General features: G+C 42.3%; 1 protein-coding gene across 1 annotated transcript; it reads right to left on the bottom strand.

The window, feature by feature from the left end:
• Positions 1-7,240: 7,240 nt before the first annotated feature.
• Positions 7,241-30,448, bottom strand: TESPA1 (thymocyte expressed, positive selection associated 1). The gene is made up of 10 exons (XM_052641053.1): positions 30,286-30,448; positions 28,781-28,823; positions 24,834-24,883; positions 23,909-23,962; positions 23,121-23,157; positions 22,744-22,842; positions 17,560-17,768; positions 15,022-15,827; positions 13,394-13,502; positions 7,241-7,452 (listed from the first exon to the last, which is right to left on the bottom strand). The coding sequence occupies exons 1-10, from the start codon at positions 30,446-30,448 to the stop codon at positions 7,241-7,243; spliced, it is 1,782 nt and encodes a 593-aa protein (XP_052497013.1).
• Positions 30,449-63,372: the final 32,924 nt, after the last annotated feature.

Below are 63,372 nucleotides of genomic sequence, written 5' to 3'. Positions count from 1 at the left end.
GAAAGGAAATGTTTTCTGGAAAACTTTCTACGCCAGTCAATACGGGCAGATTCTGAAGATAACGAGATAGGCGCACGTTTCTGTCAACCCATTCGACGCTGAGTGGCAGAAATTCTATGAAGGGGTAAGGGGAATATTTTGCATCTCAGTAGCTTGGAGTTAACACTGGATGCCCCCTCCCAGGCCCCGACAGCTACGACAGGTGCGAAACCCGCCCAGAGGAGCTTCTGCCGTCCCCGCTGAGCCACAGGTGGCGCAGAGGAACACCCATCTCCGGACTCCCAAGTGGAGCCCGGGCGCCGGGCTCCTCCCTCAGGCCGCCAAGCCAAGGGTCCAAGGTCGCCGCGCCGCCGGCCGGCCCTCCTCCGGCGCTCGAAAGGCTGGGTAGGGTGGGGGCGGGGTCGACCGCGGCGTCACCACTGACGTAAGCGCCCCACCCGGCCGCCGTCGCCGTACCGGTGAGCGAGGGGGTGGGAGGAGCAGGAGGGGGAGGGGAGCAGGTAGGGTGGAGGGCGCCGGAGGAGCGCTAAGATGGCCGCTCCGGCGATGACTGGGCCGTGGGCGAGTTGGGAGAAGCAGAGAAACGGGGACTTAAGGGGGATGCAGCGTGGAGAAGATGTTATCGCAAACGATCGCGTCTCTGATGCCGGCGGCTCCCACTGCGGAGCTGGCGCTCTCGAGATAAAGCCGCATCCTGCTCCTGGCTTTGATTGCCGCCAAGAGATGCTCGAAGCGCCTCTGGTATGCTTTGGAAGGTGATGCTCTGGAAAACTTTCTACGCCAGTCAATACGGGCAGATTCTGAAGATAACGAGATAGGCGCACGTTTCTACTCCTCCTTTTATAAGGAAGGGCCGTTCTACTCCTTTTATAAGGAATGTCTTGCCTTCCCTGCATTAATCCGTCCCTGCACTTGCCAGCATCTGCTGCCACTTAGAGACACTTAAACGACTTTTGAATACCAGCTTCCTAAACCTTTCCCGCTGGCCTTCGGGGAAGGAATGCTAATAGCCTAAGCTTACTTGGGACGCGTAAAGAAACGTGTCAACATAGGGAGAGGAAAATGACTGCTCAAGTTTAAGAGATAGGACTCGCTCTCTCCCCCTACCCCCGCAATAAAAAAAGAAAGTGAAACACGGCAATTGTTTAAACTGCAAGTTTGAGTTGTTAATTCTTCGAGTAACTGGATAATTTTTTGCAATCTTAATTTTGATGTTTAAAAAATAAGTTTTTAAAGAGCTGCTTTATCCTCAAGTACCTTTCACCATTTTTAAGCCTTAACTGTCAAATCCTAAGAGTAACGGGTGTGGGGGTGGGGTTGTAAGATTAGTATAGAAATAGGACTTTACAACTTTCAGGCCAAGTCCTTGAGCTTGAATTCCTTATGATTAGATCTTTAGTCAGTTCTGAACCCAGCTTCAGAATCTGTTCAAGGATGTAAATCAGAGGTTTATTCAGGAAAGCAAAATGGCCACGTATTATGTTTTTGTCAAGTTTTATATTATCTGTGCATCTTTTCCCCCTCAATGTGTGCACCAAAGACTAAAGTTATTTATCTGTGGAAACCTGCATCGTTGTTCATATTTTTCTCTTGACACCCCAAACTTCAGCTCATATCCTCTATTTCATTTTTCTCTTTCACATGATACAACAGCTACTCCACCTGACACCTCTCCTGAGGAGTCTGCACTTGCACTTCCTCTCCTTCCTGCAATGACTGTTTTCTATCCCCGCCTCATGTCAAGGAATCCTGAGCACAAGCCTGAGAAAGCCATATTCCTGATTGTATTGTCCATGGTGAATATTGAAAATCTGCTTATTTCTCACATGTTATTAGAGAACATGAATTCTCTGTCATGGGTTTATATAAATTGTGGGTTAATTGTCCACTGTTCTCCAACATAAAGAACAGGAGAATGTGATCTGAAGTGGCCTGAGCCTGCAATGGAGGAGACCTGGGATCAATCCCTGAGTGGGAAAGATCCCCTGGAGAAGGGAATGGCTAGCCACTCCAGTATTCTTGCCTGGAGAATTCCATGGACAGAGGAGCCTGGAGGGCTACAGTCCATGGGGTCGCAAAGAGTTGGACACGACCGATGGACTTTCACACTTTCAGAAAGACAATACACCACAGGGAACTCTACTCAGTACTCTGTAATAACCTATAAGGGAAAAGAATCTTTAAAAAGTGGATGTAAGTATAACTATTCACTTTGCTGTATACCTGAAACTAACACAACATTGTAAATCAACTATACTCCAGTAAAAGTTTTGTAAAAATATATTTGAAAAGGGTGTTGGTTAAAGAGGATTGTGTGAAAATGCATGGACAATACAGAAAATGGATTTAATGGAAAAAAAGTACCCCCGACTAACTATCAAAGGATCCAAATTCTAGCACTGGCTGCCAGCATATGATTTTGGACACACAATCCTTTCCTTTCTTTGTTTTTCTTTCAGTCAGACAACCGACTAGGCTAGTTCCTTCAAACTGTGATATTCCATGACTCAGTTTTCTCAGTGAGAGTGGAGATATTAACCCCTTTTCCCCTGGGCCCACAAGGATGTAGCAGCTGGGATTTCTGATGGGTGGAACAGCTTGTATAGATGAGCACAATTGGGATCTGGGAGTGTTGTGGGACTCCAGTGGCCCAACTCCAGTTAACAAGCCAGGGAACTACCACACCTTTAATCCCCTTTACTGAAATGCTGCACTGGCTCTGCCTTCCACACCCTGCCCCTCTAACCACTCAGGAGGTTGAGCAGGTGGAGCCCAGGCAGATGCTGGTGGAAATAAGGAGAGGACAGAGACCAGAGGAAGCTTTTGTTCCTAGGGCTAATAATAGAATCTTCCGCAAATGACTGATTCACCTTCTCAGTTCTTCGGAATCTTGCCAGGGAGGGAAAAGGGAGACAGACTACTTTTCCTCCCTCTCCGGTATTGCCTCTGGTACAGATCCATGGGTTATTCCAAGCTCCCTGGCCTGAGGGAACAGTGCCCTAGGAAGCAGCTAGGGAACAGAGAAGCTTCTCTCTGCATACCCTGCCTCCAGAATCCTGTCCCCACCTCCCTCCAGATGAGCTCTCTAAAAGTCTTGTTATTCACTGGGGCTTCCCTCATAGTTCAGTTGGTAAAGAATCTGCCTGCAATGCAGAAGACCCCGGTTCGATTCCTGGGTCAGGCAGATCCCCTGGAGAAGGGGATCCGGTATTCTTGGGCTTCCTTGTGGCTCAGCTGGTAAAGAATCAGCCTTGCAAGTGGGAGATCTGGGTTCGATCCCTAGATTGGGAAGAGCCCCTGGAGAAGGGAAAGGCTACCCATTCCAGTATTCTGGCCTGGAGAATTCCATGGACTAAGTCCATGGGGTCACAAAGAGTCAGACACGACTGAGCGACTTTCACTTTCACTTTCATTCCTGCGTCTAATAGTGGGTTGTCTGGTTCTGCAGTCCCAAGTTATTCCTTCAAGGATGGGGTCATATAGGCTGTTAGCCTCTCAAACTCTTTAAATGAAATAATCTCAGATACTTTTGGTCTCCTTGATCATGATGGCTTTAAAGTTCCCCTCAGCTTTGGTGCAGTGGTAAAGAATCTGCCTGCCAATATATGAGACGCAAGAGATGGCAGTTGGATCCCTGGGTCAGGAAGATCCCCTAGAGTAGAAAATGGCAACCTGCGCTAGTATTCTTGCCTGGCAAATCCCATAGACAGAGGAGCCTGGTAAGCGACATCCGTGGGATCACAAAGAGTTGAAAATGACTAAACCACTGGGCCTTCTCGCAGATTGACTCAACTTTGGAAGGGTATCTTCCAGACTCTAGGTTCTGACTTCTCTTTTCTTTGACCATTTATTTTAGAAAGCTTGCTATTGTAAATCTTATCTCTATCCATTTGAGATATAAATCTTCTCTCAGCTTCATTCCACTTTTACAACCCTGGAAAGTCTTTCTCTATGACCAAAGAGTCTTTTCTCTGAAATGTAAATATTGAGGAAAACATCACCCAGTTTCTGGAAGGGTAGGATACTGACTTAGGGGTGAGGGGGAGGAAGGCTAGTTCTAAGTTGCAAAACTACCTCCTTCAAGAAGATACCAGAAAGTTTACTTTTCCTTTAGTGTGTAGTGTAGTGTGTTAGTCGCTCAGTCGTGTCTGACTCTTTGCAACCCCATGGACTGTAGCCCGCCAGGCTCCTCTGTCCATGGGATTCTCCAGGCAAGAATACTGGAGTGGGTTGCCATTTGCTTCTCCAGGGGACTTTTCCTTTGGGTAAAGCCAACTAGCAAACACTGATGGTCTAAGATGCCTGCCACTCCAGCACTTAAAAACTCTTCAGACCTTTGTTTCTACCTAGCTGGGCAACGAGACTGGTCTATTACCAGCAATAGTATCTAAATAAAATAGAGCTCTGTTTGCTTGTCATATCTGGTATGATTTTTTTTTTTCTTTAACACTCATGGTTATGTTTTCTTTTGAATCCCTCTTTCCTGGTCTTTGTTATCTTGCAATGTATTAGGCAACCAAGTGATACATCACTGTAAACTTGTGTGTGTGTGTGTGTGTGTGTGAGACCTCTCTCACTAGACTGAAACTTTCTTTGGGAAGAACACTCTCTACTGTATATTGCCTGGGAGAGCCCTGTCAGTGTTCAGGCTCTGTTTATTGACAAAACACTTTATGTCCTATACAAACCACAACTGTTAATTCTTTTAAAAATGCCAAGGTTAAAAAAAACATATTTTTACTTACTTCACTCTGTATGTGAAATAAGTCAGAAAGAGAAAAACAAGGGACTTCCCCAGTAGTTCAGTGGTTAAGAATCCACCTGCCAGTGCTGGAGACAGGGTTAGATCCCTGGTCCAGGAAGATCCCACATGCTGAGAAGCAAGTAAGCCTGTGAGTCACAACTACCAAAGCCCATGTATCCTAGACCCTATGCTCTGCAACAAGAGAAGCCGCCACAATGAGAAGCCCACACACCAAAACTAGAAAGTAGCCCCACTTGCCACAACTAGAGAAAGCCTGGGTGCAGCAACAAAGACCAATGCAACAAATAAATATCTTTTAACAAAAGAGAAAAACAAATATCCTATATTAATGCATGTGTGTGGAATTTAGAAAAAATGGTACAGATGAACCCATTTATAGTGTAGGAATAGAGTCACAGTCATAGAGAATGGACATGTAGACACAAGGCAGGGAGGGGCAGTGCCATGAATTGGGAGGTTGGGATTGCCATGTGCACTGGCATGTGTAAAACAGATAGCTAGTGGGAACCTGCTGTATAGCACGGGGAGCTCTGTAGTGACCTAGAGGGGTGAGATGGTGGGGGCGGGGTAGGAGGGAGGTTCAAGTGGGAGGGGATATTTGTCTACATGTAGCTGATCCACTGTACAGTAGAGACTAACACAACATTGTAAAGCAACTATACTCCCATTAAAAAAATAAACATTTTTATTTGTATTGTTTTCTGCCAGAAAAAATACTGCACATGTTTTGCAATGGCCAAGAGGAGGGATTCTGAATCACACTCCTCTCGTTTCCTATGAAGATCCAAAATTTGGGATACAGGTGGAAGCTGAGTTTTTTTTTTTTTTTTTGAGTGGGGGGAGGCTCCAAGCAGATCTCCTCAGATGGGGCCTCAAGAAGAAAAACAAAATAGGAATAAAACAACCATATGACCCAGGAATCCCACTACTGTGCATATACCTGAGAAAACCACAATTTAAAAAGATACATGTACCCCAATGTTCGCTGCAGCACTATTTACAATAGCCAGGACATGAAAGCAACGTAGATGTCCCATTGACAGGTGAATGGATAAAGAAGATATAGATGGTATGTAATATAATGGAGTATTGCTGCTGCTGCTAAGTCACTTCAGTCGTGTCCAGCTCTTTGCGACCCCATAGATGGAAGCTCACTAGGCGCCCCTGTCCCTGGGATTCTTCAGGCAAGAACACTGGAGTGGGTTGCCATTTCCTTCTCAAATGCATGAAAGTGAAAAGTGAAAGTGAAGTCACTCAGTCATGCCGACTCTTAGCGACCCCATGGACTGCAGCCTACCAGGCTCCTCTGCCCATGGGATTTTCCAGGCAAGAGTACTGGAGTGGGTTGCCATTGCCTTCTCCGCAATGGAGTATTACTCAGCCATAAAAGGAACAAATTTGAGTCAGTTGTAGTGAGGTGGATGAACCTAGAGCCTCTTATAAAAAGTGAGTTAAATCAGAAAGAGAAAAACAAATATAGTATATTAACATGTATATGACTTCCCTGGTAGCTCAGATCGTAAAGCATCTGTCTACAATGCGGGAGACCCAGGTTCAATCCCTGGGTTGGGAAGATCCCCTGGAGAAGAAAGTGGCAGTCCACTCCAGGACTATTGCCTGGAAAATTCCATGGACAGGAGCCTGGTAGGCTACAGCCATGGGGTCACAAAGAGTTGGACACGACTGAGCGACTTCACTTTCACTTTATGGAATCTAGAAAAATAGTACTGATGAACATATTTACAGAGGACAAATGGAGATGCAGAGTAGAAAATGGGCTGGTGGACACAGCGGGGGAAGGGCAGAGCAGGACAAATTGAAAAAGTAGCATATATACGTACATATGCATATATATGTATATACATATACACACTATCATGTGTAAAATAGGTAACTAGCAGGAAGCTGCTGTATAATATAGGGAGCCCAGCCTGGTGCTCTGTGATGACCTAGAGGAGTGGAATGGAGTGGAGGAGGATAAAGAGGGAGGGGATATATATATATAATTATGACTAATTTTCACTGATGTACGGCAGAGAACACCACAACACTGTGAAGCAATTATCCTCCAATTAAAAAACTAAAAATAAAAAATAAGAAAAACAGGACATTGGTAAGGTGGAAGACTTCCTGGAATTTAATTGGGAGCACAGAGGGATGAGTAGAGGCTCCGAGGGAATCCCACTGTAGATTGCACCAAGGTTTCAGAACCTGAAAGTGGGAATTGTCTTTCCTCATTTAGCTTGAGCCTTTTGAGAGTATTCCAGCAGCACCCTTGTTTTTCAAATATGATTATCCTTAAATCTACTAACTGCCCTAGGCAGTGTCAAAGCTTGAGAGAAAATTATTTGTCCAGGTTACCACTGTCCATATCATATGGATCATGTATTCTAATACCCACATAGAAAAACCAAAGTGCAAAGAAATGAAGCGACTGTTTAAGGTCTATCTCTGTGCATGCTGTTCATGACAGCATCAGGATGGAGATTCCAAGTCTCTCACTCTGGTCTTCTGTCTGGTGTACCGTCTTGCTTTTCTCTTACTGAGGTCAGGAGTTTGCAGGGCCAGGGAGCAGGAGCTGGATGTTGGAGGCTGTAGAGCCTCCTGTAAGGAGAGGTGGGAATTAGGCTCTTCTGTGAAGTCACTGCTGTCAGAGAATGTGCTGTGGGTGTGGTGGTGGTGAAAGCCTGCAATGGAAATTTAAAAGAAACACATCATGCTTTTTAAAAAAAACTGAAGTATAGCTAATTTACAAATGTTGTGTTAGCCTCAGGTGTACACCAGAGTAATGCAATTATATAAGTGCGCTTAGTTGCTTGGTCGTGTACGACTCTTTGCAACCCCAAGGATTGTAGCCCGCCAGGCTCCTCTGTCTATTCATGGGGATTCTCCAGGCAAGAATACTGGAGTAGGTTGCCATGCCCTCCACCAGGGAATCTTCCCAACCCAGGAATTGAACCCAGGTCTCCTGCATTGCAGGAGGATTCTTTACCACTGAATCACCAGGGAAACCCACACAGATGAATTCTTTTTATTATTTTACATTATAGGTTATTACAAGATATTGAATATATTTCTCTGTGCTGTGCAACAAGACCTTGTTGTTTATCTGTTTTATATACAGTAGAGTGTGTATTGGGCTTCCCAGGTGGTGCTAGTGGTAAAGAATTTGCCTGCCAATACAGGAGACGCAAGAACTGGTTCAGTTCCTGGGTCGGGAAGATCCCTTGGAGTAGGAAATGACAACCCATTCCAATATTCTTGCCTGGAAAGTTCCATAGACAGAGGAACTTGGCAGGTTACAGTCCATGAGGCTGCAAAGTCAAATGCAACTGAGCAACTGAGCATACACACATAGTGTGTATCTGTTAATCCTAGACTCCTAAATTACCTCTCCTGCTCCTTCATTACTCCCTTTGGTAACCATAACATTGCTCTCTGTATCTGTGAGTTTGTTTCTGTTTTGTAAGTAAGTTTTTTTGTATCACTTTTAAGATTCCACATATAAGTGATATCATATGATATTTGTCTTTCTCTTTCTGACTTATTTCAATTAGTATAATAATTTCTAGATCCATCCATGTTGCTGCAAATGTCATTATTTCATTCTTTTTAAAGGCTGAATGATATTTCACTGTATATATATACCATATCTTTTTTATTTATTCATCTGTCCATGGATATTTAGGCTGTTTTTATGTTTTGGCTTCCCATGTGGCACTAGTGGTAAAGAACCTGCCTGCCACTCCAGGAGACATAAAAGATGCAGGTTCAATCCCCGGGTCAGGAAGATCCCCTGGAGAAGGAAATGCCAACACACTCCAGTATTCTTGCCTGGAGAATCCCATAGACAGAGGAGCCTGGCTATGGTGCATAGCATTGCAGAGAGTCAGACACAACTGAAGAGACTTGGCAGGTATGCATGTTTTGGCTAGTGCCACTGGGGTGAATGTATTGTCTTGAATTAGAGGTTTCTCTGGGTATATGCCCAGAGGTAGGATTGCTTGATCATATGGTAATACTATTTTTAGTTTTTAAAGGAACCTCCTTACTGTTTTCCATAGCAGCTGCACCAATTTGCATTCCCACCAACAGTATAGGAGGGTTCCCTCTTATCCACACCCTCTCCAGCATTTATTTGTACTTTTTGATGGTGGCCATTTTGACCCATGTGAGGTGATATCTCACTGTGGTTTTGATTTGCATTTTCCTAATAATTAGCAATGTTGAGCAGCTTTTTGTGTCTTTGGAGAAATGTCTATTTAGGTCTTCTGCTCATTTTTGATTGGGCTGTTTGTCACATCGTGCATCTTCGAGACAACTGTAGGTACTGGAAACTTCTATACCCTACCTGGGGAAATGTTTCTTGCTACTACAAGTGATCTTTCAAGTTATTTGCAGCAGCAGCAGTGACATTAAAGAGTCATGTGACTTAGACTTTCTATTCAACTCAATGTTTAGAGTTATAAAATGTTTACCTATACTTTTATTCTTATTCTTTTGTATAGATTACTGAGCACTGCTGGAGAAAATGACAAAACCATTGCCAATCCATGTTCTGCAACTTGAGCTGAGCCCTAACATTATTCGCCAATTCAACTACTAATATATGTTTCTATTCTTCTTGTCCTTTCTCCATAGTGGTGATCTCAAACCTTTATGATCTTCCTCAGATTTCCTGCCTCACACTTTTAATGATGACCTGACAGGAAAAAGGGAGAAAAGAGTAAGCATACATTTCTTGACCTCCTCTCCAGATGACCAATGTAACTAGTCACGCCTGTCCTTTTTCATTTCCTCTCATCTCAAAGATCTGTACCTTAGTCCCTGGCTAAACCCTCCAAAAGTGCTTTGGATCTCAACTCATTCCCACTCTCCACTGACCTCACATCATCATTTCCCTACCCTCCTGAACCATGGTCCCCTGCACTCTATTGATTCTTTTCCTCCAGCAAATATACATGCTTAAAACTTCATCATCCTAGGGAAAAAAACACAAAACACTCCTTAGAGACTCTTGACCCTTTTATCTACTTTGATTGCATAGTTTCTTATTCATTTTTCACATTAATATTGTAAAGCCCTGTCACACAAATAAAAATACTCTTATCAAGTTTCCTAATCATTTTCTAGTGGAAAATCTAGTGGTATAATTGCACTGTCTTTCCTACTGGATATTTTATAGTATATGTTACTGAACACTACACCCCTCTTCTTGAAATATTATTTTTTTTGTTGTTCAGTCGCTCAGTCGTGTTCAACATTTTGTGGCCCTATGGACTGCAGCACACCAGGCTTCCCTGTCCTTCACCATCTCCTAGAGCTTGCTCAAACTCAAGTCCAGTAAGTCAGTGATGCCATCCAACCATCTCATCCTCTGTTGTCCCCTTCTCCTCCTGCCTTCAATCTTTCCCAGCATCAGGGTGTTTTCTAATGAGTTGGCTCTTTGCATCATGTGGCCAAAGTATTGGAGTTTCAGCTTCAGCATCAGTCCTTCCAATGAATATTCAGTGTTGATTTCCTTTCTAAAGTTACTGTGTTTCATTGAGTCTGATAAGCTATTGTTTGTAAGGCTTATAATTATTTTCAAGGAGGCAAGTATATGTATGTGTGTGTGTGTGTAGGACAAAACCGTATATCTTACAATTACATTGGCTGAAAATGCCAACTGTTAGACCCATTCTATTTCAGACATATTCAAATACAGCAAAATGTACATCTTAGAATAGGTGAAATACAGCATCTCTAACCATAAAACCTCCTCCTATAATGAAATCCCATCACCCTAGCAGAAAATAGAATTTATTACTTATTTGAATGTGTACCTCCTGAAAACTTCCTCTCTGGCAAAGCAATTCCAATCTTTCTGTATACCTGACTTCTAGCCAAAGATGGGGCATGTTTGAGAGAGGAACTGATGTGCTGTGTATTTCATGAATTGTGTAGAAAAGTATAGTCATATAGATTCTGCACAGCCTGCTTTGCTGGACATTTTGGCATTATCTTGTGTGAGGCTGACATCTGCTGGACAAGTAACACTTGGTCAGAGCTTTGTATTTTAGAGTAAAATTTTTGGCAGTGAAGCTTAGCTGTGGTGCATATACTCCACATTTTCTATTTAAATTTGGTAAGTTTGGCAGTTAACTTTCTTTTCAAATTTTGTATGCTGTGGCTGAGTCTCAGTGAGCTTTAGAATGAGAGCTTGACCTTGGGGGCATCTTTAATATGTGAAGATGAAGCCCTTTAATTAAATTAGTTGTTCCTAACCCTCACTGGGTGCCAGAATCACTGTCTGTGATAGACTGTTTATAAACATGGCCACAACAACCCTCCCATTCCACATGCCTTTTCACAGTGTGACTTTGCTACTCCTATTAAAAAGCTAAAGTATGTTTTCCTTCCTTTTGAATCTAGCTTGGCTTTGCAATTTAATTTGAGCAATAACATGTGGTTGAAGGGGCATTGTACAACTTACAACATATCCTTAAAAAGAGGCATTGCAATTTCAGTTTTTGCTGAACATTCTTCAGTTAAGACTACTGAAGAATGACTCAACTCCCATGGAGAGAGTACCTGGCTGACAGTGAGCACCAAGATTCAGTCCAAGGTCAGCACCATGAGGGCGAGCCCACTTTTGACCAGGGCCAGCCCAGTCAACTAGCCAAAAGCAGTTGCATAAGCAAAACCAGATGAGAAAAGCAGAAGAATCCCCCTAGCAAACCCACAAAATAGAAATTTATAAGTAAGTTGTTCTTTAAGTCACTACATTTTGGGTGGTTTATTATACAACAATAGATGCTTGATATCACTAGGAAAACTTTTAAAGAAGAATAAACAATAATAATGCCCAAGTTCAAATCTAAGAGATTTATATTTAATTCTATTAGGTGGAATCCAGGAAATAAAATATATTTTTTTAAAAAAGCTTGCAAGATTGGGAATCACTCATCTAAATATTTTATGCCCACAATTACTTTTTCTAAAATCTCATCATCATCTACAGCAGCAACATCATAACAGTTACTCCAATAAATCACATTTCTTTCACATACTCCTTATAAGGTTTCATAGGAACAAACAAAAGTTGATTTCTGCAAGATTACTGAGCTAGTAGGAGGTAGGTTATTTGACTTCATATCCTAAATTTTTTCAACTACACATAGTAGATTGCTGCTTCTGATATTTACCTCTTCTGTGAGTGACTGACAGCTACTAGTTATGTACCTGGAGATGAAGGTAATGGGCACAAGAGAAAATAAAGTGACTAGGGCCCTAAAACCACAGATAATTAGAATTAAAGGAGTTACAACCCACTCCAGTATTCTTGCCTGGAGAATCCCATGGACTGAGGAGCCTGGTGGGCTGCAGTCCACGGGGTCACAAAGAGTCGGACACGACTGTGACTTTACTTACTTACTTACTTAGACTCATAAAGACCTTTGTGATTCAGGACCAGTAACAATGAAATTTCAGTGTTAATCAAAATTTTGGTAAACAACTGGTTAATAATCAACAATTTGGTTAATAGTGGACTAGGAAGTGCAGTAAATAGGAATAAGACATCCAAAATGGAGGGAACCCTAAGCAAGATGATTCATTTACTTAATTCAAGAAAGATTTCAGTTCTTACTCTCTTGCCATAGTCTCTGTGGTCCTAGGGGAGAGGCAGTTGTAGCACCAGAAGACTAATTTCTGCTTAGTTTAAATACAAATCTTTAGCTAAAATTAAAAATAATAAAAAAATACCTCTGAAAGAGTTAATGCTTGAAATTCACATCCAGAGGAAAGACATTTTAGCTGCAGTAACTACCTATATAATATTCATGGTCCTTCTTTGAGGAGGGAAGGAAAGCTTATGTACATCTAACCCGAGCTGCAGGATGGACCTCATAGCTTAAATGAACACAGCTGTAAGACACATTAAGGAATTTGCCTCAGTCCTATGATTTAGGCTGATTAGAAAGCAGCTAAAAGCAGGTGTGAGGGTATAAATCTCCATGGTTGGTTTTCACCTGTTGCAAAACTACAATGCGTCTTAAACTTCAGTGTGCAAGCAAATCATCTAAGGGTCTTAGTAAAATTTGATTCATCAGATCTAGGATGGGGGAGGGCTGGGATCCCACATTTCTAACAATATCCCAAGTGATGCTAATACTGCTATTCTGCAGACTATATTTTGAATATTAAGGTAATACAGAATTTTCTCCCTGGACAACAGTTTTCAGACTGTGATCACCAAACCAACCACATCAACATCACTTGAGAACATGTTAGAGATGCAGATTTCCCAGGCCCTGTCCAGGGCCTATTCAATCAGAAACTCTGGCAGTGAGGACCCAGGCATCTGTAGTGCCTCAAGCCTTCCAGGAGATGTTGATGCTAAAGTCTGAGAATCACTGATTTCGAAAAGTATTTATCCAGCCATAATAGAATCACCCTACCTAAGAGCTTAAAAAAAAAAATCAGTCTCTGGGCTCCATATCAATTAAATTAGGAGGCAGGATGTGGGACACTTCATTGTGAGTATTTGTAAAAATTTCAACATGTGCTTGCAATGTGCGGCCCAGTTTGAGAACCAAGACAGACAGAGAGAGAGACAAAGAGAGACAAGAGATCCACTTCACTTACTTCTGGAGTCTTCACCAGCAAAAGTCTGGTAGAGGTGGTGATGTTCAGGTCTGCTGGGCCAGTGGCTCTCCTCCTCCTCACTGTTGCTTTGCACCTGTAACCGAGATCCCTGCAGAACTCAGTCAGCATGAGTGGTGGGGAAAAGTGCAGGACAGCAGGTGACTACGGGGGAAAGAGGCTGTGTTCTTGAGAAGCCTGGCCTCTTCTCTTGCGGTAGGAGCCTGGCAGTGAGGAAGGCAGGGCCAGCTCTACATTCAGTGAGAGGTGACACGCATGCAAACAGGACTGCAAGTCACCACAGCTTCTCTTTGTGGCAAGGGTTTGAGAGATTGTCCTTGAGATGCTGGCCCTTGATCATAGCACTGCCTACAGACCCAGGCAAGAGGAATCCCGAGTTTTAGAGAGTTCAGTGTCCACTTTGATATTGCACTACCCCTTCTAGACCATGCTCTGGATGCCCACAATCCCCTCCCCAGATGCAACTCAAATGGCCCCAAGCCTATTTCAGGGAAATGCATTGGTTTCACCTGGTGTCTGTTCTCTCAAGGCTGGCCTTTTCCTAAGGTGTGCACTCCTAGGCCTGAATGATGACTGGTAGATGGTTATATGCATTGATAGGGGGGTTGTGGGGGCTTCCCAGGTGGCGCTAGTGGTAAAGAACCCAGCTGCCAATGCAGGAGATGTGAGAGATGCAGGTTCAAGCCCCAGGTCAGGAAGATCCCCTGGAGGAGGGCATGGCAACCCACTCCAGTATTCTTGCCTAGAGAATCTCATGGACAGAGGAGCCTGGTAGGCTACAGTCCATAGGGTCGCAAAGAGTCGGACACGACTGAAGTGACTTAGCATGCATGCACACAGGCAGGGGTTTTGTGGTATTTGAATATGCCAGCTGGGGTGTTCACACATGGTGTGCAAAATCCCTTATGGTGCAGGACAGACATGGGTATGGGAAGAGAAGGAGATAGGCCAGGGCTGGGATGGCTCTGCCCACGCTGCCATGTTCTAGCACTGAAGTCCTAAGAGTGAGAATTCTAGATTTGAATCTGAACTTCTAGGTCTTCGTGGTTTTATACTTGCCAAGGTAGAAGAGATTTTATATAATCGTGTTTAGTCTAGTGTGTAACTGATCTCTATCTTTACTCTTGTGTGTATCCCACAGATGATAGGGTTGGTGTGTTTGATGGGAAAATCTAGTGAAGATCAGCCTGGAAGAGGAATTAGAAAAATGGTGACAAAAACTAGGCACTCTTAAGAAAATGGGTCTATTTCTCTTTCCTCTTCTTTCTATATTAATGTTGATTGATCAGTTGTATCTGACTCTTTGCAACTCCATGGACTATAGCCCACCAGGCTCCTCTGTCCATGGAATTCTCCATGCAAGAGTACTGGAGTGGGTAGCCATTCCCTTCTCTAGGGGATCTTCCCGACCTATGGATCAAACTTGGGACTCCAGCATTGCAGGCAGACTCTTTACCATCTGAGCCACCAGGAAAGCCACTTTCAAAGGTTTCTGAATGTAATTCAAGACTTGGTATATCTGACAAGGAAGATATACTTTAACCCAAGGGCAGGGATCCAGAATTCAAGGGCAGGAATGCCAACCTCCCCTTCACTTTTAACCCACTCACCTCCAAGTCCAAAGTGTCCTGCCACTGCTCAGTTAGAGATCGGTGCATTTCTGTTCTCTCTTGACTCTGTTTCCATTTCTGTCGGATGGTGGACAAATCCAGTGATTTAACCTTCTTGCCCATGGGATTCTTCTGAAACAGACTCCTTCTTGCTCTGCTCTTTCTTATCCAGAAGGCATCATCCTTGACTGAATGGGCTTCCTTACTGGTGGCCTGTAGCCCCCACAGCTCTGTCTTTACCTGTGCAGGGTCTGTGCTCCACTGTAGATCTGCTCTGGGCAAAGAATGTGAGCAACATGGTATCTTGAGGTCAGAATCCAGAGTTTCTGAAGGTTCTTGCCATGTGGACATCCCCTGCTGTGTTTCTTCTTTAAGGCAGAGAACACATGGACAGGAAGAAGTAGGCAGTTTTGTACCCTTGATAGGGTGCAAGGGATCTCCCTGTGGGCCTGGTCCAAACCCAGAGTCTTGCTGGAGGACCAACTTCTCTCCTCTCACTCTGTCCATCACTTCCCACACCACCTGGTCTAAACTGTTTCTTTTGGGAGTATGGTCGGGTGGCGATAGCCTATCTCGTGGGCATGTGTACAGGCACATTTTGGAGATGGCTTTCCGGAGGCGCTCTCTGGGTGAGTGAGGTTCAGGCTCTGGGGACAGAATCTTGATGGATGGCACATCAGTTGGGTTGCAATTCCAGAACATGTGGGATGGTGTGAACTTTTGGACAGGTGTCTTAGACACGTAGGAGTAGAGACAGAAGAAGGCATCTGCAGTGACGGCCAGTGTTTGCACTTGCTTAAACCTGCCTGAGTGCAAGGGATGAAGATGGTGAGTCTAGGAGGCATCAGAAAGTTACTTCTTGAATTTTTCCCTTCAACAGCTTTCCTAAAACTCAAAGTTCAGAAAGAAGATGCCGATTTCTCTACCAACATCTCTCCCATTTAGATTTATTAGACCTAGGATTCCCTTTCTTGACTTTTTGACTCTTTATCCCCAGTAGTCTAGAAATTAATTCTATACAGGATGAGGAACTTTTCCATATCTTGATTTAGCATATCTTTCTGCTGTTAGTATACAACGGCCTCTATCACTATGTTTGCTTCAGCAGTCCCCAACCTTTTTGGGACCAGAGACCAGTTCCACGGAAGACAATTTTTTCCATGGACTTGGGGTAGAGGGATGGCTTCAGGACAATTCAAATGCATAATGTTTATTGTGCCCTTTGTTTTTATTATTATTATGTTAACTCCACCTTAGATCATCAGGCATTAGATCCCAGAGGTTGGGGACCCCTGCTTTAGATGACAAACATGACTAAAAAAGGCAAAACTAACATTGTGTTCTTAGCAAGAAAAATGTAGGGTTATGGCATCTTTGATAGAAGCAAATTTGAGAGATAGCAATTACTAGGCAATGGACAAGGGTAGAGAAATCTAGATGGACTATATTATTTCTAATAGACTTTGCTTCTCAACGTGTGGTCAGTAGTTCAGTAGCACTGGCATTACTTGGGAACTTATGTAAATACAGAATCTCAGACTGTATCCCATGCATCTTAACAATATCCTTTCATAATTCATATGCACATCCATATTTGAAAAGCATGTGATAAACCATTTACCCATTAAACTGTAAGTGTCCTAAAGGCAAGATCATGTTCCTCTTGCCTAGCTGCTGTTTCCAGAATTTAACATCTGTACCTGGCACATAAAATACATTCAACAAAAACATCCTCAACCTTTAGGGTGCACAAGAATCATATAAAGTGCTTGTGAAATAATTCCACTGAAAATCCTTATTTCAGCAAGTGGAGCTCAAGAGTATAGTTTTACCAAATTTTAAAGTTGAGTCTGATACAAAGGATCTGAAACAACACTATCAAGAACACCATTATGATGGGGGGTGGGGGTGGGCTGTAAAAGAATATTATTTGAAATATATTCTAACATATGGAATAAAATAGAGTCTTTCATCCCTCATCAAAGTAGAGAGGTCCTCTCATATCTTTCTTCAGTATGGAGTTGCGACAACTTAAATCATTGTTTCCCTAGAGGTGGTAAGATTACACATAAGGATCATTGGTGTGCTTACTTAAATATTCCTGAGCCCTTCCTTCTGTGGAAGAAAAGCCAATGAATATGAATGCTTTATAAACTCCTGCACAATTTAATATAATTAACAGAACTTCTGTCCTAAATGGAAATTGTATTAATGTAATGGCTATAAATGGGGAACATTCACTAATTCCAACTGAGAAATAGAAAATGGTGGTAAGATTTAAAGACACCATTCCAATTTGATTCAGCAAAAAGGGAGAAGATCTAAAAGAAAATCACTGTGATACCAGGTCTCTTGAAAACTCTTCAAGAGAGAGAAGCAGAACTCTCCATTCACTGAAGACAACATAGGAAGAAACAGACACAGAAGACAAAAGGTCAAGAGAAGCTAACCAAGAGAAAGTAGGATTTAGAGCCATTGATCCGTGTTATGACTGGAGGTTGAGAGAGAAGTAGAGCACGGGTCTGTGCTAACACTCACTGGCCAGCATGAGGCAAGGGTCTTCCATCTCAATCCTCCGCACCTGGGACTTCAGGAAGAGCTGGAAATCAATGCCTTTGGCTTGAGAGGGGGTGGTGAAAAATCGAGCAGGGATTCGAGAAGTGTCTTTGTGGTCCTCCTGACCAAAGCCCAGGCTGAAAAGGACATCTTCCGCATCTTCCTGCACCTTGTCCAGAATCTCCGAGATGCTGAAAAGTGGGGGTTTGGGTAAACACAGGAAGCTTTGAGAAACAGGGTAATCCAGACTGTCTAATAAAAGTGTCAGGACACTGAGATACCTTTCCCATTTCTCTATCACTGCAACCCAGAAAAACTTTCACTTCTATGAATCTAAATTCTCTGTCTGAAACCTGGGAATTACAATCTGGCCTTGGTTTAAAAATTGAACATGATTCTATTAGAGTACTTCAAACAACTGATTACAATGATAACAGATGAATGAAAATTTGCTATGAGAGGGATCCGAAAAACCAAAATCAGTATAGTTGCAAAATGATCTGTGGTTGTGTTATTAACCAGTTCCCATTTGCTGTATGATATAGCTGGCTTTTGCCAAGTGCTTTGTCATTTGCTTACCAGCTTGTACCAGTGGTTGGTGGAACAACCAGGCAATGAGTGTGTAAGCAACATAGAACTCATTTTATTCTCACCCTGAGGATAAAATTTTATCAATACAGCTGTGTTAGGTAGGCCTGTTTGTAGCACAATTTCAGGATAGAATCCCTGCATCTGTAGATCAAACACTCTCTGTCTCCAACATCCATCTATGTGCAAATCATTGCAGCACCAGGCTGGTGACACAAGAGCTCACTAACAGTACATTCCAAACATCAGTGAGAGTAGGGGAGCTGTGAATTATTTGAGGCTTTGACTAATCACTGTTAATCTCTTCAGAGAAGATGCCGGTGTTCAAAACTGAGATCATCTTGTTTAAGTAAAAGCTGGATAATTGGAATCCCTGGCTCTATTCTTGTGCGTTTCTCCTAACTGCTAATTTCATCTCCATGATCCCGAGTTTCCTTATCTGAATTGTCGTCATAAGACTAGATCCCTGAGGAGGAAGGAGATCAAGGTGGCAGAGAAGGAAGATGCTGAGCTCACTGCCCTCAGTGAACACACCAAAACATACATCCACACAAGGAGCAGTTCTTGCTGAAAACAAACTGGATGGAGACTGGCAGAAAGACTCTTTGACAACCAAGGCTATAAAGAATGATCTACATGGAAGTGGGTAGGAAGACAAGAGAAATGATCAGGTCAGGATCTGCATCCCTAGGAGGGGACAAAGAGGAGGAGGGAGGTCCCAGAGGCTCAGAGATCCTCCCTGGGGAATGTATGATTCAAACTACAAATTGGGCACCAAAGCCCTCGAGTGTGATGCTGGGCAGAGGAGTCCCATTCGCTAGCTTGAAAACCAGTAGGACTAACAGGAGGGCAATAAGAACCGTGCTCGCAAAGATTATGCCCACACTTGCTTACTCGTGAAACAGGGATGAGGAAGCAGATTCAATGTGTCTGGGACTCTGGCCAGCTTCCTGAAACCTACACTGAGCATCCCTCCAGCTCTTCTCTCTAGCTAGTGCAGTGCTCCACTAGGATGGAGGCTGCCATTTGTGAAGACAGTGTGTAGCTGTCAGGGATGGAGCTAGCTTGGACCTGGCACTACATCTGAAAGGGGTGATGGCAGCCATTAGTGTTGCTCCCAGAGAAGGTAGATCAAGAATGGGCTGAAACTCTAACTGAATTTGCCAGAACTTCTCCAGAGTGTGCCCTAGCCTGCATTGGGTACCTGCTCTGGCCCTTCTTGCTCTAGCACTGTTCTCCTCCAGGGCAAAGGTACCAAACCTGGGATAGGGGAGAGCACACACTAAAAGGGAAGGGAATCAGCTCAGACCTGACCCTCAGAAATCCTGCTCCAAAAACTTAGGACACCATCTTGCCCTGGATAGGGAACTGTCAGTCACTGAGCACAGAAGCCCTGGCTCACACCTAACTTTGGCTCTAGCCAATGCCCTCATCCCCCCATCTCTAGCTGCACTTTCCACTAAGGTGATAGTTCCCAGCACACTCTGGGGGAAGATGTGACTTGTGCTCATTTCAGATACAGCTCTTTTATAAAGCTACAGTCATCAAAGTAGTATGCTACTGGCAAAAAAAACAGACATACAGATCAATGGAACAGAACAGAGTCCAGAAATATACCCATGCATGTATAGTCTAATAATCCATGATAAATGGGGAAAGAATATACAATGGAATAAAAGACAGTTTCTTCAATAAATGCTGCTAGGAAAACTGGACAGCTGCATGTAAAATAATGAAATTAGAACATTTTCCTACCCCATATAAAAAATAAACTCAAAATGAATAAAGACAGTTCCATAAGAACAGAAACCATAAAACTCCTAGAAGAAAACACAGGCAGAACACTCTTGAACATAAATCACAGCAAAGTTTTTTTTGATCTGTCTCATAAGGCAAAGGAAACAAAAGCAAAAATGAACAAATGGGACCTGATTAAACTTAAAACATTTTGCACAGCAAAGGAAATAATTTACAAAATGAAAAGAAAACCTACTGAATGGGAGAAAATATTTTCAAATGATATGACTGATAATGAGTTAATATAAAATGAATACATAGCTCATACAACTCATATCCAAAAAACTGAAGAACCTAATTAGAAAAAGGGCAGAAGACCTGAATAGATATTTTCCCAAAGAAGAGATATAGATGGCCAATAGGCATGAAAAGATGTTCATCATTGCTAATGATTAGAAAACTAAAAATCAAAACTACACCTCACACTGGTCAGAATGGCCATCATGAAAATGTCTACAAACAATACATGCTGGAGAGGGTATGGAGAAAAGGGAACTTTCTTGCACTGTTGGTGGGAATATAAATGAACACAACCACTATGGAGAACAGTATGGAGATTCCTTAAAAAGCTAGAAATAAAATTACCATATGACCCAACAATCTGCTACTAGGCATTTATCCTGAAAAGTGAAAGTGAAAGTGAAGTCGTGTCTGACTCTTTGTGATCCCTTGGACTGTAGTCTACCAGGCTTCTTTGTCCATGGGATTTTCCAGGCCAGAGTACTAGAGTGGGTTGCCATTTCCGTCTCCAGGGGATCTTCCTGACACAGGGATCGAACCCAGGTCTCCTGCATTGCAGGCAGACGCTTTACCCTCTGAGCCATGCAAGCATTTATCCTGAGAAAACTGTAATTGAAAAAGACACATGTACCAAAAGGTTCACTGCAGCACTGTTTACAATAGCTAGGCCATGGAAGCAACCTAGATGTCCATCAACAGAAGAATGGGTAAAGAAGTTGTGGTATATATAGAGATACCCTAACCCTAACAACTATAGGTTACTTGTGGTATATATATAGTGGAATATTACTCAGCCATAAAAAGGAATGCATTTGAGTCAGTTCTAATGAAGTGGATGAACCTGAAGCCTATTATACAGAATGAAGTAAGTCAGCAAGAGAAAAAAAAATATTAACACACACACACACACACACACACACACACTCACACATATATGGAACCTATTGGCAGAGCAGCAATGGAGATGTAGACATAGAGAACAAACCTGTGGACACAGGGCAAGGAGAGGGTGGGATGAATTGAGGGAATAGCATGGAAATACGTACATTATCATACGTAAAATAGCCAATGAGAATTTGCTCTAAATCAAAAGTTCAAACCTGGTGCCCTGCGACAACTTAGTGGGGTGAGAGGTGGGAGGGAGGTTCAAGAGAGGGGGGATGTATACCAATGGCCGATTCATGCTGATGTGTGGCAGGAACCAACACAATATTGTAAAGCAATTATTCTCTAATTAAGAATGAATAAATTAAAAACAAGAAAATCAAGGGAAAAAAGATGTGGTATATATCGGCCATAAAAAAGATTGAAATAATACCGTTTGCAGCAACACAGATCTAGAAATTATTATACTAAGTGAAGTAAGTCAGAGAAAGATAAATATCATATGATATTACTTACATGTGGAATCCAAAAAAATGATACAAACGAACTTATTTACAAAATAGAAATAGACTCACAGACATAGAAAACAAGCTATGGTTACCAAAGGGGATAGCAAGGGATGTGAGATGTTAGGAGTTTGGGATTAACACATATATGCTACTATATATACAATGGGTAAACAATAAGGACCTACTATACAACACAGGAAACTATACTCAATATCTTGTAATAACCTATAATAGAAAAGAATTTGAATAAGAATATATATATATATATGAATCACTTTGCTGTACATTTGAAGCATTGTAAATCAAATGTACTTCAAAAAAAAGTTTTCTTTTAAATGCAGACATTTGAGTCTTACCCCCAGAGATTCTATGTTAACTAAATTGGGGTGTAAGGCTCAGTGAATACAAATCACTAAAAATAGTAAATAAGCTAATAAGTCTGAGAACCAGGTTTGAGATTCAAACTTTGACTCCAAATTCCGAACAATTTTTATAATAGCACACTAGTTCTCATCATTTTCCACCTTGTTTTAGAGTTATTGGTGCGTATTTTTTTTCACCCTATAGAATTGTTGAGCTCATGCAGGCAAAATTTTTATCTGCTTAATTTTCAAATTCCATACAGTCATTGCCTGGCCTGCATTTGGAGATACAAAATTGCTTGAATGAATCAATATTTTATCACCTCAACTGATCAATCAATTAATGGATACACTTATTGATTATTTTGTTGTTGTTTAGTCACTAAGTCATGTCCAACTCTTCGCGACCCATGGACTGCAGCATGCCAGGTTTCCCTGTCCTTCACTATCTCTGGGAGTTTGCTGAAACTGATATCCAACTGATTGTTTACTGAGAACTTATTATAAGTTCGGGAAATGTGATGGGACCAATATTACACTTCCTGGGGTACAAAGTTCAGGGCAGGAGACACCTGCATTTTACACACAGCAACCAGCTCTGAGTAGTAGATATCTGTGCATCCCTGCTATTCTTGAAGCACACTGTGACCCTTGTCAAGTATGTGACTGCATAAAAGCACTAGTAATAATATATCCCAGAAAAAAACTGGCAATGGTTCTAAGTTCCAGTCTCTTCTGCCTCTCATCTTCCCTGACCTTATACCCCTGCCAAACTTGGTACCTACCTTGAACTAGTCTTGTTGGTCCCACCAGTCATGCTGCTGGAAGCCAAACTGCAGCCAAGATCTAGTAGCTGTCCGGGCCGGGATGTCTCCAGGAAGCTCCTGCAGGGATCAATGCTGAAGACATAACTAATCTTGTGAGCAGTCAGTCTGTACTCTGGCTTCTAGATATGCCCTGCAGGGCACAGTCACTCCCTGCTGGGTATGTTTGAACCATCTACTGTAAAAACTGAATCTATGGTCTCATTTCTGGTTGGAAATTTCACTCTCAATTGCAAAACTGCAGCTCTTTGTTTTTAATCTCTTGGACTCTGACGCTCACCCCAGTTCAGTAGCTCCTGAAGGAGGTATCACTCAGCCTGGCTGAAACTAACACTTACCTGGAGTAGAGTTTGCTGCTGGCGGCCAACAGTGTGGCTGGACAAGTAAGAGAAAGACAGAGTTAGAAGGGGAAATGAAAATCATCTGAGCTGCCCCTCTGAACTGAAACCTCGGCCCCTTCTGTTCCTCTCTGCTACTACTATAGGCCCGTAAACCCTATGAACCCTATGCTTTAGGAAAGTATATGAAGATTATCAAACATAGACCTGGAAGGGGGACAAACATGGCAGAGAAAAACTGGCCCCGAGCCTCTGAACTTCTGAACTGTGCCTGGTGTCCAGACAAGAGTTTCTCTGACCTGAGGAGGACAGAGTCATTCAGGCCCGCAGGCTAGTGCTCCTGTCTCACCACATGGGTCTCTTAGGGTCCCAGAAGACACAAGTGGGTTGCTGTACTTCCATCCTTCACTTCAGCCTTTGTCTTCCTCCAATGTAATCTCTCTCTTACATGCAGTACTCAGGCTGCTTGAGGCTTCTATATAGAAAACTATTTCAAAGATGTCTGGGCAGCCAACTTTATGGTGATTTTATGTATTATCTTCCTAGGGGCCAAAGGAAAGCTCCAATGATGAACCAGTAAATGTCTTGATAGACTGGTGAGCAGACATTTCTGGGCATGTGATGCTTTCTGAGGTTTCCATTAGATCATATGGGATTGCTTTTTCCCTGCAGAGAAGATGCCAGGGATGGGCTGCTTCTTTCTACAGTTCTCCCCTTCCAGTCTATCTTCATTCATCCAGTGGATAGCCGCTTCTTCAATCCCAACCTCGGAGAGCTGTGCCACTTACCCTCTGCTCCAAGGCTCAAGTCATCTTCAAAGCTGGTTCCATGGCTGGGGCACCCTATCAAATAATGAGGCAAGGGCTGCAGAAAATCAGGCTTGGACTCACACACATGCTCACACACTTATATACACATCTATAACCACACAATTACATCACACATCCACACATTTGCAAAACAACCCCAGCCATACATATACTAAAATCACATTCATAATTCTGATTAAAAATAATCGTGTAAAAATTTTTTGTTTTGTAAAATTACCTATAATTAATCTGTTCCCAAATCTCATAGTCATGTACACAGTCCTTTATCAAAGAATTAGCACATGTGGGTATGCACTCAGACACATAAACACATATACACAGACACACATTTTATAAAGCTCTTTTTCCATAGCAGTGATTATTAGCTGCTGCTGCTGCTGCTAAGTCGCTTCAGTGGTATCCGACTCTGTGAGACCCCAGAGATGGCAGCCCACCAGGCTCCCCAGTCCCTGGGATTTTCCAGGCAAGAACACTGGAGTGGGTTGCCATTTCCTCCTCCAATGCATGAAACTTAAAAGTGAAAGTGAAGTTGGTCAGTTGTGTCCAATTCTTTGTGACCCCATGGACTGCAGCCCACCAGGCTCCTCCACCCATGGGATTTTCCAGGCAAGAGTACTGGAGTGGGGTGCCATTGCCTTCTCTGATTATTAGCTGAGCAACCACTAACAGAAGATAACCTTTGAGGACTAGTCAGCCTGTGGGGTCTCAGCCAACACTATCTTCTGGGCCTCCTGAATTGCCTTATGACCATTATAGGTGTTCTGCAGGCAGTGAGGAGGTAGCATCTTATGCACTCATATGCATGTGCATGTACACACACACAGAGTGCTATCACTGTCTAAGGAGGATGAACAGGAGAATAAAGACTAGAGCCTCTACTTACCATTGTAGTTCAGCTGTCCTGCTTCCTCAAAAAACCCTTCTTCAGAGTATCTAAAAACCAAAAAGAAACTCACAGGTTTAAATCACTACATTTTCAAAGGGGCTTTTCTTCAAATATCTCCCACAAGTTTGTATAATTTTCTAATGAGAGTCATTAGTATTTAAATCACTTTTATATTCAAGAAAATGGAGAATGAAGATTTGATTGACAAATCCATAGAGGTAGTCAGAGGGCCCCATATTTTAAATTGGGCTGCCATCATGCTGACCACAGTGCCCCAAGTCAGCTTAGCAATAATTCTTCAGAAGCTAGAAAAGAAAGAATATGGAAACAAAACTGGAGAAATCTATTTACAGAAGCAGGGGTTTGGGTGCCATAAACTTTCCATTACAAATGCAAATATTGAGACTAAGAAAAAATCTTTTAGGAGATCATCTTATTTACCCACCTCTCCTTCCTTTCCTCTGAGCTCCTTTCTTGGTGAATATCATGTCTTTCAGGAAGCAGTAGGAACGGCATTTTGGTTAAAGATTATGTTTCTACATTTTGAGATATGTGCTTTATCAAACATTCACTATCTCCACAAGAACAGATGAAAGTCAGCATACATAGTAGTGAGAAACAACTTAAACAAGGGAGAAATTCACTGAAACAAATGAACGAAGTTGTCTATGAAAAAGCTTTGAATGGGGAACAGAGTACCTGGATTCTAGTCCTGGCTCCTTGCTGCTGCTTTGTTGTCAAATATATTAAGTAAGGGGATTTAGAGGCCTAGATATTATCGTTTTCTAAGTTCACTTTGAGCACTGATGTGTTATGAGTTTTATAGTTGGCTTTCCTGAAAGTTTTAAAAACGGAAGTTGCACATGATGCTTTGAATATAATCTCAAATTGAGGCTGGAATAGAGGGGAATTGCTAAAGCGAATTAACAGGGAAACTGACTGGAAAGCAGCCATTGGAGCTGTTCTTAAATAAGTCTTCTTTATTCAGTGATCCAGGCAGCTCTCAGGCTATCAGAGTATCAGTTCATGAAATGTTTCGTAATGAAAATGGGCTTACAGACACAGTACAACAAACTATGGTTAATTTTACAAAATAAATCACTATATATTACTGGTACTTTCCTTTAAATAGTGAAAAAATCAACAATATTTTCTAAAATCTGGATTTTTACATGTCCTCATAAGAAAAACATCAATGTGTGTTATAAAATGTAGAATTATACTCAAGGTAATTAAGAATGGGTAACTCTAATAAACACAATTAGAACTACAAATATATACTTTTGTTCCTAATATATAATTGCATAAAAACATATGTTATAATACAACAAACCTGTGTTAGTACATAGAACATCACAAATACTAGTATAAATTAATATTTCCTACTACTATTAAAGACATTATGGTAGCTGATGCAGTCAGCTACTAGAATGACAAGATCTACTGTTGTATTTAATGCTTGCACTGTCAGTACACAGTAATGCAACTGCTAAAGCCCACTATTAATATGACTACAATAAAACACACTATTGTTGCATTTCTAGGTATGCATCAATGGAAATGCCTGTATATATTCACCAAAAGAAATAATATATATAATAACCCAGAATCAGGAGACTCCCAAATCTCTAGTTATTGTAAAGTAGATAATTTGCATGATGGATAGATAGTCAGGGCTACACAATGAAAAAGCAGGACCTATTGCTGGATGAAAATGCGTGGATGAACATCACAAACTTAAGGCTGAACAAAAGAAGCACACACACAAAAATGCATATAGTATGATTCCCTTTATATAAAGTTTAAAAAGTACAAAACTTATCTATGATGCTACAAGTCAAGGTACTGGTTACCCTTGGAAGTAGGACAGTGAACGGAAGGGGACACAAGGGGCTTCTGGAGTGCAGGCAATGTTTCACTTCAGATTTTTCAGATTTCATCACTCTATTCCCTTTGAGAAAATTTACTGAACCATATGGTTAATCCTCACTTATTTTTCGGTAAATATTTTATACTTCAATGTGATTTATACTGCTCTTATTTTAACAGGTTTTTTTTTTGAGGTACAATTGATATACAAGGAACAGCACATATTTAACATGTATAACTTGATAAGCTTGGACATATGTAAACACTTGTGATACCATCCATCACCAATCGAGGAAACAGACATATCCAACAATTCCCAGGGTATCTTCATTTCCCTTTGACTTTTTTTTTTGAAATAAGAACACTTAACATGAGATCTACCATCTAAACAAATTTTGAGGTGCCCAATACCATCTTGTTAACTACAGGCACTACGTTGTACAGCACTGGTCGCTAGAATGTATTCATCTAACATAGCTGGAATTTATATTCATTGAGTTGTACAATTTATCTTAAAAATAAAAATTCTACTGATGTGTATACTACAATAAAATTTACATTAAAATACCACTGATAAAATTCCTTATTTGTCCAAAACAAAATTTGGTAACACAAGATTTGTTGGATACGCATCCTTTGTTTCTGTTTTCTAGTTGTGCTCTAGCAGGCATTTCTATAGTCTATATACGAGGACCAGCTCAGGCTGACCCTTGCTTTTCTATGTGTACGTGGGATACACAGCAGAAGTATGGACAAAAGCCTGGATCTGTTGATGTCTTCTCACTGAGAATGATGGTCTGACATTTCACAGCCCTCATCCAAGTCCCAGGCCTTTCATGAGTTATTGCTTAGGACATAAAATCAGTGACTAGACACTAGACCCAGGGCCTGCTCCTCTCCCTATTTGCATTGAAAGGTCCCTTAGCATCATTTCACTCTGACATAGAAGGGCCAAGTTACTGCTCTTCCTATATACCCAATTCATAAACAAAGAGTACAAAGGAGTATTGAACTGTGGGAAGCATTTTAAATCCTGGGACAGTTCTTACACACCCAAACCTGCAAGCATTCCCATTAACATCATCCCTTTAATTCCCTGTATTTTGATTACACTTAATTGACTTTTGAAGTCAAAAAATTTTGAACCAGATTATGACAATCAATAAAGACAATATGTTTAATAAACAACAACAACAACAACAAAAAAACACAAAATAAATCCTTCCTGGCCTTACCTCCCAGGGCAGAGTTAAAATAAACAACCTTGGATTATGCAGTGCTATTTATTTCCTACCAAATCAATCAGGATGGGTTTATTTTTATGTTAATAAACAAGTTTAGATGAAAGGCTATATCAAGCTTGAGACATTTCTGGAAAGGAAATAAAGAGCAAGCAGTAGTTTTTAAGTTCTGAGAATTCATTATCACACAAGTGATCACACTTAAACAGGTCACAGAGGCTTTCCCTCCGTGTCTGAGTAGACTGAGCCGAAAATGGGACAGCCTGTTGGGGGTGTGGGGCCTCAAATGTTAAGAGTTTCTCAGGAAAGAAATGCTATAATCTGAAGCCCCTATTCCACTTAGTCAATGCTTTGAATAACCAGGGTAAATGCTTAGCCCTTCCTGTGTTCTGTTGTAGAAATAAACAGTATAATGATTCATAATGATGAATTACTCTGATTATAAGAACAGTTAGGTTTTTAACTCCTCTTCTGTCATGCAGTCTAAGACTCCGATCCAAAGGGAAAAGTAATGGAGCAGGGGTCTGGAAATTAGCTGTCATTCACTATGGCTGCCAATTTCCATCCTTCTTGGTTTTAGACCAGATCCAGTCTGTGTTTCCAGACCTTCAGTGTTTCCAGACCTTCACCCTAACTTAGTCTCAGCCCAGAGAGGCACTTGACTCACAGCCCTAACCCCCACACTCACCCAATTCTTTACAGACCCCTCTCACTCATTTCAACCTCACTTCTAATTATTAGGCCCAATTAAAATTCATGTCCCTGTCTCTGAGTCCTCCAGTCAGGACACCCAACCATCAACCATGCTCAACACACCCCTTTGCTGGCACTTACCCACAATCTTGAAGCCAGTCTTCAATCTTGTTGATTGGATTTCCTAGAAAAGTCAGATATTGGATCACTGTGGGGACTGAAGGATATCAGACTTCCTCCCTGGAACTCACCCTGTTCCACAAATTTATCCTTATTCAAGCCACCTCATGAACCCTTTATATTCCCATAAAACTTTCCCTTAAGATATAAGAGTGATATGCTGCTGCTGCTGCTAAGTCACTTCAGTCGTGTCCGACTGTGTGACCCCATAGACGGCAGCCCACCAGGCTCCCCCATCCCTGGGATTCTCCAGGCAAGAACACTGGAGTGGGTTGCCATTTCCTTATCCAATGCATGAAAGTGAAAAGTGAAAGTGAAGTCACTCAGTCGAGTCCGACTCCTAGCAATCCCATGGACTGCAGTCCACCAGGCTCCTCCATCCACGGGATTTTCCAGGCAAGAGTACTGGAGTGGGGTGCCATTGCCTTCTCCGCAAAAGTGATATACCCATGTAAAAAAAACAGTGAACATCTCTTTTCTCTTGGCCTCTGTGCCCTCTTTCTCCCAGAAACTTGGGAAATATCCCAAGGTTTGGGAACAGAGGTAGATTCTTCTGTTTAAAGAAAAAAGAAAGAAAAAACAAGAAAACCCAGCACAATTTTGCTTTTGTCCTTTTTGTTTCCTGTCAAATAAGCAAAGGTAGGCTTATTTACATAAGATTTCTTTTTTATTTTTCAATCATGTCTATAGCATCATTTGAACCTCCAAGAAGTTCTGAGAGGCATGTGGAAAAGGTACTATTACTATTTCAGGCACTAATACTTCAATTATCAAATATGTCCTAGAGGAGTGAGTGGCTTGCCAAAGGTCACATCGGCAACTGAGCAGCAGCCAGAGTCCAGGCGCCAAGACTGAGTGTAGCTTTGTCACACAGACAACAGAGAAACACTCCAAACATTCACAGAGATCCCCGGCCTGGGGTCCTCACAGCTGCTCAAGATGACGCAAAGTGTGCCTATTCCTCTTTCTCAATCTTCTGCCCTTTCTTTCCTACACAATTCATACCTGATGTTACTGTCTTCATGGTCTTCCCTTGAGCTCATTTAACCCAGTCAAAATGAGCCACACGGAGTGAGAGTGAAAGCCACTCAGTTGTGTCCAACTCTTTGCGACTCCATGGACTATACAATTCGTGGAATTCTCCAGGCCGGAACACTGGAGTGGGTAGCCTTTCCCTTCTCCAGAGATCTTCCTAACCAGAGGATCAAACCCAGGCCTCCCTCACTGCAGGCGGATCTTTTACCAGCTGAGCCACAAGGGAAGCCAAGAATACTGGAGTGGGTAGCCTTTCCCATCTCCAGAGGATCTTCCCAACCCAGGATTCGGACCGGGATCTCCTGCATTGCAGGCGGATTCTTTACCAACCGAGCTATCAGGGAAGAAACTGGGGACCCTCTGCTTGCACGGCAGACCTGGGCATCTGCCACATATTCCCTATCACAAGCCTCTCTGTTTGGCCTCCTTACCTTCCTGGAAAACGTCATCCAGGCCAGAGGGCTCGGCATCTGGGGCATTCTGCAGGGCTGCTGCAGCCTCTTCCTCCAGTACCTGGGTCTGCCAGTGCCGGCTCTGACGGAGCCAGGCCCTGCGTCTCTCCCAGGACGTGGGGCTCAGTACAGAGCCCTCCATGGCGCCGCTTCAGACTTCAGGGCCTCTGGCCACAGAGACGCTATCCTGAGAATTGGAACACAGTGATACACTGTCATCCTGTGTTCAGAATCCACCACCCCCAGGGTTGCCCCCACATTTTCCCAGCTCTGCACAAAGGAGCATAACCCTCTGCCTATTCAGGAGCTGGGAGGAGATGTCTGTTTCTTCAAAAAAAAAAAAAAAAAAAAAGGAATGCTCTGAACAACTTAAACACCAGGGCAAGGCTTTCAAATCTGGAAACTTGAAACATCGTATGATTTAAGGGACAATGAGAAAGGGCTGCCTCTCATGATAGGTGAGATGCTGTGTTAGAAAACATTTTCTTTAATTCTTAAGAATTTTGTCTCCCAGAATATTCCATTGAAATGAAAATATCTTTAAATTTTCAACATATAAATTTCACTTTATTTGATCTTCATGAAGATATATGAAAGGAGAAAAATTAGATCTCAAAGGTTAAACCAGTTCTCTAAAGGTCTCACAACCAGGATGTCACTCTAACTACAGTCATTCTGGGCTTGTTTTGTTTCCGTTTAACATAGGATTTCTCTGGGGGAAATAGGGGTGGGAGAATCCCATAATAAAAACAACCTGGAGACACTGTTGGTATTGTTGTTGTTCAGTCACTAAGTCATGTCCAACTGTTTGTGACCCCATGGACTGTATAGCACACCAGGCTTCCCTGTCCTTCACTGTCTCCCGGAGTTTGCTCAAATTCATGTCCGTTGAGTTGGTGATTCAGCCCAATAATCTCCTGCTGTCACCCTCTTCTCCTTTTGCCTTCAACCTTTCCCAGCATCAGGGTCTTTTCTATTGAGTTGGCTCTTCACATCAAGTGGCCAAAGTATTGGAGCTTCAACTTCAGCATCAGTTCTTTCAATGAATATTCAAGGTTGATTTCCTTTAGTGTTGGCCAATTTGATCTCCTTAAAGTCCAAGGGACACTCAAAGCTCTTCTCCAGCACCATGGTTCAAAACCATCAATTCTTTGCTGCACAGCCTTCTTCATGGTCCAACTCTCACACCCATACATGACTACTGGAAAAACCATAGCTTTGACTATATGGACCTTTGTTAGCATAAAGGTGATGTCTCTGCTTTTTACTATACTATCTAGGCTTGTCATAGCTTTCCTTCCAAAGAGAAGCGTCTTTTAATTTCATGGCTGCAGTCACCTTCTGCAGTGATTTTGGAGCCCAAGAAAATAAAATCCGTCAGTGCTTCCACTTTCCCCTCTTCTATTTGCTGTGAAGTGATGGGACCAGATGCCATGATCTTAGTTTGTTTAAGGTTAAATTTCAAGCCAGCTTTTTCACTCTCCTCTTTCACCATCATCAAGAGGCTCTTTAGTTTTTCTTCACTTTCTGCCATTATAGTGGTATCATCTGCATATCTGAGGTTATTGATATTTCTGCTGGCAGTTTTGATTCCCACTTGTGATTCATCCAGCCCAGCATTTTGCATGATGTACCCTGCATATAAGTTAAATAAGCAAGGTGACAAGGGTGACAATATACAGTTTTGTCATACTCCTTTCCCAATTTTGAACCAATCAGTTGTTTCATGTCTGGTTCTAATGGTTGCTTCTTGACCTGCATACAGGTTTCTCAGGAGGCAGGTAAGGTGTTCTGGTACTCTCATCTCTAAGAATTTTCCAGTTTGTTGTGATCCACACAGTCAAAGGCTTTAGTGCAGTTGATGAAGCAGATGTAGATGTTTCTTTTCTGGAATTTCTGGATCAATTAGTAGTTACCACCTCCAGAATCATCACCTTCTAATTTGTCATCTTGGGTTTTTCCCTGGCTCTGAGTTAATTCCCTAGTTCATCAGTGTGCTAATATTTCATTTAACACTGCCTAATCAACACTTGTGTGTTTTTCCAAGTGATGCATTCCAATGGTACAAGCCATTTATTTGAAGAGGAAAACAGATGGGATGAATCATTCAATTGTGCAAATAGAGCTTAAAAGATTTGAGGCTAAGATACTGTAACTTGCTTATACTCTGTCCTCCTGCCTCTTCTCCACCAGCTGCACTCACAACTTCCACAGTGAACAGGTGGAGGTGGGACCACCCCTCATCCCTGCAGCTGCCATAAACACTCCATCCTCATACCTACACCTTTATCTGTCAGAGTTAGGAAAAATAAAAGGGGGAAAAATAAGAAGAAAGCCAGTTTCCAGAGACTCCTGCTTTTCAAACTCTTAAAAACAAAACCATCAGTGAAGCATTAATTTAGGCACTAAAATAGCTATTTTTGAAAAGAACATCCTAAATATAAAAGCCTTCCTAAGACAATAAAATTGTTTTGGATGCTTCTGTTTCTTACTGACAAAATATATTCAGAGGCAAAGGATACATAATTACTGCTGTCTGATCTAAATTCTTTTACTTCAGGTCAAGCCTAAGGCATATTTTTCCCCCCAAGGAGAGACAGCAGTGGGGACTGTGCAACTTTATTAACCCTTGGCACTGGGCTCTTTGTCCACAGCCAGTGCCTCTGAGGGGAAATTAAATGATTGAATGAAACCTGTGATGCAGAGAGAAGCCACAAAGAGCGGTAGCAGAGAGAATTTGTTGTCCTTTGGCTAAAGCTGCTGTGAGGTGATAAAACAAGGATGAAACTGCCACTGTAAAGAATTCAGGGAGAGAGTCTAAAAAGCCGTCTTAGCCTGCATTTACCTGGTCCTGCACCACCATCCAAAGCATTTAATAGGTTGGCATCAGTCAGACTGGGGAAGAAGATAGCAAAGGTTGACTTGCCTGTTGTCTTTAATTTCCAGAGCAAATGAACCTCACCTAAATCACAGGAAATCTTCAGCTCACCAGAACTTATTCGGGGACAAGGGGAATTTAAAAGGAAGTCAGAAAGGCAGGCAGAGACGAAGGAAAGAAAGAGGGAAAGAAGTGAGAGAAGGAAGTCAGGAAGGGAGGGAAGAAGTGAAGGAAGGAGGGTAAGAAGGAAGGAATATGGATTCCCACATTCAGCCACTTGCTAAAAGTATAACTTTGGCAAATTCACCCCCTTTCTCTGGGCTCGTTTTCTCAGTGAGGATGCTGTATTCAAGCACTGTGTCAGAATCTCACTAACTGAGATGAGAGATAGAGGCCTATACTTGGGTTTTAACATCCTCCATGATGTGAATCTACCCTGTACTCCTCCTACTTCTTGGAAAATACATCACACTCATATAGACTCATTTCCCCTCTGTCCCCCGAAAATACTTATCTTTCTTTTAACCCCAGGCTTTTCACACATTGTTTTCCTGTCTTCCCTGCCACCTCAGCCTTTGACACACTCAACCTGCAAAGCCCAGCTCTCAAGCAATTTCTCTGTGAAGCCAGGCCTGGCTTCCACAGCCTCCAGGCAACAGTCACTTTCACGTAGTTCCTTCCCTTCTTCATTGTTCTTATCACTAACATTATATTTTATTTGTTAATCTAATTCATTATTTACTCTTCTGATTAAAATAGAAGCTTCACCAGGACAGAGATTTTTCTCGGGGTTGTTCACTGCTATGTCCCTGTTGCCTAAACAGAATTTAACTGGTTTTCTCCAATCTCTGCCACACTTGGATTATAGAGACGGGTTCATGGGGCATTGTGTGGGAACACTAAAAGTACAGCAATATTCCGAGGCAGAAAGAAATAGAATTGTCTGGTTAGTGGTAGCAGAAGTTCGAAGCTGTGTTGCTGGAAGATAAGAAACTGAGTGTTCTTTGTGGAAATCTGGAGGAAGTGGCAAATGATTATCAGGCAAGCACATCAGCAGTGAGAATGTTAGAACTGAGGGATGTATGCACACAGCTGTCAGGATGTCACCTTGGAAGGTATGGAGGGGTGGCTTGTAATAGAGAAAAGGTATGGAGGTATTTCCTCCAAACAAGTCATACAAAAACACATACCTGTGTGTACAGTGGAGTTTGGTGCAGTGAAAAAAGCATTGACTGGGAGTTTGGAGACTTGGGCATTCTTCCAAACATGCTGTCCAATTAACTGACTTCTGGTAAGTCAATCAGATTTTCTACTTGGGCATTGACTTTGTTCTCTAGAAAGTGAATTGGTGGCAATGACTGTTATAGAGTTTACCTCTAATAATAACATTCATGAATTTATTCTAGCTGAATTTGAAATATTTGTAGGAACAATACTGCACAAAAGAAGCATTTGTGTAGTTTTTCCTGTAAGAATTAGAAAATGGTCCAGTGGCCTCGGGAGTTACTTCCTACTTAAGAAATTTACCTTCAATTAACACTGATTTATGAGGGCTTCCCTGGTGACTCAAACAGTAAAAAATCTGCCTCCAATGCAGGAGACTCAGGTTTGATCCCTGGGTTTGGAAGGGCCCCTAGAGAAGGGAATGACTACCCGTTCCAATATTCTTGCCTGGAGAATTCCATGGACCGAGGAGCCTGGTGGGCTATGGTCCATGAGGTTACAAAGAGACAGACATGATTGAGTGTATAGCACTTTCACTTTCATGAGGTTCCAGACTTAAAACTTCCTGGTTACCTAGGAGAGTGGTAAGCCTGGATGAGGAAGGCTGAAAGAGGGAGACCAAAAGAGTGTGACTCAGTCAGGAGAGCTCATGGACCCCCGGCACTTCTTGAGCTTCTCTGATCCTTTGCCTTAGTTTATACAGTTTCATCCACCTTCCTCTCTACCCAACCATATGCTATCTATCCTTTGAAGACCTCCTCAAGTCATCTCTGTTCTCTTACCCACCTCTAGCACCCAGCACATGTACCTATATCACATTCAGCAAGATATGTGTGTCTACATTTCTTGTCATTATCCACCAATGCTTGAACCTCTCTCCTAAATCGTACTCAGGAAATTGCACAGTACCTCACAACAGAAGGGGCTCAGTAGACACTGTACCTAGAAGCAAGAATCGCACTGGTGCTGAAAAATTACCCTCATCTAGTCTATGTCCTAGGACAGAGACTCCACATGGTCTCAAATTCTAATGTATCAGTATATGTTTTATATACTTTTTAATGAAGAGGAAGAAGGCTTGGGGTATAGTCACACCAAGGTTTTGTTGCTAGAATGTAGGGCCACACAAGTCTTACTGAATTTATAAGCTGAAACTATCAAATCCTCCTATTCTAAAAAACAAAAACACACAAAAAAACCTGTCTTCCAGAATTTTCCATTGTAAATTTTTACTCCTTGTTCAAAAGTTCCTTTGGGATTTGAGTACCATCTTTCTTAATGCTGGTTTATATTATAATCTTATATTAATCTATCTTCTGTAAGGATGGATGTCTGATAAATTTTCCCTGACGTTTCCATTAACTATTTCCCCCAACCCCCCAAAAAAGGCAACAAAAATGCCACACTGGTTTTATTGCTACTTGCCTAAATCACTCCAAAATCTTCTTCCCCTTCTGCTACCATTTTCAGTCCTTTGTCTTTGCCTTCCCTACATTTCTCTAGAGATTTACTCCCCAAATATTTCTCCATCATCTGTTGAGTGTTCTGGAAACTGACTACAACCAAACAGAGAAGGAGTAAATTCTCTTTGTTCTGAGCATGTTATAGTTAAAAGAAAAAATTTCAGCAGATAGGATGGAAGTTAGACAAGAGGAATCACCATTCGTGGTTTAAGACTAGGCAGTTGTTTAAGAGCTTTGAAAGGAATATCTCCCAACCAAAATCATCAGCAGAAGCAGTAGCTTTTGTAGCAGAGAAAATCTTTATGGGTATGTGATTTTTACTACACTGAGATCATCACTTACTTCCAGTATCTCTTTTCTAAGGAATGTAGTCTGAGATTCACTTAATATTAACATAGGCAAGTCAAAGTAATAGGTATTCATAATAACTGAGATGTATAGAATTCCTTATATTTACCCATAAAACTTCTCCACAAACTACTTCACTTAATCCCCACAATCTCCTTGGAGCTAATTATTGTTATCTGAAGCTTGGAGTGATATGTGAGTGATCCAAGGTCATATATTTAAGATCTTGTGGTACTGAGCTTTAACTCACATCGATCTGACTCTAGTTGTATCATCTTCCCACTGGTAAAAGCATATGAGGATAACCTAAGATCACCATGTAGATGTCAGCAGTAAATGCAATTTAGGATAAAAGGAAGGAGAAACTCTGTTAGTAAATTTTCTATTCCATATCATGCTACATAAACTCTCCATCTTATAATCTAGTACAGAGGAGGCAGATAAACCAAAAGTAATTTGGGGTCAACTTTGTTTTCATCTTAGCAAAAGAAGAGTGACTTTGTTTGGTTAACAGCCGTCAAGACGCTAGGTTCAACTTTAGAGGAGAGTTTGCCTGGAATCTCACATTACTTTTAAATGGTTGTAGCATTCAGAACATTTAGCAGCACAGGAAAATCAGAGGTGACACCAGTCAGAGTTCTTGGACTGGGTCCCACAAGTGCTATGGCTAGCACGGCACTGAATTTTTGGTGCCATCTGGGGAGTCTTGTAGAAAGCACTGGGATAGCTGAGTTAGTGATGGGCATTCATAGGGCTTGAAACAATGAATATTTATCATAATTTGATATGAACATATTTTAATATTTTATCAACCATTATAGCCTACCAATCTGAACCTGCCAAATATCAGCTCCAGTTACAGATATCTTACTATGGGGATGTTTTGAAGGGGTTTAGGAAGACCCCTTGAGAAGGAAACTCTTGAGAAGGAAAACTGTAGAAAGAATGTGCACTGTGGAATCAGAATAAACCTTGTTTGAAATCACAGTTCTGTCTACTTACTGCATATGTGTCCTTGGTGGAATTCCTTGTCCCCTCTAAACCTAAATTATTTCATATATAAAACAGACAGAGTACCAGACTTGTTGGGTTATTGGGATTTAAAAATCAGATAATGCATATTAAGTCCCTGATGTATAAAGGAGGTGCTTAATAAATATAGTTATTATTATTATTTTCCCTCGGTCTAAATCATTCACTAAAGTTGGGACATTTTCAGGAATAACGAAAGAAAGAACAAGAAGTGGGCAGAAGAGTAGAGATGTGTTTGTGCTCAATCATGTCTGACTCTTTGCAACCCCACGGACGGTAGCCTGCCAGGCTCCTTTGTCCATGGGGTTTTCAGGCAAGAATACTGTAGTGGGTTGCCATTTCCTCCTCCAGGGGGCAAGGTACAGAAGTGTGTGTCAAATCCAGAGGATGAAAGGAAGATGATGCTGTTAAGAAGAGATGAAAAATAAGCAGTAAATAGGTTCTTTGTTCTTATTTAATACTCAGAGGGATCAGAGAGATCATATAATCCTGACCCCTCATTTTGTAGTTAAGGAAACTGTCAGAGAGAGAGAGAGAGAGGCTTATCTGAAGTCACACAGAATACCGACTATTATCAATGGAACACACACAAGTTCTGAGCCCCAGGTGTGTGCTTTCTTCCCCTATATTATACAGCCCTCCTCCTCCGCTCTTGGTTTCTAAGACCCAGCTCTGGTTTTCTTTTCAGCACTCTAGGCCTCCTCCTAGGACATGTATCAGACAGGCCTCTCTTCTCTTCTGTCTGAATTATGCCTACACCCCGAGCAGTGCCTGTGAATTGGACTGAGAGTGAAAACAAGCGTGGGAGGAGAGAAAAAGGAAACGGAATTTCCATGATGGGGCCTGTAAGACCTTCCGCAATGGGTACATATTATCCTCGGTCACAGCCAAGAGAGACATCACCACTGTTGTAAGGTATTGTGGGAAATCCCAGGACGGCCAATTTCTCGGTTTTTGAATAGGACAAACTCCACCTCAAGCCAGGCTGACAGCCCGCCATTCTCCATACCCCTAGGCTCTCCATACCTGCCACAAGCTCTCATGTTCCTTCACAGATAGGCAATGCCTTCCCAATTTGTAACCCTTTCCCATGTCACTGCTGTTTGGAAGACCATCAGAACAAAATTTACCCTGAGTGCAGCATTTTTGCATTCAAGACTTCTTGTGGTCTAAGGGAGCAGTTCAATCTATTCAAGGAGAAAAGAGGGATGCTATTTGATAAATAAAACCAAGAAAAATGCCTATTCACTTTTACAACTCTTTCCCCCTTCTCTTTTCATTCCCTCCTTCCCCTCTTATCCACAAATAAGCTTAGTTGAATGCATCCTGAAAGAAGACCATCTACAGACTCTTTTTCTCTCTTCTTTACTAAAGTTGTACATTTGGAAAAAAGGAATCTTGTGCTGTCCATGTTGGGAGACACTAATTTCTTTTCTCTGGATGGGTTATCATCAGGCATCAAGAATAAGAGGCATCATCAGTTCATTTGGACTGGTTTACAGGCAGTTCAGCCTAGAAACAGGAGTGAGAATGAGCAGATGTCTCGATCATCGAGTTAGTTCTGTGAATTACAGTCTTTAATGCTTCAGTATTATTTCCTTGGTAATGAAACTCTGTCCTTCAGGTACTCACGTTTACTCTTCTTTTTCTTTCACAATATCTACACCCTCTCTTCATCTTCTCAAAATCTGTGTTCAAGCTTTTTGCAGTAGGCCCAGGTATGGGCCAGACACAGAGTAGTACCGTGGGTACTGGAATACCAACCTTGGTCTTGTGTTTTAGGCAGTAAACATTTGGCAGTTATTAAGTGGAGATAGATGTCGGATCTTTTTCTCTTATTGTGTGAATCATGATCTGAGCTGAGAATAAATTTCCTCTCCTTTTTCTAATAGAATATGAATCATGAATCAAAATGACTATGCTGGGTCTCCATGGCCACTATATTATGTTTAATCACTGGACTCCATCTAAGTTTCAGTGGAATAAAAGAGTTATGAGAAAAAGTTATTAGTATAGTTGGAAAGAATTTCTAAACTCCTTGGGATGTCTATGAATAAGAAACCATTTGTAAAACCTCTTTCTATCCCTCTTGTGATAGCTTCAGCAAGTTATCTCTGATGATATTCTCAGTAGCGACAGATAATAAACCCGACTTACCCTCCTCATAATAATGCTTCAAGTTATAGGAAAATTATACCAGATCTGTAGGTCTAATCACTCAAGCCTAATAACAAGCTTAGACAAAAATGTTGAAATCCTGCAACTGCCAATCTCCTATCCTGGGTCCACCATGTACTGTCTAGAAGTCTAGAAAGTTCTCTTTTCTCTCTATTCAGGGGCATTTGTGGTAGACGGAGTCACCGAGGCTCTCCTCCAAACCCTCATGGTCTCATCAAATCCTTTCTGGGGGGGCTCTTTCATCTTGTCCTTGTTCTACACTGGGCACCCACCTTTGCTCCTCCACCCACTGGTGGGTTCAGTAGCAAGCAGGGCATGGGAAAACCCCAGCATACTCCTCTGCCTTCCCCCAAACTCATGCAGGTGGTGACATGCTCAGCCTGATTATTGCTGAGACCAGGTGTGTTGGAGGAGCAGACCCACTCCTCAATCAGGATTACATAGATCATTAAGGGGTCAATATATTCATCAATCCATCTCTGAGATGTATGACTTGAACACCAGCCTGGGAGGTGGTTATCAATCTTGGGCTTTGCAGTAAATTTGGCCCAGTGTTGTCCAGTTGTATAAATTCCCCTTCTCCTCTCACCCAAGCATATATTGCTATAGTTTATCTCCACACCAACCTCCTTCTGCAGCTTTTGAAGAAAGGCCATGTCCTCAAAAAAGCAAAGTTGACTTAGGCTAGATACTCTCGAGAGTCGGAGTTATGAACACTAGAGCGGATGAAGTGCAGAAACTTTTCTCCTTGAGAACTTTTCAAAGCTAGAATCAGACTGAAACGAAGCAAAAGCAAGGACAGTAGGGCACAGAGAGGAACTTCTCAGGTGAGAAAGAATTCCTAAATACTAACCAGGTCATCAAAGGAACCCATGTTTTATGACCCGGGCCAGAGTACCTCTCTGATAACAGGAAGGAAAAAAAAAGCAAAGAGACCATGTTCCAAGAGGCACAGTGATGCATTTCTTAAGGTTGAAGTCAGGGATGTGGGAGCTTTTCTCCTGATGCTTCCTTCTCTGCAGCCTGAGTTTTCTCCGACTTGTTTCGTCCTGTCTCCTGTTGTTTAGTCGCTAAGTTATGTCCGACTCTTTTGTGACCCCATGCACAGTAGCCCTCCAGGCTTCTCTGTCCATGGAATTTTCCAGGTAAAAATACTGGAGTGGGTTGTCATTTTCTACTCCAGGGGATCTTCCTGATCCAGGGGTTGAACCTGGGTCTCCTTTATTGCAGATGGATTCTTTACCGCTGAGCCACCAGGGAAGTTCCCTATCTCCTGGCACCATTCTAAATCAGCACAATCTTAAAACTGAGGTGGAAGTTGTACTCACCTGTCCACTGGTAGAGAGCTGAGTTTGAGGCAATGCAGTTGTCAGTGCTGGGCACTGCCCTTCCCCTGTTTTGGGACGGAGGCGAGGACAGGGAGAAGGTATCATATTGCATATCGCACCTTTCTCTCTGTCTTCATGAAACTGCGTTTGCCGGCTTGAAAGGGGAAGCGGAAATGAGAAAACGCTCATACACACATACACACACACACACACATGCACAGTCCCCGCCTCCTACCCCAGCCACATCCTCTGTTTAGCTCGGCAGACTGACGGTAGAACAAAATATCTGAGGTCCCCGGAGCTCACCACTAAGGAGCCCTTCCCGTCAAGAGCCGCGTTGCTCTTTCCAAGACAACAAGAGATCTTTTCCTATTAAGGGGAAGGTACAGCTCACTGAAAGATGTGTATAGGAAAAATCTTCTAACCATGTAACTGCCTCAAATAATTCCATTGCCTCACGTAAAGCTTCTGTCCTCAGCAGGAGAAGGGTCTAAAAATGGTAATGCACTCTCCCGAAAATGATCTCACATTTATTTCTGAGAAGATGCTCACAGCCCCATCACAAACTGAAGAGGGCTTTAAGCCAGAGTGCATCTGTTTTCATAATTCTTTCACACTCTCATGAAGTCCCCAGAAGCTTGCTTTCAAATACTGCACCATTGTAAGCAACTGTTTCTCTGTGTGGACTTCTTAATGTTTTATTTTTCGCTTAAACCAATTCAAAGTATGTCTTCTTAAATAACAGATTGATTTCTCACCCCCAAATCTGTCCCACCCTGGAGATGTCTTCCATTTACTGGCTTTCAGTTTCAAGAAGACTTATTAGACTCTAGATTTTCTTCCATCCCTCTGTCAGTTTCACCTCTGACCAGCATTCAGTATCCTTGACGATCCCTCACCCCATCTCCTGATACTCTTTCTTCTTCCATGTGGCACCAAGTTATCTATCTCCTAACTCTCTTTCAGGTCCTGATTCTGTTCCTTTCCTGTGTCATTTACTTACAAATATTTATCATAATATTTACCATATGAGACACACCGCTGATGTACTGCTGGGACTGATTTTCAAGTGTTCATTCTTTTCTTCCCAATTTTATGGCTATAACTACAGCTGGACCTCTTTTAACCACGTTCCAAAATTTCATTTCCAATTGCCAGTGGGACAACTTCATTGGATATTCACAGTATACTTATAGTGTCATGGAAAGAAGCCTAAATTTCTGCTCAGCAAATTAACTTCTCTAAATATTATTTTCTTCAAAGATAAGTAGGATTAAAATAATAATTCTCTCTCTCTCTAATACACACAATATATTCATTTACATGTAGGGATAAAAATGTCTAACCTCTTTCCCCAGTATATAGTAGGTGCTAAATATAAACTTTTCAGAGAATTAACTCAAAATCCACAAGTAAAAACCAAATCTAGCACTCCCTTGGTCTCTTTAACACTATTTTTCCCCTGTACAAATTAACTACAAAAACTAACTAGTGGAAGTCTTAAAATTGTTTTTAACCTCAAGTTTCTGAAATTCACTACTTTCCTTAACTGTTATTTTCAACATGCTGGGGACAGGGAAAGTACCACCTGTATGCTGTCTGTTGTTTAGTCAGTGAGTCATGTCCAACTTTTTTGTGACCCCCATGGACTGTAGCCCACCAGGCTCCTCTGTCCATGGGATTCTCCAGGCAACAACGCTGGAGTGGGTTGCCATGCCCTCCTCTAGTCTTCCTGACCCAGGGACTGAACCGGAGTCTCTTGCACTGCAGGCAGATTTTCTACCACTCAGCCACCAGGGAAGCCCTGGACACATTAACTAACACCTCCAGGCCTCAACTTCCTATTTGCAAAATGAAGATAATCTTCCTAAAGGACTAGTTGCAAAACTCTAGGAAAACTCTAGTCCCTGCAGCCACCAAAGTGACCTTACTCATTAAAGAAGCAAATCTTCATTTCACAAAAAATTTCATTTCACAAGCAAATTTTGAGAGTTTTTTTGTTAATTAAAAAAAGATCTGTGATTTTTTTAAATAAATGTTTTCTTCTTTAAAAGTAATTGCTGAAAGACAAAGATGCTGCTGTATGATCCCTAGGAAGACAAAGAAGTCCAGAGTATTCTATGTTTGTCTTATTCCTCAGTTGTAGAGTATTTCTCTCTCTCCCTCTTATCTACCCTTCCTATGTCCTCTGATAACATTGTGTGTGTGTGTGTGTGTGTTCGGTCTTTCAGTTGTGTCTGACTCTTTGCGACCCCTTGGACTGTAGCCTGCCGGGCTCCTCTCTCTATGGAATTCTCCAGGGAAGAATACTGGAGTTGGTAGTCATTTTCTTCTCCAGGGGATCTCTCCCGCCCAGGGATGGAGCCTCTATACCTTTGACTCTATAAAGTTCTCTCATCATATATTCCACGGGCTTCCTGAAACCTTGACCAATTGTCCTTTTTCTGCTATATGTAGTTCAAGATTTCAGGAGGTTTTTAGGAGATTTTGCTCATCCTGCCCCCCACCCCCACCCCAGTTAAAAATAAAAACCCTTAAACTATCTGAGATGTGGAATTCTCTCTCTACTGCCCATGCGATTCAGTAGTTTAACGCCTTATCACGTGGCCAACTTGTCATTCTAGGGTGAGCTCCCTTATGCTTTATGAAATTTAGTAAGAACACTGAACTGGGAATAAAAAAGCCATTGGCTTTAACACTAGCTATATGCTGGTTACTTAGTTTCTCTGGCTATCAGCTTCCTTTTCGACAAATAGAGAAAAATTTTGTAAGATTCTCTTGGCTCTAGAAATCTACACATACTTTTACTCTTCTCTCATGTACCTATGTGTGGTTTCTTACAGAAAATGAAAATATTAAGTGACAGATCTTTGGTAAGAAATCATTAGAAAGGCAAGAGAGAATGTGTAAGGGAACAAAGTGTTACCCATTACAAAGCTAAGTAAAAATGGCCTTTGAATGATATTGTCCTCCAGACATGTAACCTGATAACACTGATAAGTAAGAACAGTTTCCTAGCACTGAGGTGTCCATCAAACAGCTGAGCAGGATTGGGAAAAAGTTCTGAAGCTACCAGATTGAGAGCTAGTTGGCAGGCAGCCCAGCCAGACCTGGGGCAGAGCCAGGACAGCTGCCCAGCAAGACTGTCCCAAGATGGACAAGCTGCTGCTCACAGCCGCTGCTCTGGGCCAAGCAGCTGGACCCCTCTGCCCCAGCCCAGATGCAAGCTAGTTGCTTCCATTCCAGTTCTCAGCTCTCTCTGTTTTCAGACCGTGGGGTTTGCGAACAGCCATTTTCCACTGGGTCCGTTTCTGCAAATCGCTGATGTGGGAGTTTGAATGCGTTTGTCCCCTCCCTGTACCAAAAGCTCAAAAGTGGGGGAGAGAGGGACTTCCCTGGTGATCCAGTGGTTGACTGACTGTGCCTCCAGTGCAGGGGGTGCAGGTCCGATCCCTAGTCAGGGAACTAAGAGCCCACATAGCCAAAAATTTGTTTAAAAAGTGGGGAGAGAGCATGGGTAGTGCACTAGGGGAGAAAGTAGGGGTTCAACTCATCAAGAGTTTTCTGAACTTCATGAGAAATTCAGACCTGCAGAGGGTCATCATGTCCTTTTCTTTGCTTCTGTGCTTGGCAGTACAGGATTCAAAGAAATGGGATTTACTATTATTTCCTAATACACCCAGTGCCCTGAATCACTCAACTTAACTGCAGTGAAGTTCTTCTTTCTGTTTTGCTATCTCTTCTCTGTTATAAATCCAGCAGAACGAAAGAGCAGAATGTCACAAGCCTCTGCAGAGGGCATTCCTGTGGGGATCTGATGTGATAATTCTATTTGAATTGTATTTAGTTGTCTGCCATCTAAGTTCCAGAGAAAAACTAGATCCAGGGGGATACAAAGATAGACAATATAAAATGCTATCCCTTAGAAGGCTTACTCTGTTGCGTGATTAGATAATTTGGAGGAAATACATGGCTAACAAAAGAAAAAACTTGATTCTTAAGGCACAACTTCTTGAAGATTTTAACAAGCTGACATCAGTTGTGACTCTCTTAAAAGGAGTTTCTATTTCCCAAATGTCTCTTTGTTTTTGAGGAACAGCCCCAAAAATCACTCATAGGAAAGTTGTCCTCCACTACAGTCATTTCTGTTCTGCCCTCTCTAGATTAAAAAATGCTGTTCAGGTCTTTCATCACACTCAGATGGTTTGAACAGAGATTGTCTGGTAAGTCTGTGTCCTACCTTTCTTCTGATCAAGCCTGTTCAATTCAGAAGTATGTCATTTAACTTAGAGGCCTCATGGGGCCTCAAGTGTGATTCATGTAGTAAGCTCAGTGTCTTAGAAGCCCTTTGAGGAGGACAGAGTCTGGGGTCCACAGGATGTGAACATAAGTGCAGTGAAAGAGGAGGGATCCGGGGATTCACAGGATGGGAGACAGGGGACTTTGGGAGCTGGGACAACCCTGTGGACTTGAGGAACAAGAAATGTGGAAAAATTTTCAGCTTGGTCTTCCTAGCTAGAAGAAAGGACAGCTTCTAGGACGGTTCCTCTCTCTACCAGGAAGCTGGTACAAAGTCAACATTCAGCAATGGTATAACTGGCGGTAAGAAAACAACGAGTGGATGACAGAAAAGCTGTCAAAATGTTTGGGCGAAAGAGCATCTAAGGTGAGTTGAACCTCTGAGAAACTATGCATCAAGTGCCAGGAGGCACTTAGTGACCTTATGGACTTGGGAAACATTGAAAGCTGGGGTCTTTAGGTCCAGCACTCTGAAGTCTTTAAAAGGATGGGGATTAAAAGCCACAACAGCAGGCAGAATTTGAAGGCTGCTTTAGATCTGATATAAGGGGAAATGTGGTGTTTGAGTGTGGGGTTTAGGGTTTAGAGGCAGAACATGAGAACTTGTGTTCTGATGAGGAAGGGGCAGGAGAAGCAGATTGCAGGAAGAGGTGGAGGGCTCTTCTAAGCCTACATTCTCCTCTCATCTCTATAGAAGAGAAGCCCTGAAACAGTTAGCCTGTTCTTCCCAGCCACAGTGGACCAGAGAGCCTGGGGGCAGAGCAGATATGGAGGCAGGAGAGGGTGTGGGGCAGAACCCACTGGTGGGTGGAGAACAACAAACCAGGATTTCTGGAAGGACGTTAAAAAGTTTCATCAGTGATGTGTCAGTTAATCAGAGGAAGTGGGATAACCGTCAGCTTCTGATCAGAGGGAGAGTTGCAGAGCGGGAGTTGGTGTAGGGTCCACCCCAGCTACTGGTCTGTGCAGGAGTCTCGGCTCCAAGGAGAGTTCTCTTTGTTTAGGGTTAGAGAGAAAAAAAGAGGAAGAAGGGAGGAGAAGAAGAGAAACGGAACCCAAGACAAGTGCAGACAGAGAATCTGAAAGGAAGTGATCCATACACAAGAGAAAGTAAAACTGGAGTGTAAAACCACCCTAACTTCGAAAGGCAAGTTGCTTTGGCCGACCAACCTCATAAAAACATCTCATCTCTTGCAGGCACCTTCTCCTGCCACAACAGTCCTCCTCCTTCACTGGGGGGACAGTTCCCTCCTCTGGAGCCCCCTCCTACCATTAACTACTTAGAGCTGGCAGCGGCCAGGCCCACCTTAGAAGGTAGGAGTAAATGAGAGGGTGGGTGTGAATGAGATTTAAACTCAAGTGTTCTGTAGTCAGGTACTATCATTTTTGCTGCACTCAGGATGAACTGGTTTCTTCTGAAATAGGTTTGGTAAAAGCGAGGAGTCAAAAGCCTGTCCTTCAGACTTTGATCTGCATCTTTTCTGGATTTTAGGTTTCTTTTTTAAAAAAAAAAATTTTTTTTTTGAGGAGGTATGTGGGATTTTAGTTCCTTGAGCAGGGATCAAACCTGAATCCCCTGCATTTCAAGGCAGATTCTTAACCACTGGATCACCAGGGAAGTCCCAAGTTTTCTTAACTATAAAATGATTAGATAAAAATAAATGGTCTTCAAGTTTCTTTCCAGTATAACATTTTATGTTTCTAGTAATTCTAGTTACCATTTATTGAGTAAATACTCTGGGGAAAACAGTGAATATATCTTGACTCTAGACTTCAAAATTCACTCCCACAGAGTGGACTTTATAACCCACAGAAAAATTAAATGAGACTTTAAGCAGAATCTCTGTGTCCTGATGTTTCCTAATCTGCCAACTTCTGTGTGCAGATGAATGTTTCAAGTAATTTTCTTTAAAGGCCACCAGGTGGCAGTCTAACTTTTTAATCTGAGTTCTGCTTTGTCTAAGGTAGTAGGAGGCATCAACGACCAGGCCGCAGTTGAAAAGGTTGACATAACCCAAACTGATGGATTATTTCAAGAGATTGGATGGATTTAAGGGTTAAAAGAGGGTTTATTCCTAAGACTGGATAAATTTTTATTTGAGTCAGAGTTGAATAGGATTTCTAAAGGTTCTATGAAGACCTACAAAACCGTCTCAGTTCAGTTCAGTTCAGTCGCTCAGTCGTGTCCAACTCTTTGCATCTAAGGCACCCCAAAAAACTGTCCTTCTCATTATAGGGGACTGGAATGCAAAAGTAGGAAGTTAAGAAACACCTGGAGTAACAGGCAAATTTGGCCTTGGAGTGCAGAATGAAGCAAAGTAAAGGCTAATAGAGTTCTGCAAAGAGAACACACCGGTCATAGCAAACACTCTCTTCCAACAACACAATAGAAGACTCTGCACATGGACATCACCAGATGGTTGACATGGAAATCAGATTGATTATATTCTTTGCAGCCAAAGATGGAGAAGCTCTATACAGTCAGCAAAAACAAGACTGGGAGCTGACTGTGGCTCAGATCATGTACTCCTTATTGCCAAAGTCAGACTTAAACTGAAGAAAGTAGGGAAAGCCATTCAAGTATGACCTTAATGAAATCCCTTATGATTATACAGTGGAAGTGACAAGTAGATTCAAGGGATTAGATCTGATAGACAGAGTGCCTGAAGAACTATGGACAGAGGTTGGTGACATTGTAAGGAGGCAGTGATCAAGATCATCACCAAGAAAAAGAAATGCAAAAAGGCAAACTGGTTGTCTAAGGAGGCCTTACAAATAGCTGTGAAAAGAAGAGAAGCTAAAGGCAAAAGAGACAAGGAAAGATATACACATTTGAATGCAGAGTTCCAAAGAATAGTAAGGAGAGATAAGAAAGCCTTCCTCAGCGATCAATGCAAAGAAATAGAGGAAAACAATAGAATGGGAAAGACTAGAGATCTCTTCAAGAAAATTGGAGATACCAAGGGAACATTTCATGCAAAGATGGGCTCGATAAAGAACAGAAATGGTATGGACTTAACAGAAGCAGAAGATATTAAGAGGAGGTGGAAAGAATACAGAGAAGAACTGTACAAAAAAGATCTTTACAACCCAGATAATCACGATTGCTGGGGTCCAGCCCTGGTGGATCCAGGAAATTCGAAGCGGCGATGGCGTTGGCAAGGGAAAAACTTATTTATTTATTAATATAAGATTAAATTATGAAGAAATAGTGTAGTAGGAAAGTTAAGTGGAGAAAAGAGGCTGATTAACTTGGTTTATGTGGAAAACCAATAAAGTTCCAGACAAGGAGCTTGCACCATCTACGTTAGGCCGCCGGTGCCCGTTTGAATATCGGAGAGTGCCCCGCCTTGGGCTCTCTCTCTTACGGATCTTAGAAGCCGGGACAAAAGTAGACATGGTAAGCCTCCACACCCCAGATGGGAATTCAGCCTGAAATTAGAGTAAAGAGGAGACACGGGGGAGACAGTCCTTCCAATGACTTGCCCCCCCTCTATTGTCCTTCAAGGCCTTTTATACTTTTGATTATACATAGAGATCAATGGGTAATACAAAATTATGCAGCGTTAGCAGCCCAGACTCTTTCCGTATATCTTTTTGTATACAAAAGGTCTCAGGTGATTTACAGTATCTTCTGGCCAAGCGGATTGTTAACACTTTTTGACTCTCTTCCTTAATGAATGTTAATCTCGTTTCCCCTGAAGTGTTTTTCTTTAATCAGCATCTCCTTAAAGCACTAAAATTACATCTCTATAGAACAGAGGCGCAGTGGGTTATAATAAAGAAGGTACTTAACTCAAAGATCTAATGTTGCTACTTGTTTTTTCTATATACCAACTATATCAACAAGTAAAAGATATGAAAATTTGGCAACAAGTATTGGCTCAACAAATGAAACCTTTAATCAGTCCTATTCTAGTGATTTTGACTCCTCGGAAGCCCCTGCAATCCTCGGATGTTTTAAGCCTCCTGTGCCTCCTGCGGTCAGCAGGCCTTAAACAATCACACGCGCAGCTGTACGAGTCCTGCAGGCAGGCCAGAAAGCCATCAGAGGGGTTTTGGGATTGAAGCACTCGAATTATGCCCAGGAGATTTATTATCTAAAAGCTCTAATTTTTTCCAGAAACAGGTGGTGGGGGGACAGCCCCCTGTTAATGACAGAAGAGTAGGTGGAAAGCATAACACAGTAAAGCAGACTCTGGTCTTGGGGGGTAGATGCTCAGGAAATTCCAGGGGGAACCCCTGAAGTCTGATCACGTCCTTGCATTTTGTCAGGCTTCCTTCTGCATGACCTTGTCACAGGTGGGATTCCTCACGCTGGCCCCCAGCACACAATGGTGTAATCACTCACCTAGAGCCAGACATGCTGGAATGTGAAGTCAAGATGGCCTTAGGAAACATCACCACGAACAAAGCTAGTGGAGGTGATGGAATTCCAGGTGAACTAGTTCAAATCCTAAAACATGATGCTGTGAAAGTGCCGCACCCAATATGCCAGCAAATCTGGAAAATTCAGCAGTGGCCACAGGACTAGAAAAGGTCAGTTTTCATTGTAATCCTAAAGAAAGGCAATACCAAGGAATGTTCAAACTACCACACAATTGCACTCGTCTCACACGCTAGCAAAGTAATGCTCAAAATTCTCCAAGCCAGACTTCATCAGTACGAGAACTGTGAACTTCCAGATGTTCAAGCTGGTTTTAGAAAAGGCAGAGGAACCAGAGATCAAATTGCCAACAATCGCTGGATCATCAAAAAAGTGAGAGAGTTCCAGAAAAACATCTGTTTCTGTTTTATTGACTATGCCAAAGCCTTTGACTGTGTAGATCACAACAAACTGTGGAAAATTCTGAAAGAGATGGGAATAGCAGACCACCTGACCTGCCTCCCAAGAAATCTGTATGCAGGTTAGGAAGCAAGAGTTAGAACTGGACATGGGAAAACAGACTGGTTCCAAATCGCGAAAGGAGGATGTCAAGGCTGTATATTGTCACCCTGCTTTTTTAACTTATATGCAGAGTACATCATGAGAAATGCCAGGCTGGATGAAGCACAAGCTGGAATCAAGATTGCTGGGAGAAATATCAATAACCTCAGATATGCAGATGACACCACCCTTATGGCAGAAAGTGAAGAAGAACTAAACAGCCTCTTGATAAAGGTGAAAGAGGAGAGTGAAAAAGTTGGCTTAAAAGTCAACATTTAGAAAACTAAGATCATGGCTGGTCAGGTGGTCTGGTAGTCCCATCTCTTTAAGAATTTTCCACAGTTTATTGTGATCCACACAGTCAAAGGCTTTGGCATAGTCAATAAAGCAGAAACAGATGTTTTTCTGGAACTCTCTTGCTTTTTCCATGATCCAGCGATTGTTGGCAATTTTATCTCTGGTTCCTCTGCCTTTTCTAAAACTAGCTTGAACATCTGGAAGTTCACAGTTCACGTACTGCTGAAGCCTGGCTTGGAGAATTTTGACTATTACTTTGCTAGCATGTGAGATGAGTGCAATTGTGCAGTAGTTTGAGCATTCTTTGGCATTGCCTTTCTTTGGGATTGGAATGAAAACTGACCTTTTCCAGTCCTGTGGCCACTGCCGAGTTTTCCAAATTTGCTGGCATATTGAGTGCAGCACTTTCACAGCATCATCTTTCAGGATTTGAACTAGCTCACCTGGAATTCCATCACCTCCACTAGCTTTGTTCATAGTCATGCTTTCTAAGGCCCACTTGACTTCACATTCCAGGATGTCTGGCTCTAGATGAGTGATCACACCATCGTGATTATCTGGGTTGTGAAGATCTTTTCTGTACAGTTCTTCTGTGTATTCTTGAGAAATTCGTATTCAGGTCAGGAAGTAACAGTTAGAACTGGACATGGAACAACAGACTGGTTCCAAATAGGAAAAGGAGTACGTCAAGGCTGTATACTGTCACCCTGGTTATTTGACTTCTGTGCAGAGTACATCATGAGAAACGCTGGACTGGAAGAAACACAAGCTGGAATCAAGATTGCCGCGAGAAATATCAATAACCTCAGATATGCAGATGACATCACCCTTATGGCAGAAAGCGAAGGGGAACTAAAAAGCCTCTTGATGAAAGTGAAAGTGGAGAGTGAAAAATTGGCTTAAAGTTCAACATTCAGAAAACGAAGATCATGGCATCCGGTCCCATCACTTCATGGAAAACAGATGGGGAAACAATGGGAACAGTGGCTGACTTTATTTTTTTGGGCTCCAAAATCACTGCAGATGATGACTGCAGCCATGAAATTAAAAGATGCTTGCTCCTTGGAAGAAAAGCTCTGACCAACCTAGACAGCATATTAAAAAGCAGAGACATTGCTTTGCCAGCTAAGGTCCAGTTAGTCAAAGCTATGGTTTTTCCAGTAGTCATGTATGGATGTGAGAGTTGGACTGTAAAGAAAGCTGAGCGCCGAAGAATTGGTGCTTTTGAACTGTGGTGTTGGAGAAGACTCTTGAGAGTCCCTTGGACAGCAAGGAGATCCAACCAGTCCATCCTAAAGGAAATTAGTCCTTAATATTCATTGGAAGGACTAACGTTGAAGCAGATACTCCTTTACTTTGGCCACCTGATGCGAGTAGCTGACTCATTTGAAAAGACTCTGATGCTGAGAAAGATTGAAGGTGGGAGGAGAAGGGGACGACAGAGGATAAGATGGTTGGGTGGCATCACTGACTGAATGGACATGAGTTTGAATAAACTCCAGAAGTTGCTGATAGATAGGGAGACCTAGCATGCTGCAGTCCATAGGGTTGCAAAGATCAGACATGACTGAGCGACTAAACTGAACTGAAGGAATAAAATGCTCTACTGGCATATGTGAGTGGGCATAAGTACCAAGATGGAAAATATAGGGTATGCTTGGGAAAACTCAAGTAATGCCAGGTAAGTTGTATGATAAGAATGAGAGGAACATAAGATTGTTAAGATAGTTTGAGGCTGGAAATCTGAAGTAATTCCTTGGATGTCATGGTTCAGGGTTTGAACTTTGTTTTATTTTGTAAATTTTTCTTTTGAAATAATTTTAAATTTATGGAGAAATTGTAAGCAGAGTAAAGAGAACTCCAGGACACCTTTCACACTGTCTGAGAATGGTTAATATTTTACATTATCACACAGTCTCTTTTTTCTGAATTTTAAGAATAATTTGCACATGTCATGTCACCTTAAAACAAAGCTACTAATTTTCACAAGTCTAGTACAATGATCAAAATTAGGAAATCTGACAATGACACAACATAATCATCTAAGATAGATCTTATTCAAATTTAACTTTTTCCTCCATGAAGCATAGAATCACACATAGCACATAGATTTCATGTCTATTTTATCTCCTTTCATCTGAAATTGCTCTTCAATTTCCCTTTCTCTCTCATGACCTTGACGTTTTGGAAGAGTATCGTTCTTCTGTTGTTTAGAGTGTCCCCTAGGTTGGTTTGTCTGCAGTTGCCTGTGATTGACTTTGGGTTAGACGTTAGAAGAGGAGCTCCAGCAGCCTCAGAAGAAGCCCAGGATTTCATCTCTGGTCTGTCTGATTATGAAGACTGTATCATTGCTGCTGGCTCATAAATCCACTTATTCTGATGGCCATACTAGGAGTGACCCTTGTCATTGCCTTGGTAACTGATATAACCAGCCTCTTTCTTTTGAATCAACTTTATTTATTTACTTAGGTCACGCTGCTCAGTTTGTGGGATCTTAGTGGCTAGTGATGAAAGTAATCTCTTTGACTTTCAGTCAGAAGCATTTTCTAATTATAGCCTATGCTTTCTTCTGAGGAGGGAGGAGAGGATTTGGGGGCCTGAGGGAGAAGACATAGGGAGCAAACACTGTGGGGGGTGGAGGATTTCAGGGTAGGGAGACCTGTGAAATCACGATACCTCTTCTGGCTTCCCGGATATGGGCTACGGAGCTGCCCAGTGGTGCCTGCGGGCTTCAGGATGCAGGACACATCTGCGCCCTTCTTGGCTCGTTTTGCCAGAGCCCAGGAGATTGGCAGGGACCCTAGAGAAGACCCACTCTTCTCTTGGGGGCAGGGCAGATGCTGAGCAGCTGAGCAAGCGGGACTATGCAGGCAGGCATGAAGAGCCATCTCCTCCAGCTAATCGGTTGTCCAGAAGCCCTGGAGCACAGCTTCCTCCTGGGCTCCCCCTTCCCTTGGGAGGCCAAGAGTTGACTTCTCTACCTTCTCAAACCCAGTGGCTCTCTAGGACCCTTGAGAGATATTTGCCTGGGAGAAAGAGAGCTGAAGGGCAGATGGAACCTCAAAAGGACAAAAGCAATAGAAGAACCAGGCTTCTCCTCTGATTTTTGCTTAAAAGACAAGAGGCCCCTAGGATAGAAGACAGAGGACAAATTTGCAAGGCCTTGCCTGGGCGGGGGAAGGTTAAAAGCTACAGAGAAAGATAGCTCTGAGAGTAAAGAAAAAGATCCCCAATAAATATCTATATGTTTTCCCACTCCTGAAAATAATAGGCTGAAATGTGAGTGGGACTGGCCTAGGGTTGAAATAAAGGAAGATTTCTGTGGAATTTTGTTAAGTTTTATGTCACTTTAAAGGGGTAGATAAACCTGACTGATCCATCTTGGATATTGAAGGAAGGATGGGCTGATGCTTGAAGGAACGGCATGTTTCACAGGGAGATAGTAATGAAGAGAGAGGCGGGCTGTCAGGATTTGAATCACTGCTTTGTCACTAACCAGCTATGTGAGTTTGGGCAAGTTGTGTAGCCTTGAAGCCTTGTCTTCTCATGCAATGTGGGACAGTATTAATGCCCTCTGGTGTTGTGAGAGTGAAATGAGAGGGTGTATAAAATTTAGTACATCACCTAGTATATAACAAGTGAGCAAAAATTTAGCTGTTATCACACTTGCTGGGTTGAGGGTGAGGAAAACCATTCTTGTATTTGTATATCTTTCAAGATATCTAGTTGTTTTCTTGGTAAATAATATCTTCTTTCCCCTACATGTCCTTTATGTAAAAAGGCAGTATTGTGTGAGATCCAAGATATATTTCCAGTTGTGCTACTAAGTCACGTTTTGAGCTAATGCAAATTATTTCAGTACTCTGAGCCTCAATTCCCCCAAATATACAAGGAGAAAGTGAAAGTGTTAGTTGCTTAGTCAAGTCTGACCCTTTGTGACCCCATGGACTGTAGCCTGCCAGGCTCTTCTGTCCATGGAGTTCTCCAGGCAATAATACTGAAGTGGGTAGCCATTCCCTTCTCCAGGGGATCTTCCTGACCCAGGGATGGAATCCAAGACTCCCACACTGCAGGTAGATTCTTTACTGTCTAAGCAACCAGAGAAGCCCCATACATGGAGAGGATAACACCTTTTCTGGGTTGCTAGTTAATAGCATAGTGTTTTGAGTCAGATAGGCCTGGATTTAAATGATAACTTCAAACTTACTAGCTGTCTGACTTTGAGTATTGTAATTAACACCTCTGAACTTCAGTTTCCTCCATTGTTAATTGGGGGTTATCATACCATGTATCTTGTTGAACCTTCAAAGGACCATTTAGGGCATTAAAGTATAAGCTGCCTAACCCAGAGCTCTGTACAAAGTAGGCATCTTCAAAGTGAAATTGGTAGTTGGTAGCTTTTTGGTCTAAGTGAAATTGCCTACAAAATATTTTTCCAATCACATTTCTTTTGCCTAAGACAAAAAGGAGATAATGAGCATGCACATTTAAAATTCTTCTTCTGTTTCTCCACTTCGATCCACTGAAAATGTATCTGAGAACATTTGTTCAGAATCGAACCCTAACCTGCTCCTTCACTCCTGTCCCTTCCATCCTCTTTTCTCCACACTAGCCAACAAGGCCCATCTATCAGCTCTCAAGCTCACCTTTGTCATGCAGAGTGGACTAGCTGCTAGCTACCGAGCCCCGCCCCCACCCCACCCCAACACAGGCGCACACATCCTGCACAACACACACATCATTTCTCAAAAGCCAAATTAAAGTCACTGTCCATCCACGAAGAGAAGCCTCTTTCCTAGTGCCTTCTCCCAGGAGAATCCTCACTTTTCATCGACATCACCCTCCACCCCCCATCCTCTCACACAAGCACAAACCGGTCACCATCCCACTTCTCCTCCCCTACTCTATTGCTCAGTAATTATATTCTCCGCCTCCCAGTGTCATGCTAATACAGGCTCCTGACACAGCTGCCCAGATTAAATTAGAGCCCAAACCAGCAGGCTGACTAATTATATTTTCAGCCCGGAATTTTCTTCCCCCACCTTTGGGGTACAGGGCCTATGAGAAGTAAATGAGCACTGCCAATATTTGCTGAGGACATTTGACTCTTCTTGCCTGGGTGGTTTTGTCTTCCCCAACCAATCTGGGCCCCTGGAATTAGATTAGATCAGAAAGAGAGAAGAGAATTTTACTCAAAGGACCTACCTAAATCCCATCCATCCTTCTGCCAGCTGTGCCTGGCCACTATCATCAGGCCAAGGAAGAAAGAATGGCACAGAACTCTTTCTCAAAACTGAGATTCTACTCCTACTTTTGTGAGCCCTTCCCCTCTTCCTAACTCCCAAGTCTTTTCTCCAAATATTCATTGCGACTTATCCTGAGTGTTGTTGTTGTTCAGTTGCTAAGTCGTGTCCAACTCTGTGACCCCCTGGACTGCAGCACACCAGCCTTTCCTGTCCTTCACTATCTCCTGGAGTTTGTTCAAGCTCATGTCTGTTGATTTGGTGATGTCATCAAACCATCTCATCCTCTGTTGCCCCCTTCACCACCTGCCCTCAATCTTTCCTGGCATCAGGGTCTTTTCTTCTACCTCTATCTCAAGTGAAAAAGAAGGCTACTTTCCTTACAGAATTCTGTTTTACAGCTTGTCCTCCAGCCTTTGCCTTCATGTTGTTTTAGTCAGTCATGTTCAACTGTTTGCTAGAGTCCTCTGTCCATGGGATTCTCCAGGCAAGAATACTGGAGTGGGTTATCATTCCCTTCTCCGGGGGATCTTCCCGACCCAGGATTGAACCCACGCCTCCTATGTTTCCTGCCTTGGCAGGCGTGTTCCTTATAGCTGAGCCACCTGGGGAGCCTTGCCTTTAAGACTGGAACGTAATTGATATCTCAAATTGCCTAGAGACAAAGTTTGCCAGTCCTTAATTTCTTCATTCCATTAATATTGGTTGTGTGCTTACCATACATCCCATAGTGAGGTAGATGTGAAAGTATGAAAGTGAAAGTCCCTCAGCCACGTCTGACTCTTTGTGATCCCATGGACTATACAGTCCGTGGAATTCTCCAGGCCAGGATACTGGAGTGGGTAGCCTTTCCCTTCTTCAGGGGATCTTCCCAACCCAGGGATCAAACCCGGGTCTCCTGCATTACGGGTGGATTCTTCACCAGCTGAGCCTTAAGGGAAGCCCAAGAATATGGGAATGGGCAGCCTATCCCTTCTCCAGCGGACCTTCCCGACCCTGGAATTGAACCTGGAGTCTCCTGCATTGCAGGCAGAGTCTTTACCAACTGAGCCATCAGGGAAGCCCCTGTGAAAGTATGTAAAGGCATAATTCCTGCTTTGAAGAAGAGCAGGGACTCGTGATTGGTCTACGTATGTATAGATGTGCCTTCGGTAGTTCAGGTCTGCTCTACGGCTGCGCGAGGAGGTGACACAGCAGGGGAGCGCATGGCGGCAGGAGCTCAGTTATTCTGAGTCCAGGACCAGGACAGTGACGCCCAGAGAGACAGGGATAAATAAGGAGACAAACTGTGTTCTCCTAACTCACCATCTGTGTGTCCCTAAGTTTGCACTTCCAGGAGAGGGTCTGATGAGGTCTCTTCACCAGTATCCAAAATGAAATGTCCCCCTGGGGTTTTGCCCCAGGCCCTCCAGGGGGGATGTGTGTCCTTCACACATGACCTACACAAGGTCTGCCTCTGACCCTGAGTGCAGTCAGCTCCAATGTTGTGCTGCCAATTTTTAGATAGAGCCTGAATGATAACTTTAGGGAGAATGAGCCACCATCCTCAGTAAGGCACAATGGATCAAACAGACACCAAAATAAATACAATGTACAAACTTTATTTAACAAAATTAAGAGGTAAAGTCCAACAGGCTTTATATTAAGTCCATTTTATATGAAGAGAAAAACTGACTAGAAGAAAATTTGTCTTGAACACTGTATAGTAACCTACTTGAATTTAACTGAGCTCTGTTGCTGGGAAGAATACAGCTCACACAGAGGTATGGATGAATAATTTGTACATTTTTCGAGTATTCCCTGAATACTGCCTTAGATATACTTGTACATTAAATGTGAAAAAGATTTAACTGCTCATCCCCAGATACACTTCTTTATAGTTGATCTTTTGGAGGAGTGGTTCCAAAGAACAGGTGGTTTTGGCTCACGAATCATGTAATCACTCCAGCCTGGATGTTCTGGACACCCAGTCTCCTCCACCCTTCTTCAAACATCAGATGGGTGTGGGTATTTGAAAAGTTCTCTGGGTAGCATGACATACTGTTACTTGTAGTGCTGGCCAAAGGACAAATCTGAGCTGGCAGCGACTTGCATGTCCACTTCCGGCCAAGGCAATGATTGGACTGCCAGACACTTGTTTTTAAGACCCTTCTTCAGAGTAAGCAATTGAGTATATCAGAATGAGATGATCTAGGTCTGAAATTTCATAGCCCTTCAGGATTCTGTCACTTCATCAGCTCATGCCTTGTATGGGTTTATTCATATTTTCATAGGCTGCCTTTCATACTTCTCTTCACACCTGGGCCTTATCTTCCTCCCCAATGACACTGGATGATCAAAAAATTATGAACCTTGCAATCAGGTAAGTGTGGGTGAGAGTCCCACCATGGCACAGAACAGGTGCACACATTGTTTGGTTATGTATTTTTTCTTAACTGTTCAGTCCTTATCTGCAAAAGACAAAATCATGTTTCTTCGTAGTTTCTTGGGGAATATTATATCAAAATTCTTCAGGGAAACAAAACCAATTGTATGTGTTTATTTATTGTAGGGATTGGCTCACTTGATTTTGGAGGCCGAGAAGTCCTACAACCTGTTGACTGCACACTGGAGACCAGGAAGGAAGATTATGCAATTCAGTCCAAGTCTGAAGGCCTGAGGACCAGGGTCCTGCCGAGTCCCAGTCTAAAGGCCCAGGAAGCGGGAGCATCCATATCTGAGGGCAGGAGAAGACGGATGTCCCTCAGGCAGGGAGCACAGACTGGCCTTTCCTACACCTTTTTATTCTGTTCAGGGGCCCAGCAGGTTGGGTGACGTATACCTGCACTGATGAGGGTGATCTTTACTTAGTCTACAATCTAAATGCAAACATTTCCCAGAAACACCCTCACAGATACACCTAGGAATGTTTTGCAGGTTATCTGGGTATCCCTTAGCCCAGTCAAGTTGACACATAAAATTAAGCATCACAAATTTTAAATTAAAAAATGGTGTGAAATTGACTGGATGCATGCTAAGTTGCTTCAGTTATGTCCGACTCTGTGACTCTATGGACTGCAGCTTGCCAGGCTTCTCTGTCCATGGGATTCTCCAGGCAAGAATACTGGAGTGGGTTGCCATGCCCTACTCCAGGGCATCTTCCTGATCCAGGGATCAAACCTGTGTCTCCTGCATTGGCAGGTGGGTTCTTTACCACTAGGGCCACCTACGGATATGCTAATTTTCTTTCTCATTTCCTTAAGCTCATAGATGATTCACAAGAGTTCATTGTAACTGTTTTCCCAGAATCTGGATCAGAGAGACACCCAACAGTTTGCTTATAAACGGACTAAAAGTAATTCAAGAAAAAAATTTTACAAAGGGCTAATGAGTATTGCAGCTACTTACAACAACACTGAAAGACAATTGCAAAACAATACAGCATTTATGAAGTGTTCAATTAACTGGCACTGCCTTCAGAATATGGGAGAGGAACACATAATTTGTTTTTTCTTAATTTTGAAAGTGCTGTAGCCCTCTGCAGTTAACTAGACCAGCTGCTTTGTCAGGGCCCTTTTTATCCCTCCACTGATCTTCACAGCCACTTCCCCCGCAACATATCCCCCAGCCAAAGAATGACTTAGCCAAGAGCAAGCAGTGTGGAGGAGGAATCTAAAAGGAGGTTAATCTTCTTGGTTCTTAAACCTCTGACATCTCCTCTTCTAAGAAGTCTGGCTTCATAATGTAGCTCATAATTTTTTAATTGAAGAGTAGTTGATTTACAATGTTTTTGTGTACAGAAAAGTGATTCAGTTAATGCATATATATGTGTGTCTAGATACACACACATATATATATTCTTTTTCAGATTCTTTTCCATTATAGGTTATCACAAGATACTGAATATAGTTCCCTGTGCTGTACAGTAGGCTCTTGTTGCTTATTTTTTTCTTAATATATAGTAGTGTGTATATGTTAATCCCAAGCTCTTCATTTATTCCTTCCCTAACCCCTCTTTCCTCTTTGGTAACCATAAATTTGTTCTCTATGTCTATGAATCTGTTTCTCTTTTTTAAATCATTCAGTTCAGCCACTCAGTCGTGTCCGACTGTTTGCGACCCCATGAATTGCAGCACTCCAGGCCTCCCTGTCCATCACCAACTCCCAAAGTTCACTCAAACTCATGTCCATTGAGTCAGTGATGCCATCCAGCCATCTCATCCTCTGCCATTCCCTTCGCCTCCTGCCCTCAATCTTTCCCAGCATCAGGGTCTTTTCCAGTGAGTCAGCTCTTTGCATCAGGTGGCCAAAGTATTGGAGTTTCAGCTTCAACATCAGTCCTTCCGATGAACACCCAGGACTGATCTCCTTTAGGTTAGACTGGTTGGATCTCCTTGCAGTCCAAGGGACTCTCAAGAGTCTTCTCCAACACCACAGTTCAAAAGCATCAATTCTTCAGTGCTCAGCTTTCTTACAGTCCAACTCTCACATCCAAACATGACCACTGCAAAAACCATAGGCTTGACTAGACGGACCTTTGTTGGCAAAGTAATGTCTCTGCTTTTCAACATGCTATCTAGCTTGGTCATAACTTTCCTTCCAAGGAGTAAGCGTCTTTTAATTTCATGACTGCAATCACCATCTGCAGTGATTTTGGAGCCCCACAAAATAAAGTCTGACACTGTTTCCACTGTTTCTCCATCTATTTCCCATGAAGTGATGGGACCGGATGCCATGATTTCATTTTCTGAATGTTGAGCTTTTCACTCTCCTCTTTCACTTTCATCAAGAGGCTTTTTAGTTCCTCTTCACTTTCTGCCATAAGGGTGGTATCATCTGCATATCTGAGGTTATTGATATTTCTCCCGGCAATCTTGATTCCAGCTTGTGCTTCTTCTGGCCCAGCGTTTCTCCTGATGTACTCTGCATAGAAGTTAAATAACCAGGGTGACAATATACAGCCTTGACGTACTCCTTTTCCTATTTGGAACCAGTCTGTTGTTCCATGTCGAGTTCTAACTGTTGCTTCCTGACCTGCATATAGGTTTCTCAAGAGTCAGGTCAGGTACTCTGGTATTCCCATCTCTTTCAGAATTTTCCAGAGTTTATTGTGATTCACACAGTCAAAGGCTTTGGCATAGTCAATAAAGCAGAAATAGATGTTTTTCTGGAACTCTCTTGCTTTTCCCATGATCCAGCAGATGTTGGCAATTTGACCTCTGGTTCCTCTGCCTTTTGTAAAACCAGCTTGAACATCAGGAAGTTCATGATTCACATACTGCTGAAGCCTGGCTTGGAGAATTTTGAGCGTTACTTTACTAGCATGTGAGATGAGTGCAATTGTGCAGTAGTTTGAACAATCTTTGGTATTGCCTTTCTTTGGGATTGGAATGAAAACTGACCTTTCCCAGTCCTGTGGCCACTGTTGAGTTTTCCAAATTTGCTGGCATATTGAGTGCAGCACTTTCACAGCATCATCTTTCAGGATTTGAACTAGCTCAACTGGAATTCCATCACCTCCACTAGCTTTGTTCGTAGTGATGCTTTCTAAGGCCCATTTGACTTCACATTCCAGGATGTCTGGCTTCAGGTGAGTGATCACACCATCATGATTATCTGGGTCATGAAGCCCTTTCTTAAGGTCATGAAGCTCTAATTTAAGGTATTCTTGTTCTTTAAGGAGCTTCTGTCCTCACTCCCTATGTTGTTGTTGTGGTCAGTCACCCAGTCGTGTCTGACTCTTCATGACCCCATGAACTGCAGTATACCAGGCCTCTCTGTCCCTCACCATCTCCAGGTGTTTGCCCAAGTTCATGTCCATTACATCAGTGATGCTATCCAGCCATCTCATCTTCTGATGCCCATTTCTACTTTTGCCCTCAATCTTTCCCAGCATCAGTGTCTTTTCCATGGAGTCAGTTCTTTGCATCAGAAGGCTAAATATTGGAGCTTATACTTCAGTATCAGTCCTTCCAATGAGTATTCACGGTTGATTTCCTTTAAGACTGACTAGTTTGATCTTGCTGTCTAAGGGACTCTCAAGAGTCTTCTGCAGCACCACAGTTTTAAAGTATAAATTTTTTAGCAGCCAGCCTTCAGCTCTCACAACCATACATGACTACTAGAAAGACCATAGCATTGACTACATGGACCTTTGTTGGTAAAATGATGTCTTTGCTTTTCAACACTCTGTCTAGGTTCGTCATAGCTTTTCTGCCAAGAAGCAATGGTCTTCTAATTTCATGGCTGAAATCACCATTCACAGTGAATTTAGAGCCTAAGAATAGGAAATGTGTCACTGCTTCCACCTTTTCCCCTTCTATTTGCCATGAAGTGATGGGGCTGGATGCCATGATCTTAGTTTAATATTTAGTTTTACGCTGGCTTTTTCACTTCCCTCGTTTACTCCCATCAAGAGGTTCTTTAGTTTCTCTTTGCTTTCTGCCATTAGAGAAATGTATGTATCATCTGCATATCTGAGGTTGCTGATGTTTCCCCCGCCAATCTTGGTTCCAGCTTGTAAACTCTTCCAGCCCGGCATTTCTCATGATGTGTTCAGGGTAAAAGTTAAGTAAACAGGGTGCCAACAAACAGCCTCATCGTACTCCTTTCTCAATCCTGAACCAGTTAGTTGTTCCACACAGGAGGTTTCTAACTGTTGTTTCTTCACCTGCATACAGGTTTCTCAGGAGACAGGTAAGATGGTCTGGCATTCCCATTTCTTTAAGAGTTTCACTCCCTATAAGCTCCATGAATAGGGATAGGAACCCTTTCAGGCTGAAGTCCTTCTGTAAACACACATTCTCTCTTTCTCTGTCTCTGTCCCTGTCCCTATCTCTTATACACACACACACACAGAGACACAAAGACACACAGACACACATGCATTTGTTATGGAGCATACTTTGGGCACCAGAGAGATACCTAGATCTTGGGCTAATTTGGTTCCTAAGAGAGGAAAATATCCTGGATAAGCCAAGGGAACTGGATGGAATACTTCTAGAAAAGACAGAGAGAGAAGGACCTACTTCACCACCTCTTCTTCCCTATTTTGACCCATTTTTCTTTCCCCTTTTTGCATTCAAAACAAACATTTAACATCCCATTTTAGTCTTTACTCTTGCCACACACATGGACATTTTACAACATATTTAATTCAATTACTAATACAGTGTTATAAGTATTTTAAAGGCATAAGCTCTCTGAGGCCTGGAACAAAAATATTTGTTTTGAGTAAAGAATTTTCAACAAGAACTTCTCACTGAAAGACAAAAATAGGATTTCTGTGACAGCAGAGGGAAAATAGGACAGGTTGAAACCAAGATCGAATATCCTGAGTTTAAATGTCAGGAGATTATTCCTGAGAGCACTTGTGAAATTAAATTATCTAGTGTTTAAATGAGTTTTCTCATTTTTATGTAAATAATAATATCATGTATTATTGAAAGAAAGTTGACAAGAAACTTGTCAATCCAATTCTACACTAGATCCCTAGTGCCCAAAACTGTCTGGCCAGTTGAGGTGCTCAGAAAAACTTTATGCAATGATGGCCAGGTCATCCTGCCGGTGATGTGGGACTCTTTTTCGTTGTGGCACACAGACTCTCTAGTTGTGGTATGCAGGCTCTGTAGTTGTGGTGAGTGGGTTTAATTGCTTCATAGCATGTGACTTGTTAGTTTCCCAACTAGGGATCAAACCCATGTCTGCTGCATTGCAAGTGAATTCTTAACCATTGGACCTCCAGGCAAGTCCCTGATGTGGGATTCTTGAGATCAACTCTCACAGTTTGGTTCAACACATGTAATAGACATAGTACACTTTGTGCTACAGAAATGACATTGAAAAGAAGATAAGTTTTGACATGAAGAGA

This window comes from Budorcas taxicolor, chromosome 5, assembly GCF_023091745.1.
Source record: "Budorcas taxicolor isolate Tak-1 chromosome 5, Takin1.1, whole genome shotgun sequence".
Lineage (NCBI taxonomy): Eukaryota > Metazoa > Chordata > Mammalia > Artiodactyla > Bovidae > Budorcas > Budorcas taxicolor.
The sequence above is the reverse complement of the archived record's forward strand: the minus strand, read 5'-3'. Positions and strand labels throughout refer to the sequence as shown.

Excerpts from the sequence above, each read along its gene's own strand:
- TESPA1 (XM_052641053.1), bottom strand. The coding sequence starts at position 30,448 with ATGGAGGGCTCTGTACTGAGCCCCACGTCCTGGGAGAGACGCAGGGCC. Across the intron at positions 15,828-17,559 it reads CCCTTGCCTCATGCTGGCCA|GCAGGTTTAAGCAAGTGCAA; the intron begins GTGAGTGTTAGC and ends CCTTGCACTCAG. Across the intron at positions 7,453-13,393 it reads TGCTGGTGAAGACTCCAGAA|GCTTTCACCACCACCACACC; the intron begins GTAAGTGAAGTG and ends TTTCCATTGCAG.